Source organism: Nicotiana tabacum, chromosome 10 (assembly GCF_000715075.1).
Source record: "Nicotiana tabacum cultivar K326 chromosome 10, ASM71507v2, whole genome shotgun sequence".
NCBI lineage: Eukaryota > Viridiplantae > Streptophyta > Magnoliopsida > Solanales > Solanaceae > Nicotiana > Nicotiana tabacum.
The window spans coordinates 43,149,564-43,221,652 of record NC_134089.1 but is presented as its reverse complement, the minus strand read 5'-3'; the positions used below and the strand labels follow the sequence as shown (position 1 = coordinate 43,221,652).

The window sequence follows — 72,089 nt, the reverse complement described above, 5'->3', positions numbered from 1 at the left end:
ACAACAACTTTTTAAAAATAAGCGTCATTCCTCTCTTCAGGCGGGCTCCTGACTTCAACAACAACTTTGAAAATAATCGCCATTCCTCTCTTCAGGCGGGCTCCTGACTTCAACCAATACATCGCCATTCCTTTCTTTAGGTTGGCAATATTTCAACAACTTTTAAAAATGTCTTTCCTCTCTTCAGGCGGGCTCCTGACTTCAACCAATATATCGCCATTCCTTTCTTTAGGTTGGCAAGATTTCAACAACTTTTAAAAACGCCTTTCCTCTCTTTAGGCGGGCTCCTGATTTCAACAACTTTAAAATAAAATCCTATTCGAGGGCGGATGAACCCGAAATATCCTATTCGAGGGCGGATGAACCCGAAATATCCTATTCGAGGGCGGATGAACCCAAAATATCCTATTCGAGGGCGGATGAACCCAAAATATCCTATTCGAGGGCGGATGAACCCAAAATATCCTATTCGAGGGCGGATGAACCCAAAATATCCTATTCGAGGGCGGATGAACCCGAAATATCCTATTCGAGGGCGGATGAACCCGAAATATCCTATTCGAGGGCGGATGAACCCAAAATATCCTATTCGAGGGCGGATGAACCCAAAAATATCCTATTCGAGGGCGGATGAACCCAAAATATCCTATTCGAGGGCGGATGAACCCAAAATATCCTATTCGAGGGCGGATGAACCCAAAATATCCTATTCGAGGGCGGATGAACCCAAATATCCTATTCGAGGGCGGATGAACCCAAAATATCCTATTCGAGGGCGGATGAACCCAAAATATCCTATTCGAGGGCGGATGAACCCAAAATATCCTATTCGAGGGCGGATGAACCCAAAATATCCTATTCGAGGGCGGATGATCCCATTATATCCTATTCGAGGGCGGATGAACCCATTATATCCTATTCGAGGGCGGATGAACCCAAAATATCCTATTCGAGGGCGGATGAACCCAAAATATCCTATTCGAGGGCGGATGAACCCAAAATATCCTATTCGAGGGCGGATGAACCCAAAATATCCTATTCGAGGGCGAATGAACCCAAAATATCCTATTCGAGGGCGGATGAACCCAAAATATCCTATTCGAGGGCGGATGAACCCAAAATATCCTATTCGAGGGCGGATGAACCCAAAATATCCTATTCGAGGGCGGATGAACCCAAAATATCCTATTCGAGGGCGGATGAACCCATTATATCCTATTCGAGGGCGGATGAACCCAAAATATCCTATTCGAGGGCGGATGAACCCGAAATATCCTATTCGAGGGCGGATGAACCCGAAATATCCTATTCGAGGGCGGATGAACCCGAAATATCCTATTCGAGGGCGGATGAACCCAAAATATCCTATTCGAGGGGGGATGAACCCATTAATATCCTATTCGAGGGCGGATGAACCCAAAATATCCTATTCGAGGGCGGATGAACCCAAAATATCCTATTCGAGGGCGGATGATCCCATTTTCAAAATCTTAGAATTGTCTTACCTCCGACTGTTTTTCTTCGAATCGTGTTGTCTTGTTATCTCTTAAAACTTGAATTGATTTCCTCGTTCTTCCGAGAAAATTTTCGACAATGGCAGAAAATCTTCTGCCCCAGTTTTGGTGCTTTTCCTTGTTCTCCAGGTAGACGCCTGACTTCTGATATTTCAACTGTTCTTCCTTGTTCTCCAGGTGGATGCCTGATTGCTGATACTTCAACTGTTCTTCCTTGTTCTCCAGGTGGACGCCTGACTACTAATACTTCCATTTCTCTTCCTTGTTCTCCAGGTGGACGCCTGATTTCTTCTTCAACTTTTTATTCCTCATTCTCCAGGTGGATGCTTGATTTCTTCTTCAATTTTTCATCCTCATTCTCCAGGTGGATGCCTGATTTCTTCTTCAATTTTCTCATCCTCATTCTCCAGGTGGACGCCTGACTTCTTCTTAAATTCTTCATCCTCATTCTCCAGATGGACGTCTGACTTCTTCTTCAATTTTTCATCCTCATTCTCCAGGTGGATGCCTGATTTCTTCTTAAATTCTTTATCCTCCGCTCTGCTTTGTTCTTGCTTGCTGGGGATAATACCACTGTGGGAGTCTCCTTTCTTCCCCTCCGTCAAATTCATTTTTTTTTAGAATTTATTTTCTCTCAACACTGCTGGGGATAAAAGTGTTATCTTCTTGGGATAACGTTGTTGAGGATAATGCTGCTGGGGAATTTTATCCCTTCAAATTTATGCTTCATTCTTCGGGAAGCTGTTGGGGATGATAATGGTTTTTGCTTTTCTGAGCACAAATGTCATCCCTTTGTTCTGTCTGCTGGGGAACAACTTCCTTCATTGGAAACTTATTATGTCGGGGGCAACACTGGTTCAATGACCACTTCCCTTGAGATTGGTGTTATCTTTATTCTTCCTCGAGTGGGTACCTGACTTCCAGAAAATTTTCCAAATGAAAGGAAAATTTTCTGCTCCAGTTTTACAGTCTCCCTTATGGCATGCATTTCTGTCATCAATGCCAAACAAAATTTGTTAGTTTAAAACGTGGTGGTTGGTTGTGATACTCCCACTGGGATGATTTTCCATTTTCCCTTCCTTGCTCTGCGTTCCACAACTTGTTGGGGATGATATTATTTGCTGGGGATAATCCTTTTCTGCTAGGGATATCCCTCTTCTTTCGTGGCATGGATCGAAAACTTGCATTTTCCCGACCTTTTAGTCTCGCATGAATTTCCCAAATCATGCTTATTGTTTTTCTTGTTTTGTCCACGGGCTCTGGTCTTGAGGTTTAATAACCTTTGATTTCGGCAAGGATATCTCTCTTGACACTCGTCGATCCTTTTGTCAATTCCCTTTTGTTGGGGATATCTTTCTTGACATTGGCCTCGCGCTTGTTCCTTCCTGACTATATCACTTGGATGTATTAGTCAGATCTTATCTTGGAAAGCTGATGGCCTATTTTGAAGTCATTTCCCACTGGTTCTGACCAAACAGACTCTACTGGGGAAATTTCTATGAATGGAAAAGATAAAAGGGAACAGAATAAAAGACAACAGAAAAAGATGACTCTTTAACAAAAGAAACTATAAATAAAAACCTATCAAACGCAAATACCGACTCTAATGGTCATAACATGCACATGTGGCCTATCCTCTGCCGTCAATCGTTTTTCAAGACCTTCAATTGGCGATTCCCCATCTGATTCTCAATCTTATTCGACTTAGTGCCCGAAGGGTTTTCACTATCAAGCCTCTCTCATTTTGGTTTTTCTTTCAGCTTGCATCGCCTTATGGTGTCCGTAAAGATTTTTACCGATAAGACTCTCTCATTTGTATCACTTTCCAGCTGGGGATTTGGAGTGTTGCCGGTATGACTCTCTCTGCTGGAGATTAGAGTCCTTTCTGCTGTGGAACAGAATATTATGTTCGCTGGTAAGACTCTCATTTGTCTGACTTGACATCTTTTGCAGACTGATCAGAAGGTCTTTCTTTGGACCGTAATGTGGGGTTTTTGGATAGGCTTAGAAAGAAAAGGTATTAAAGGCTCAAAAACAAATCAATTTGGGGTTCAAAATTACAACCTTCGAAATCATATTTGTTTATAACAAGCGCAACCCTTGCCCCAGTTTCTTGCTTGGGGATTATTTATTTATTATATATTTTTTTTAAATTTTTTTTTGTTACACTATGCATATTACGCACATTATGTGCACTATGCACCCTATGACCGAGCCGTGAAGCGCCTACGTATCCTCTTTGAGGAATCAGGTCAAACGTAGTTCCCAATTCCTCTTTTTCATTTGACTTTCTTTTTTTTTTCTTTTTTTTCTTTTTTCTTTTTCTTTTTCGTTTTTTTTTTTGATTTTTTCTTTACCTTCCAGGCTCGTATTTCCTAGTCATTGCTATTGATTCCGAACGAGGGGTATGAAAGAAAATAAATAAGGCTAAAAAAGGGGTAACGAAGGATAAAGTGTTTAGGTAGCAGAATAAAATGTCTTCGTCATTCCAGTCTTCAAAACATGCCAAGTGCAAACAACATAATTGAACATAGACTTCTAGTCTCTTCCGATGGTGCCGGACTTGACAATTATGTTAAACACTTGCTTTTCATTTGTCATTTCTAAGCACTGCTGGGCGACACTCTCACTCTCATGAACGACCCTCATGCCAATTTGGCGAATCTTGCATTTAACGGTTTTCTTTAAGTTTTACTTGCCCCAGTTCCACATGGCTCGGGCTTCAAATAATCTCAAACTGTTCTTATTTCCCTTAAATGCTTTGATCACCTTCCCAGGGTTTTATGATTAACTTTTAAGATTAGGCCCAAACTGTGTGCGCATGTCATGTCCCTAGAATCGGCATTGAACGAAAATGACAAAAGGACTAAACAAAAAGATGACTGGAAATAATAAAAGACCGGATTTTGTATTAGACTACCGGCGAAATGGTTTGAATAATAAAACAAACAAAACAACCAGAATAAAATCTTAACACAACCTCAACGAGACTTAAACAAACTGATACGACAAAAATGGAAAGATAAGAAGGTTTGACACAAGATAATATTCGGATTACAACCCTCAGAATAATCCGGATAACAGAAATGACAACAAAATAAACCACCAACAGCTTCTCTCTTGCTAACCAAGGAACGGAGCGTCCTCCCATTTTATCAAAATTGGCATCTTAGCCACTAAGCTTTGCATTAGTATTGTCCAGACCATTTCCAACTTTGATATCATCAACCTTAGTCAACAAGTCCCCAATAGGATTTGAGTGCTTCTGTTATCATGTCTGATCCCCGCAAAGTGTGCTTCTGGGTCTTGTATTTCCGGCTTACCACAAACCAACCATCTTCTTTCTTTGCGATTCAAAACAAAACAGGTTAGAATGGACTCAGTTGGTCCCCATTATTAACAACATCTTTTCCTCTTTTTTTTTCATTTTTTTTTCTTTCTTTTTTTTTCATTTTTTCTTTCATCATTTTTTCATTTTTTTTCATTTTTTTTTGGTGGTCGAATCTTATGGAGATTGCCTACGTATCATGACCCCGCATGAATCAGACCTTGCGTAGTTCGGACAGGTCAGGAATAAAGTAAATAAACTAATTTTAAATTATTATTTTTTTTGAATTTGTTCGGACCGGTCATGAATAAAGTAAATAAACTGATTTTAAATTATGATTATTTTTTTTTTGTAAAAGAACTGCTTTAAAAGAAGAAAGGAAGTATTTTTATATATTTTTTTTGGATTTTTTATTGATTTTCTTTTTGAAAGAAAGACTTCTAAGAATTCCTTTTCTTTTGATTTGAACTTTGAGAATTTCAAAAGTAAAAGGAAGATATTTTTTTTGTTTTTTCTTATTCTAAGAAGAAAGAAAATATTTTTTTTTTGAAATTTTACCTTTAATAAAAGAAATGCTTTCTAAAAAATATTTTTTTGAATTTTGAATTTTCTTTTCAATTTTTAAAGAAGAAGGAAAATATTTTCGAATTTGTATTATTTTATTATATATATATATATTTTTTTAATTAAAAAAAACTTTCTAAAGAAGTCAATAATGGAAAATATTTTTGGATTTTTTTGTTTTGAAAATTGGGAGTCTAAAAAAACTTTTCTAGACTTTTTGGCAGGACAAATATTTTTGCAACAAATATAGATATATATATATTTTTGGAAATAAAGAAAAACTTTTTGGATTTTTATATATATATTTATATTTGCAACAAATAATAAAACCACTTTCAACGCGACTATTTTTATTTTATTATTTTTTATTTTTATTTTGTTATCTAAACAAATAAATAAATAAAAACCCATTTTAAAAACAAGACTCTTTTTCATTTTCATTTTTTATGGCAAGACAAACTATTTTTTTTTTCTAATATATATATATATATATATATATATATATATATATATTTATTTTTTATTTTTTTGAAAAATAAGACAGAACAACGATTTTTTTTTCTTTCTATTTTTTCTTTGGTTTTAATAAAACAAACTAATAAAACATTTTTTCATTTTCTCAAAATTTCGGCAGAGTTTTGACAGTATTTGGGCATTGGTTTTTTTTTTTCAAAAATAAACAGTCAATTCCTTAACCGCTATTTCTTTTTTTCAATTTTAAAATATTATTCATGATATTCAAAAGTCAGTCAACACACAAATCCGGATCAAATAAATGCGCAAGTAGCAGCAAGTAAGATGCATCAGGATGGTCATTTTTTTTGGTACACCTGTCCTAGACAGACCCAACCCCTGTGTTGAGTCTCCAAAGTCAAATGCACGTGATGCAAACAATCGCTCCTACTAGGGATCCGGCATGAAGCTGAGTTATTCTAAGTGAAAAAACCTGAGGTATATTGATCTAGCCCTGGCTTACCCAAACGGACAGTTTGAGCCGAAGCGGGGCAACGTACCGGGAGCACGAAAGTCTACCCGGCCTAGTTACTTGTCCCAACTTCGTCTTATTTGGTATGACTTTAACAGAAAGGTGGGTCACGCGCACGTGTGCACCATAAATTTAGAAGACTCAGAAAGAAGGGTGTTTCGTAGCAGTTGTATATATTCATAATTCAAATAATATTAAAGCGGTAAAAGTGTCATTTAGCACATTGGGCATATAACATGTAAAAAAATCAGATAATAAATAAAGCCAACTATAACAATTATTTTAAGTTTGAATTCTTGTACCCTGAACCAGTGGTTCTGGGTTTTATCCCCAGCAGAGTCGCCAGAGTTGTCACACCTCCTTTTTCCGCCCCCGAGAGGGGTGCAGGGAGTTTTCTCCAATTAAAGGACAGTCGAAACGGGATTTGTTTGTTTGTTTCAGAGTCGCCACTTGGGAATTTTAAGGAGCCCCAAGTCACCAATTTTAATCCCTGAATCGAGGAGAATATGACTCTGTTTATTATTCTGCGAACCAGAAATCCTGAGTAAGGAATTCTGTTAATCCGGAAGAAGGTGTTAGGCATTTCCGAATTCTGTGGTTCTAGCACGGTCGCTTAACTGTTTTTATTCATGTCTTAATTTATTAAATGCATATTTATTGCCCAATTTTATTGTTACCGCTTCTTTTTAGACTGCTTGTAATTAAGGGCCCTTCTTTGAATCGAATCACGCGTACGTATATTCGTGTTATAGATTATATTTTTAAAACATGCGGAATTGTGTCACACGCACGTGTACACGATAATATAGATAATATATTTATTAAAACAATTATTTTCGAAATTGTGCTTAAATAAAAAAACAAGAACATTCGCCATTTTTGTATAATTAAGTAGTGAACCTCACATCTCGGGTTATATGAAATTAATATTGATGATCTCCGAAGAACCCCTTTTTATTAAATGTTCGCTCGAAGTTGCGCGAACGCATAATCCGAATTGCTTTTAGAAATATAATCAGGTTACGCGAACGTATCCCTAATCACAAATATATTCTTGATGGTAATATAAATTTGTTTACAAATTATTTATTACATCCATATTATTTTTATGTGAAAGTCATGGTAAACCACTATTTGAGACGCCTCTAAATTACTCGAAAAGGATTCACAAACTATTGAGTGTTGACCACAAATTATATTTTTTCGCGTATAAATTATATTCCTCCAAGCCATTCGAATTTAAAGAGTAAAACTGAACAACGTGTGATTAATACTACCATTTGTAGTGAATACATTATTTGCCTACCCAAATAAACAACGTGCGAATTACGTATAAACATTGGGAAAGAATTGATAAAAGAAAGGAAATGATATTTTTCAAGAATTTTCATTATTCTATTTGAGGCGAATACTATTTTTTATATTTTTTAAAATGTTATAATCTATAAATCTAATCACTTTCTACATTACTTGTTTTTAATCCAAAGTTGTAATCGTTTGGTTAATTTGTTTACGATGGTAGATATGCATCAAGTTGATAAAAAAAATTATTATACAAATCGATTCAATAAAATTGCATTACATGCAACATAGTTGTACGTCTGAACCATTCATAATATTCTAACGTCGTAACAAGCTAATCAATTCACCTTTCTTAACCATACATATACCCGTTATCTTACCATATATGAAAAAATATAATCAACATCATTTTAACCTTATTCAACAACAAAGGTTAATAATGTAGTTTTCTTGATATTTCTATTCTACTTTACATTTAGCTAACAATGTTACGGGATGTAATCAATGGCCCATTTTTATGTCATATTCCCTATTTTGACAATTCAAATATAACTATACTAATGAGATTTCGAAATGGACAACATTATTACAAAACTTATGCAAACTTTTAAAAGAAAACGATTAGATAATAGTCTTCATGTCAAGCATACTACTTTGTTAACCAACTGAAACAAACTGAAATTTAAACTAATAGACTTAAGTGAATATAACTCCAAACTTCATTTATTTGGCAACGTTGAAGCTTTTCGCAATATGAGTTTACAGATATGTACCTGATATTGGAAGCAAAAGAAAATGATGATAAGAATCAGCGAGCGACAGTAATAACAATACAGCAACAACAATCCAGCAGCAGTAACAACCTAGGAACAGAGTTTGCAAACCAGTAGAACAGTAATCCCAAAAACAAAAGCTTCAAGCTTTGAATGAAACAACAACCATTAATACTAATTTCAAACAAAAAAAATAAAGCAGAAGATTTTTTTTAGTTTTTATTTTTATTTTGAAAGCTTAAATATTTTTTCGGAATTTTTCTTTCTCTTAAATGTTCAGCCCTTTTCTCTCTCTTATTTTCATATTTGTTTCTCTCTCTCGTATCTGTGTATATATTTTCTCTATCTTTCTTTTTTTTTCTCTATCTATGTGTGTATTTTTTTCCGTATATCTCTCTGTATTGTCTCCCTTTGTCTTGTGTTCAAGACTTCTTCTTATAACCCATCCCATAAACCATTCAATTAATTAAAATCAATACTTTTTCTCTAACCAACCCATTATCTTCCCACTCATCCCCATTACATTAAATAAATATATCACACCACCCCATTTCATTTTGTCCCCCATGCCTAACATAAAATAATGCAAGATTCCCCCTTTAAATTAAATCTTGTCCCCCCTTTATATTAAATAAAGATATCACAAACCACCCCATTTTATTTTGTCCCCCATGCTTCAAATAAACAATTACAAAATGTACAATTCCTAAACTACCCCTCACGACCTTACTGAAATTACCAAACTACCGCTGAACGTACTACAAATTACCAAACTAACCATCAGCTATAACACATCATTTAATCAAACTTAACCAAAATATAGACAATATGATTAATTTCTAGCAATGTTCAAACAACAAATTTCATGAACATGATTTTCTTCAACAATTTCAACAACAAAGCACATGAACATGATTTCAACAACATTTCAACAACAAATCACATGAACACAAATTGAACAACAAAGAACAACTAAAATTTGATTGAACAATATTTTAGCAACAAACAATTCTATTTTCGGATTCAACAACAACAACAAACGAAGTATGAAGATTTCTAAATTCAATCATATTGAACTTAAAATCAACTCTAACAACATTACAACCAACAATTCCTATATTAAACTTAAACAACAAGATTATGAGACAAATTCAAGAAATAATCATAAATGATAAACAAGAAATCAAACTATACAAATTTCGGATTCAAGATCATCCAAACAAAGTATGAACATGAATGAATCTATTTTAACACAACAAACATGACGGATTAAAACGATTAAATCAATATATTTCCTTTAATACAACTAAATTCTTTTTTAGACAAATAACAAGATCGACGAATAAACAATTATGAACTTAAGCTTGATCGTAACAATATTAACAATTTCTAACAATACATAAACGCATGAAACAAATTGAAGAAACAATTAATTAAACTTCAATTTGTATCTAACAAATATTAAACTAACAAATATTCACTTAAACAACAATACAAACATGAAATAAACATGAAACATAACTAATTAATCCTTCGTTTGAAATCTGAAAAATTAATTTAACAAACAACACATGAGCATGAACTAAAAATTAATTCAAACGATAAACAAAACAAATATTTGTTGATTTTAGATTCGAAAATATCAAAACAAAATACGGACAAAATAAAACTCAAAAACTACTAACCGGATCGAAACGACGAACAACGACCAAACGAACAACGAACTTGACGATGGACTCACGACGTACAGGATCTTCACTTGACGAAAAACCCTCGACCTTTGCCGGACTTTAGCCGGACTGCCTTGCGTCGTCAACAACAGTACAATGGTGAGCAACCAAATGGCAGACTCATGGGGTCGTCGATGGCAGTACGCAGCAGCGAAGGAGACGACGTGAAGCAGCAGCAGTCTGAAGCAGCGAGCAGCAGCAACTGTCGACGACGTCCATGGCGGAATGGACTGCTCCCGATGGCAGCGTGCGAGCTTGGTCGTGACGATGACGGGGAGGCAGCTGGAGGCGATGGGTTCTTGTTCGTTTTCTGGGTTTTTTGCCGGAGAAGAACGTGACGCAGCAGCAGCATCAACAGCTGCTACTCGACAGGGGGGTCCGATGGTTCGAGCGTTGGGGTATGAGGGGCCGTCTGGGCAGTGGCGTTTGGTGGTTGTTTGGTCGTCGACTGGACAGTGACGACGAGGGAGAAGCTGGTGGTTGACGGGGCTGGTGAATGGCAGCAGCCATGGACGGTGTTTTGAGTCTTTGGGAAGAAGAAAGCCAAAAGGGTGGGGGCGGATAGTTTTGGTCTCTTTTAGGGTTTTCCTTTTATTTTTTGTTTTGTTTTGTGTCTTTGAAATGCAAGATAGGGGTATTGGGTATTTTGGGTTATGGACTGGGTCGACCCAGTTCGAAATGGACTGGGTCGTAGGGAAGATTGGGCCATTTTTTGGGCCTGTGGCTTGAAATCGAAGAAGAGGCCCAATTCCGACTTTCTTTATATTTTCGCTCTCTTTTCTTCTTTTATTTCTTCTAAAACTAATTTATAAAAATACTTAAACTATTATTAAGAATTAAATTAAGTTATAAAAGCGTAAATTAACTCCCAATAACAATTAACGCACAATTAAGTAATAATTAAGCATAAAATTGTATATTTGGACATTAAATGCTAAAAATGCAAACGATGCCTATTTTTGTAATTTTTAATTTTTGTAAAACAAATTTAATTACTAACAATTTTAGAATTAAATCCTACATGCAAAATGCGACATATTTTTGTATTTTTTATTAATTTAGCAAATAAACACGCACAGACAAATACAAATAATTATTCAAAATATCACAAAATATCACAAAATTGCACACCAAAGAAAAATCATTTTATTTTTGGATTTTTTGGGAGTAATTCTCATATTGGGCAAAAATCACGTGCTTACAGCTGCCCCTCTTTGCCCGAAGACAAGTTACCATTTGTTCCTGGTGGATTAGGACCTCATTTCTGTTTTTGTAGTTCAAACAGATATTGTATTTATTTCTTTTACCAGCTTTGTAAATTTAAATCGTAGTGGTTTATGACTTGTACTACCATTCCTTGAGATAGTTCTATTGAATTTTTTTGCAGTTTTATTAATATATTGATGATTTCTCATTATAGTAATAATTTATATTATTTGGCTTACCTAGCGGGTTGAATTAGGTGTCATCGAGACTTGGTGGGTTTTTGGGTCGTGATATACACACATCTGCTACGTATGTAATGCGTGAATGAGAAAAAGAGAGAGTGGTTTTCTGGTCCAAACTTTTTCTGTATTATCTGTTTGGAAGTTTCTTCCCTTGTCTTTCTTAGGGATTTTTCATAGTCCGGTCCTTTATTTCATGTTTTTCGTTTTCAGTCAAGTAAACATTATGTTGAATAAAAATTAGATATTAAAAGAGACAACATGACATGTAAAACAAAGCAAAAAACTAGATACGTAACATAATTATTATTTCAGGACAGTGATTGTATTTAGAAACAAAAAGTTTAACTAAATAAATCTCTCATAATGTACCAATGAAACGGAAAAAATAACTAATTAAATGCGGTGACGTGAATTAAAATCTGATTCACGTTTCCTCACCTAATATATATGACACACTCATGTAAAATATACGTAAGTCTAAAGTAAAATTTGCAAGTAAAACTAAACATACAAATTAAATCAGCTAGGGCACACCAACTACTTTAGATATATAACATATGTTAATGAATAGCTTGAAATGAGGTAGGCTTATAAATATGGTACCTGCCTATATATATGGAGAAAATCATCATTTACACATCTCAATTCTTCCACCAAGTACAGAGTAAGAGATGGCCGGCAAATACTCTTTGATGAAGTTTGCATTCTTATTCACTATTATTCTCATGACGGCAATTACTGGTGATACCATTAATTTGTCTTCCATTGAAATTTACTCGTCATTACTTTATACAAAGATATAATTAAATCTATGCACATGAAATCCAAAACTGCACGTTGCATATCTATATTGGTTACTCATATTATACTTTTATTAATATATGAATATATGATCTTTGTTGTGATCATGACGTGCAGTTAATCTCTCTTCTTTTCAAAAGATGCAAGCAATGGCTATGTTGGATTTACCCCTCAATATGTTATCGGTGAAACAAAAATTACTATCATCAATCGATGGTATCAAGACATGTGGGAGAGTTTGTTCTAGCGATAAGGATTGTTCAGACGCTTGGGTTTGTTTTTATTGCAAATACCATGAAGAAACTGTTCTTGCTCCTGCCTGGAGTGGTTGTGACTGGTGATATAAGAAGATCTTTCTCACAAATTCTACAAAGTTCTCGAGAGAAATAAACTTTGGTTGATGCAGAAATTTGTTATTAATAATAAATTGTGTGTATTATGTGAATTACACATTCCCATATCGTTTTCTTTCGCTTATGCTGTCGTATTGAGTTTCTTAAATACATAGATAAGTTGTCAAGTTATGTGATAGTCTCCAGTTTGGAGGACTAAATATTGTGCTACTTTGAGAGATACATGTTACTTTTTCCTTTATTTCTCTTAGTTGGAATAATTATTGCAATAATGCTTTAAAATATTCTTTTCACCCAATTAAGTATCACGCCTAATAAGGTACATTTAACTATAACAAATACAGTTTTCAAACTCAAAGAGGTAATATTTTATATTTTCTTACTATACAAAAAGAAAATAGTCATTTATTATATGGTGGAAGTTCTACATTAAGATGCCATTATCGTTGGTTTATTATCTGAATTGGGCTCAAATCAATGAACATCATGTTTGCTAAAAACAAATTAGGAGGCAATATGGCTTTTCATTATTGGAAGATCAAGACATGAGACCCAAAGAATTTAATTTTATTCGAAACTTATGATTCTGATTTACTGTTGATTTTCAAAGAGAAAAAAAGTTTTATCTCAATGATCAAAACACGACAATCCAAATAAATTGAAAATATGAAGAAAAAAAATGTATATTCATCATCATAATACTACTTTTAGTGGAAATTTTCTTATTAAAATCTCCTTCAAAAGCTGAATAATTAAATTACCCTCTACCAAGCTAAAGCCTAAAAGTAATATTACTTCAATTTTATATCAAAAACTGCTATGTGAACTTGTGAATTGGAAAATAAAGTTGGCTAGTTGATTGAGATCTTATTAAATGGTAAATTACGAATATAATAAACGAGTGAATATGTGAATTGAAAATGAAGCTGGACATCTAATTGGGATCAATTGGTATAGGTATATTCCATATTTTAATTCCATCTAATTGGGATCAAAGTGGTGATGTTCGGTTATAATTCCATATTTTAGTACATCACTTATCTTATATTTTGGGATTTTAATGCTAAATAATGTTATATTTATGCTTAATTGAGTTTATTTTATGTATAGGTATATTAAAGATAAAACTGGAGTAAAGTAGAGATTTTATGTATATTTTATACGCTATAAGAATGGTTCGTGATTATTTGATGACGGAAAATATTATGATATATAATTGTGCAATATTTAAAGATAAAACAAAAGAAGACAAAAAGAAAAGAAGAAGACAAAAGAAGATATTGAAAAGAAGAGAAACGTGGTTCTGTAAAGTTAGGCCGCAAATCTAACAATGAGAAACAAAGCACCAAAGAGCTGGCGACGCGAAGGAGTTTTCTCGCGTTAGAGCTCGCGCCGCCAGGGTTAACGCGAGGCAAAGCGTGTTCCGAGTTATATGCCTATTTTGTCTCCTATTTGGTTTTGGACTTATTTATTTTATTTGAATCTTTCCTTTACACATATAAATAGGCATTAAATATCAATTTTGATTGGACACACCAACATCATACCGGAATTTGACCTAAGGAGGCAAGAATACACTAGGAGCAAGGCAAAGAATTCTTTTACGAGTTTTTCACTTCCTTCTTCTTATTCTCATTATTGGTTATGAATTCTAGTATTGTAGTTATACATACTATTATGAATAGCTAATTTGTTGTCTAGGGTTTTGATGAAACCTATTGGAAGATGATTTTCTTGTTACGTTAATATAGATTTGCTGTAGCTTTTTCTCTATTTGTTCAATTATGTTTATATTGTGGTTGGTTGAAGAACTCTCAATCGACTGTGCCTATTTAGTGTGTATTACTCGGGAGAGAGTGCATATTTAGGTAGTTGTTGAACAGCATCACTCCTAACGTGTATAAGGGATCAATATGGAGGGTTTAAAGGTGGGATTAGGGATAACGAAATCTTGGTGTGATTCGAGTGAGTCGTACTTAATGTCAACTAGCGTAATTCGGAAGAATATGTCTAGTAAATTGTGGTAGTTACTCGGGAGAGTATTACGACACTCAAAGCGCTCATGATCGGTAGAGAAAACTTACGCAAATTTATAGAAAGCGTAGCGGAAAGGATTCCGACAATATGAGAAATCATAACTCTAGACCTCCTTAATCTTGTCTGAAATCCTTATCCTTGTTAATTGATAGTTTTACTGCTTTCTAGTATTTGTTAGTTACTTAGATAAAAATAAACATTATAATCTTTATAATTAGGAAATTGTTTGGACTTGTGTTCTTAGCGATATTGAACAACTGTAGCTAAGCCTTAGTTCTCTATGGGATTCGACTCCGGACTTGTAAACTGGATTATATTTACAACGACCGCTTAGTCCTTTTTATAAGGCATAGTTGGGCGTGATCAAATTTTGGTGTTGTTGCCGGGGAACTAACGGTGTAGCTGTAGGTGTACATATTTCTAGGTTGCAAGTTTGAACTTTTATTTTTGTTTTCTTGTATTTGATTATTCATTTTTTTTAATTTTTTATTTTGATCTGAGAGACATGGCATCTTGGAATTATGAGAGTTTTGATGTTGGTAATTCTACTTTTGATCCTCCTTATGCATATAGTGGAGAAAATCACCCATGATAAAATTATCAAAATATTCCCGAGAGCAAGTTATGTGCACCAACTCAATCTTATGTGTGGAATGTGTGTGATATGTGTGGTGGTCAAGATAGTCACTTTCATAGTTGTGCTTATATTTCTTATCTTCCCCCAACCCCTTACTATGATGGTTTTACTTTTTCTGGTGAAGTTAATAGGAACAAAGAACCCAGGAAAGCTGACATGAAGGATATCAAAGATATGTTGAAGCTGACCAAGGATATGCTAACGTGTTTCATGGAACTATATGATAAGAAACCACTGCAGATACTAATGCAAGAGGCAATTATTCACAACTTGGAGGCTCAAGCGAATAAACTAATTGAACCTTGTAAAGCGCAACAAGTTTACATTGTGGATAGTACTCAAGATGAGCATGAATTGGCTGCAAAAATTGCCATTATAATAGAGGAGTTGAGAGTAGAATATGACCAAACTAATCAACTAGAATTTGAGGATGTCGATGTTGTAGAAGAGATACTAGAGTCAACCAAGGACATTGATGATACATATTTAGTTGACTCTAGTGTCATTAGTGTTGAGGATGTAGACAGTCTCAATGTTCATGTAGTTGAGCGCATTTGGTCCACACTCCAAGCATTTTTTCATATTGTATTTGGATGATAATACAGAAATAGAGACATCCAAGCCACCTGAGGAGTCAAGGAATAAGGAATAAGATGCCTACATTCTGGAATTCTTCTTGCCAGAAAGTCGGGAATACACATCTCATCTGAAGGCCAAGAAGTGCAGAATATCACATTATTTTATTGGGCCAGTCAGATTCGTTCCACCACCCCAGGAGCATGATCAAAGAGCAAAATCAAAACTTGGGGTCCAATTCATAAGTTCAAAGTGGAGGCAGAAAGTGATTCACGTCGTACCGCGACGTTAAATCAAGCACTTGTTGGGAGGCAACCCAGCTTTACTGTTTTCTTTTATTTTTTATTTTGTTAAATTGTATTATGTTTGTAGTGTCGATTTTTTATTTTCTAAGAGCATGGAAATCAAAGCTATTGGAAGGATGCAACAGCAAACCAGATGGTTGGAATTAAGTGTGAGGTACCCGCACGAAGGACCAAGCCTGGGAGAAGTCTGAGTACCCCATGAGTTGTTAGTGCTTCGGCTTTTGGCCTACCAGGGAGTTTCTTTCACCCTCTTATTAGTTATGGTGTACATTGGGGATAATGCACAATTTTAAGTGTGGGGTGAGGAGATTGTCTGGTGATTTTCTATGCTATTTTAGTTGTGTTAGTTTAATTAATTATTTTTTTGGTGTGAGGGATTTAAGTCTAAAAAAAATCGTTGTAAGTAGTGTAGTAATTCACCCTTGGTATTTCTTTGTGCAATGGTTCTTTTCCAAGTGTTTGTTTGAACCGGGTGTAGTTAGTTTTTTTTTATGAGTAGGAGCTAGTGTGAGATGAATTGAATTGCAGTGATATCTCTTAACTTTGTTATGTCTTGAGAATAGTTAGTATTCTGGTTGTAACCTTAACTCGGTTTTTAACTCTAGTATAAGTACCTTAAATCGTAGATTCTTAAATTTGCTTGACTACTTTGACTGAAGTGTCGTGATAAAACCAATCCTGAGTGAGTTATGTGTCATGTCTGTGTGAAGTTTGTATGTATTCAGTGCATTACATTTGATGTCAAGAACTTGCCATGTGTGTGTGCAAAGCGAAATAGTAGCTTTTTTCAGTCTTGGAAGTGATATAGGCGTTTCTTTCTTGAGCCAAATATGTAATTTCACCCGCCTAATTGTTATGTATCGTAGTTAACCCCTTTGAGCATGTAATCCTGTTTCGTTGGCAACCACATTACAAACCTTACTTCTTTGTTTAAATTAACCATCTATTTGAACCTTCTAACCTCTCATGAGCACTTGAATTGTGATGGAGTGTGTAAAAGTTAAAGTGTGGGGTGATTGGTTTGGCTTTTGAGTGGAACTAATTAAATAAGGAGAAAGGTGCACTATTTTAAAAAAATATATAAAAGCCACTTGAATTGAAAAAGAAAGAAAAAAATAGTTGTATTGTTGTGAAAAATATTCCTTGATGGTGGCGGATTTTGATGTAATTGTGCTTAAAGAAGTATGGGGTAATATACATTGATGTGAAGGTGGAGTTTTGGTTTGACATAAATATGAGCTTGAATGTTAAAGTATATGTATTAAAGTGTTTAGGGAGGTGTAGTCACTTTTATATCAAAATATATCTTACCCGACTCGTAGCCTACATTACAACCAAATAAAGTCCTACTTGATCCTAGACTGAATGAGCTTGATTAGTAGAGTAGTACACTACGGGCAAGCCTATGGTGCATCTTTTATGGTATATGAATGTTATTTCTGAGAGTGGGTTAATTCTTTCTATCTTGAGTTCCTAATTGTTCTTAAATTTTATTGTGTGTGGAACTACTCTCTTTTGTTGTCTGAGGGCACGCAATTCATGAGGAAAGGTAATGTCATTGACCTTTATGTTAGAGTAAATAAGTGAATTGTGAATAATGCATGGTATTTGTGAGTCAAATCTTGAGCTGCGGATGTTACACCTTTGTGTTTAGTATATTTGAAAGATTCTTGGTGTGACGAGTTAAGGGAATTGCTTAAAAAGGTCGTGTCCATAAGTGTAGTTTGATTGCTCGAGGACGAGCAACGTTTAAGTGTAAGTTATTGATGTTCGGCTATAATTCCATATTTTAGTACATCACTTACCTTACATTTTGGGGATTTAATGCTAAACTACATTATATTTGTGCTTAATTGAATTTATTTTATGTATAGGTACATTAAAGATGAAATTGGAACAAAGTAAAAAATTTATGTGTATTTTATATACTACAAGAATGGTTCGTGATTATTTGATAATGAAAAATATTATGATATATAATTGTGCAATATTTGAAGATAAAACAAAAGAAAACAAAAGAAGATAATGAAAAGAAGAGAAACGTGATTTTGTAAAGTTAAGCAGCAAATCTAACAATGAGAAACGAAGCAGCAAAGAGCTGGCGACGCCAGGGAGTTTTCTCGCGTTATAGCTCGCGCCGCCAGGGTAAACGCGAGGCAAAGCTTGTTCCGGGTTTTAGGCATATTTTATCTTCTATTTGGTTTTGGACTTGTTTATTTCATTTGGGTCTTTTTCTTACATATATAAATAGGCATTAAATATCAATTTTGATTAGACAAACTAACATTAGACCGGAATTTGACCTAAGGAGGCAAGAACACACTAGGAGCAAAGCGGAGAATTCTTTTACGAGTTTTTCACTTCCTTCTTCCTATTCTCATTATTGGTTATGAATTCTAGTATTGTAGTTATTCATACTATTATGAATAGCTAATTTGTTATCTAGGATTTTGATGGAACCTATTAGAAGATGATTTTCCTGTTACGTTAATATAGATTTGTTGTAGCTTTTTCTCTATTTGTTCAACTACGTTTATATTGTGGTTGGTTGAAGAGCTCTCAATCGACTATACCTATTTAGTGTGTATTATTCGGGAGAGAGTGCATATTTAGGTAGTTGTTCAACAACATCACTCCTAACGTGTATGAGGGATCAATATGGAGGGTTTGAAAGTGGGATTAGGGATAACGAAACCTTAGTACGATCCGAGTGAGCCGTACTTAATGTCAGCTAGCGTAATTCGGGAGACTATGTCTAGTTTATAGAAAACGTAGCGAATAGGATTCCGATAATAGGGGAAATCATAACTCTATACCTCTTTAATCTTGTCTCAAATCCTTATCCTTGTTAATTGATGGTTTTACTGCTTTCTAGTATTTGTTAGTTAATTACATAAAAATAAATATTGTAATCTTTATAATTAGGAAATTGTTTGGACTTGTGTTTCTTAGCGATCTGGAACATATGTATCTAAGCTTTAGTTCTCTGTGAGATTCGACTCCGGACTTGTAAACCGGATTATATTTGCAATGACCTCTTAGTCCTTTATATAAGGCATAGTTGGGCGTGATCAAGTGGCAATGCTCAAATATCTTCCAAAAGCTAGGTAATACAGAGTCATAAGCTCAAACAGAAATACATACGGAATATCCCAAAAAATACAATATTTTTCGGGCGTAAATAAATAATATCTATATAAAAGATGAGATACCAAGAGTGTGTGACAGCATACAGCTCTACCTTGAATACTCGTGAACAAACAAGCTCTCACTCTAGGGGTCTGCTGCCACCAATACTTGAATCTGCACAAAAATAAGCATAAGTATAGTATGAGTACACCACATTCGGTATCCAGTAAGTATCAAGACTAACCTCAGTGAAGTAGTGACGAGGTTCAAGTCATGTGATACTCACTAGTCAATAACCTGTGTAATATATCAATGACTGGCAACCGAATATATAAGGGAAAACAATATCAACCATCTCGTACAGCATTTGGTAACAACTCAATGTGGAAAAAGCCATATTCGTCAACAAATCATCAAATAGAAGTGGAACATGTGATAGCATGTCCAATTCAACTAACAACTCATTAAAAATACAAGATGGAAACTTTTAAGAAACATGTGTGCGATGAAAATATCAACCCCATTTCAATGCATAAACAACATCAAGAAAGACACCCCGGAATCATCACACAACATCATTAACAATGCCACCCTTATTTTGTCGCATGTGCACATGACAATGAAATGCTTCCCTTATTTCACCACATGCGTACATCTCCACCCTTATTTTGCCATATGGGCAACCCGAGAAAACGCCACCCTTATTTTGCACCACGCGCACAACAATACAATAGCACGATAAAGATCTCGTGCTTACACCCTCAATCAATCCGCCCAACATGTCCACATATGCCACAATTATCACAAAAATAACAATACCAAAACCTCATCAATGGTATAAGCTCATAATTTATCAATAATGTAAATAAGGACATGAAAACACTAAGAATGCAGACGGGTGTTCAACATATAAAGCATTGCTATGATAATACAATTGTGGTAATCATGTTCACATAGTCACAAAGTGATTAAGCATGTTTCATAAAGAAACAACCCCAAATTAAGGCATATTAATAGCCTAAGGTCTAATCTGATCATGAATCATACATACGCCCGTATATATGCTCGTCACCTCAGTTACACGTCATTTTTCACATAACACAAATAGGCAATTAAGGCCAAATCATAAGGAGTATCCATTCCCCCTCCCCCACAAAGTTAGGCAATATACTTACCTTAAATTAGCCAATTCAATACATTAAAAATTCCTTTTCTTTAAAATTCACCTCCATCCGGCTCAAATCTAGCAAAAGACGACTCAATAATATCAAACAATACTAAAGGAATTAATTCCAACTAATAAAGGTCCAATCTTTACCCAATTCCCGAAGAGTCAACAAAAGTTAACCCTAGGCCTGCCCGGGCAAAATCTGAGTCGAGGGGTAGATCCCGACTACCTATAACCTCACGAGTCCAAATATGTGTTTCGTTTTCAAAAACGAGTCCAAATTGACTCTCAAATTCCTAATTTTTATTTTTCAAAGCAAAGTAAAAAATTCCCAAAAACGCCTTTCAAATTTCATGATTTTGGTGTACAATCCATAAGAAATCAAGTTATATTATCAAAATCGAGTGAAAATCACTTACCGAATAGCCATGTGTGAAAATCCCCTTCCAAAATTGCCTTCCATCATATCTAGGGCTCAAAAAATGATAAAATAAGACTATGTCCTGAAATAACCAGCTATAGCTACAGATGTACCATTTGTGACCTGAGGTTCGCAAATACGAGCCAGGGAGGGCAAAAGCGAACCTTGTCTGCACCAAAAAGGTAGCAAATACGACCGTATACTTTGAAAATGTGAAGTCCCTGCTGCCCATTGCTAAGTCATAAATGCGACCACTGCTTCGCAAATGTGAAGTCCAACTGCTTTCACACTATCCCAAATGCGACCAATGCCTCGCAATTGCGAGGTTCGACCCAGACAACCCCTATTGCAAATGTGAGTTGGCCACCGCAATTGCGGTTATTGCAAATGCGAGAAGACCTTCGCAAATACGAGGTCTGCAGTACTAGCAAATCCTGAAACTAACCAAAACACTCTAAAATTATTCTTAAACTCACTCGAGCCCCTCGAGCCCCACACCAACCATGCACACAAGTGCATAAATATTATATGAACTCGATCGCACGCTCGGAACAACAAAATAACATATAAAACTACGAATCGAATATCAAAACACATCATGCAAATTATGAAACAAAAGAACATCAATATTCACAACCAAGCGTGTGATTCCAACCAAACCAACTCGGAATGATACTAAACTTTGCACGCAAGTTTCACATGAAAAAACAGACCTATTCCATGTCCCGAAACAAAAGTCCAAACTCGAAGCCACAAAGTCAACATATGGTCAATCCTATGAAATTTTTCTAAACTTTCAAATTGCCGACTTTCGGCAAAAGAACCAAATCATCCGAGGAACCTTCGAAATCAATTCTAGGCATATGCATAAGTCCAAAATCAGCTTACGAACCTATTGGGACCATTAAATACCATTACGGAGTTGTTTTCATAAAAGTCAAACCTGATCAACTCTTACAACTTAAGCTTCCAAACAAGGAACTAAGTGTTCCAATTCAATCCAAAACCTTCCCAAAACAAAATCAACCATCCCCGCAAGTCAAATAATAACAAATACACTTACAAGAAGCTTCAAAGGGGGAAAAAGGGTTGAAATACATAAAACGATTGGCCGGATTGTTATACTCTAGCCCCTCGAGCTCCAATCTGAACATTCACACAAGAGTAATTATATCATAAAAACTCGCTCGCAAGATCATATCCTCAAAATAACATCAAAATTCAAGAATCGATCCTTAAAATGCAAGATTTTCAAGTTCAAAACTCAATTTTCCAATTTTTCACACAAAGCGCCGAAACATCCTCAGGTCACCCAGGATCCCACCCAAATATGCGTACAAGTCTCAAATAATCATATGAACCTACCAGAATCATCAAAATACCGATCCATCATCATTTACCAAAAATATTGATCGTGAACAACTGTAGCTACATTTAAAGTCAAAAATTACATTTTCTTTAAAAGTTCACATATAAACTTTCCAAAAATCCACGCGGACTATGAATGCAAGTCATAAATCGTCAAATTGATCTATGAAAAGTTTTGAAACTGGAGAAAAAGGTTATTACTCAAAATGATCTATCGGGTCATTACATTCTCCACCTCTAAAACAAATATTTGTCCTCGAATGGACATAGAAATGTTTCTGGATTTGCCAAAAGGTGTGGGTATCTACTCCTCATATCGGACTCGGACTCCCAAGTAGCCTCCTCAATTGGCTAATCTCTCCATCGCACTTTCACGGAAGAAATATTCTTAGATCTCAACTTCCAAACTTGCCGATCTAGAAAAGCCACCGGCTCTTCCTCTAGGTCAAATTCTCATCAAGTTGCATCGTTCTGAAGTCTAAAACATGTGACATATCTTCATGGTATTTTTGAAACACGAAAACGTGGAATATCGGGTATACTCCTACTAGGCTAGGAGGCAATGCAAGCCTATAAACAGTCTCTCCAACTTTCTCCAAGATCTCAAACGAACAAATAAACCTCGGGCTCAACTTACCCCTCTTCCGAAATCACATCACGCCCTTCATAGGCGACACTCGGAGAAGAACCTTCTTACCTTTCATGTAAGCCACATCTCGAACTTTTCGGTCCGCATAACTTTTTTAGTTGGACTGAGCTATACGAAGTTGCTACTGAATCGCTTTTACCTTCTCCAAACATCACGAACTAATATATGACCAAAAATCTAGCCTCGCCGGGCTCAAACTAACCAACCAGAGAATGACATCATCTTCCATATAAGACCTCGTATGATCCATCTGGATGCTCGACTAACAACTATTATTGTAGGTAAACTCCGCTAGAGGTAGAAACTGGTCCCACTGACCCCGAAAATCCATAGAGCATGCCCACAAAATATTCTCCAAAATTTGAATGGCCCACTCGGACTCCTCGTCCATCTGAGGATGAAACGCGATACTCAACTCAACATGTGTGCCCAACTCATGCTCCATCGCTCTCCAAAAGTGTGACATGAACTACGTGCCACGATCCGATAGGAATGGACACACTGTGCAGGTGGATAATCTCCCAAATGTAAATATGAGCAAATCACTATGAAGAATAGGATGTCATCACCGAAATAAAATATGTAGACTTAGTTAACCGGTCCACAATAATCCAAACGATATCATACTTTCCCAAGGTCTATGTTAAGCCTACCACAAAGTTAATAGTATGCACTCACATTTCCACTCTGGTATTACAAACTTCTGAGTTAACCCACCTGGTTTCTAATATCATACGTCACCTGTTGACAATTCAAACAACAAGAGACAAGTCCAATAATGTATTTCTTCATCTTTCGCCACCAAAAGTGTTGTTTTAAGTCACGATACTTCTTCATGACACTTGGGTGAATGGAATACCGTGAACTATGAGCCTCCTCAAGGATAAACTCTCTCAACTCATCAATGTTTGGAACACAAATTCGGCCTTGATACTGCATAACACCATCATCCCTAATCACAACCTTCTCGGCACCACCCAACTGCACCGTATCTTTCAACACCAACAAGTGAGGATCATCAAAATGCGAGCCTTGATGCGCTCCAACAACTATGACTAAGCCATTGTAAGCACGTGATTTTTTTGCCCAATATGAGAATTACTCCCAAAAAAAATTCAAAAATAAAATAGTTTTTCTTTGGTGTGCAATTTTGTGATATTTTGTGATATTTTGAATAATTATTTGTATTTGTCTGTGCATGTTTATTTGCTAAATTAATAAAAAATACAAAAATATGTCGCATTTTGCATGTAGGATTTAATTCTACAATTGTTAGTAATTTAATTTGTTTTACAAAAAATAAAATTACAAAAATAGGCATCATTTGCATTTTTAGCATTTAATATCCAAATATACAATTTTATGCTTAATTATTACTTAATTGCGCGTTAATTGTTATTGGGAGTTAATATGCGCTTTTATAACTTAATTTAGTTCTTGAATAATAGTTAAAGTATTTTTATAATTTAGTTTTAGAAAAATAAAAGAAGAAAAGAGAGCAAAAATATAAAGAAAGTCGGAATTGGGCCTCTTCTTCGATTTCAAGCCACAGGCCCAAAAAATGGCCCAATCTTCCCTACGACCCAGTCCATTTCGAACTGGGTCGACCCAGTCCATAACCCAAAAGACCCAAACCCCTTTGTCTTACATTTTACAAAACAAAACAAAACAAAAAGAAGACAAAAACCCTTAAAAACCTAAAAAAAACGATCCGCCCCCACCCTTTTGGCTTTCTTCTTCCCAAAGACTCAAGAACACCTCCCATGGCTTCTTCTCCTAACCTTCAGAACTTCAGGCTCGTCCATGGCTGCCCTTAACACCACCATCCACGTCGACCTCCCCGTCTGCTTCGCCGCTGCTTCGCCGGAAAAACCCTCGACCAAAATGGAAAGAAAACCCATCGCCATGGATGCCATGTTTTGTATGTTGCTACTGCTTCATCTCCTTCACTGCCCCAGCTGCATCGTTGCACCCCACCAAAATTAACTGAAAATCAGTAGCGACAGCCGCCTAGCCCGCCGGAAGTCCATCCCTTCAACATCCATCGTCGCGCCTTCTTCACCGGCAAGTCGACGCCATTGTGTCATGCTGCTGCCCGCGTCCAAGCAGTGCTGCTGCTTCTGTTTCCGTCCAGGATACAGCTTCTGCTCTTTCACGTCCATGGCATCCATGGTTGTCCATGGTTGTCCATGGCTGTCCATGGCTGTCCACGGCTGTCCATCATTGCTCTTTCATGTTCTGCTCTTTCACGTCCATGGCTGTCCGTCATTGCTTCTGCTCTCTCACATTCATGTCGTCGACCTTGCTGCGTCCAACGCTTTCTTCTTCTCGTCGCCTTCAGTCCCAAAACAAGATTCGACCATTTCGTTTGGTCGAGTTTTAGTCGAGGACGTCAAGCGTAGTTTTGAGTTCGTCAAGTTTACAAGGAAGGTGAGTTCATCGTTGAGTTCGTCGTTGAATCCGGACAGATTTATTCCCATTCGAGGTTTGACGAAACAGTCCGTACATATTTCATTTCAATCCGGTTAGTGATTTTTGAGTTTTATTTTGTCCGTATTTTGTTTGATATTTTTCGAATCTAAAATCGGCAAATGTTTGCTTTGTTTATCGTTTGAATTAATTTTTAGTTCATGTTCATGTTGTTTGTTAAATTAATTTTCAGATTTCAAAATAGAAGTTTAATTAGTTGTTTTCATATTCATTTCATGTTTGTATTATTGTTTAAGTGAATATTTGTTAGTTTGATGTTTGTTAGATTCAAATTGAAATTTAATTAACTATTTCTTCAATTTGTTTCATATTTTATGTATTTTCCGGAAATTGTTAATATTGTTAAGTTCAAGTTTAAATTCATAATTGTTTCTTCTTAGGTTTTGTTTTGTCATTTGCCTAAAAGAATTTGGTTGTAATAAGGGAAGTATGTTGGTTTTAATCATTTGAATCCGTCGTTTTTATTTTTAGATTTAATTCATGTTCATATTATGTTTTTTTGATTTTGAATCCGAAATGTGTATAGTTTGATTTCTTGTTTACCATTTATGATTATTTCTTGAATTGGTCTCATAATCTTGTTTAAAGTTTAATATAAGAATTGTTTGTTGTAATGTTGTTAGAGTGGATTTTAAGTTCAATATGATTGAATTTAGAAATCTAAATATACTTGTTTGTTGTTGTTGTTGAATCCGAAAATAGGATTGTTTGTTGCTAAAATATTGTTCAATCAAATTTTAGTTGTTCTTTGTTGTTCAATTTGTGTTCATGTGATTTGTTGTTGAAATGTTGAAGAAATCATGTTCATGTGATTTGTTGTTGAAATGTTGAAGAAATCATGTTCATGAAATTTGTTGTTTGAACATTGTTAGAAATTAATCATATTGTCTATATTTTGGTTAAGTTTGATTAATTGATGTGTTATAGCTGATGGGGTAGTTTGGTAATTTGTAGTACGTTCGGGGGTAAAATAGTAATTTGTAATAAGGTCGGAGGGGTAGTTTAGGAATTGTACATTTTGTAATTGTTTATTTGAAGCATGGGGGACAAATGAAATGGGATGGGTTGTGATATGGTTATTTAATATAAAGGGGGGACAAGACAAAAATTAGTGGGGGGAATCTTGCATTATTTTATGTTAAGCATGGGGGACAAAATATAATGGGGAGGAATCTTGTATTATTTTATGTTAGGCATGGGGGACAAAATATAATGGGGTGGTATGATATGTTTATTTAATGTAATGGGGATGAGTGGGAAGATAATGGGTTGGGTAAAGAAAAAGTATTGATTTTAATTAATTGAAAGATTTATGGGATGGGTTATATATAGGAAGTCTTGAAATCAGATTAGGGGAGAAGAAAAAAAAAAGAAAATACACAGACAGAGAATAAGAACGAGAGAGAAACGAATCTGAAAATAAGGGAGAGAAAAAAAAAGGGTTGAACATTTAAGAGAGAGAAAATTCCGAAAAAATATTTAAACTTTCAAATAAAAAAAAACTAAAAAAAAATCTTTTGCTTTCTTTCATTGTTTGAAATCAGCATTAATTGTTGTTGTTTCATAAAAGTTGGAAGCATTTGTTTTGGGATTACTACTCCACCGGTCTGTTACTGGGTTGTTACTGTTGCTGGACTGTTGTTGCTGTGCTGTATTGTTATTACTGCTGCTGATTCTCATCTTCATTTTCTTTTGCTTCCAATATCAGGTACACAACTGACACGCTGGTTATTGTAATCCGAAATATGAAGCATGAATACGAAAAATGAAGAGTTGAAATTCTAAATTTGCTTTAATTATATTCTGAATTTTATTTGTATGTACAAATTATTTAGCTTGCAAAAAATCAGAATCATGTAGCTATTTAATATATACAGTGGAACATCCGACGATAGCTTAACGGATGAACTATCTATATATTGCCTAATAAATAAATAAATGGTGTAGTAACTCCGCCTAGTCAAAAAAAAAATCAAACGAATGGTCCATTTAGGAACTTGGTAGGAATATTGTTTAGTTAAATAATATTGGTTAATTTTAGCATGTAAATGGTCTAGGGTTAAAATTAGATTGCTAAGTTTTTTTTATTTGACAAACTGAGAACATACCTAGTATAATGTAACTAGGTAGTAGCATGTAAATAAATTAAGATATTTTCTCTTTTATTTTGTAGAGACAAATTTAATAAGAGAAAAATGTAGGCATTTTAGGACTGTCCTTTAAAAAAATAAAATGAGATGAGCCTCGCCCAATAAAATGCACCAATTGCGGGGCCCTCAATAAATGTTTAATTGAATATTTAGAATTCGGGATGGACTGTTTAGTGAATTCCACAGTCTTACCCAGAAATAATAATACGCTAATCGCTTTAGGCACGATTTTAATAATAATACATTCCTAAACACGGGTGCACATTTATGCGACCCAAATCCAAATCCCAAAACATTGAATAAAAATACGTTCCGGGTCGCGGGTACATTTCATGTGACGCAGTCCAAAGACGTGTTTTAAGCGATGTTCACATTCTTGTAAAAATAATAATAATAATTATGAAAGCGGTAAAAAGATAAAATTTGCACATAAGTTCATATTTGTATAAAATCAGATAATCAAGCCGAATATAACAGTTGAGCGACCGTGCTAGAACCACGGAACTCGGGAATGCCTAACACCTTCTCCCGGGTTAATAGAATTCCTTATCCGGATTTCTGGTTCGCGGACTGTAATACAGAGTCATTCTTTTCCTCGATTCGGGATTAAAATTGGTGACTTGGGACACCCTAAATCTCCCAAGTGGCGACTCTGAAATAAATAAATAAATCACGTTTCGATTGTCCTTTAATTGGAAAAAACTCCCTACGCCCCCGCGGAGCGGAAAAAGGAGGTGTGACAAGGACCTCCTGAATAATGGGATCTAGCTTTCAATTCTTAGTAATACTTGGTAATATGATTTAGTTTTACACTCACATCTATGCCCACTCCATTACCGGTAAAAATGCGAAACTGCCTATGCTCTTTGTCTTCCTACTCAAAGTATCGGCCACTACATTAGCCTTTCCCGAATGATATAATATGGTGATATCATAGTCTTTCAATAACTCTAACCATCTCCGCTGCCTCAAGTTAAGATCCCTTTGCTTGAACAGATATTGGAGACTCCGATGGTCGGTGTAGACCTCGCATAGAATGTCGTATAGATAGTAACTCCAAATCCTGAGCGCGTGAACAATGGTTGCTAGCTCCAAATTATGCACATGGTAAATCTTCTTATGGACCTTCAATTGACGAGACACGTAGGCAATCACCCTACCATACTGCATCAATACTACTCCAAGTTTAATGTCGTGTACTCATGCTATGTTTCTGTACATTTTTAGCAGATCTAGGTACATCTGCTCATGCCAGACGCCAGTGATGGATCAGATATTTCTAAGACTTCGAGGTATACCTGCTTGATGCTTGCAAGCCTCGGAGTCACCTTCTGTTATTGCCTTTACTACTGTTTACTTTCTTATCAAACACTATTATATTAGAGATTCTTAGTATACTTCAGTAGAGCTTATGACTCAGTTCCATCGGTTTTAAGGATATTGTGACTGTTGTACCATTTTGGTTTCACTATGAATGTTATCCGTTTAAATTGATCATCTTAGTTGTAATTCTGTTAAATTCTCAATGTATGTTAGGCTTACCTAATCTTAGAGACTAGGTACTATCACGACTTCATATGGTGGGAATTTGGGGTGATGAGATTACTAATGTAAAAATTTCACGGGGTGCCATATTTGGTTGCCCCCATTTAACATGTACCTACTTTTTATTTTTATTTTAACTAATACCCAAAGTATAGACAACTTCAGACCTCGTTATCCTTCTCCTTCTCCTTCCCCTTCCCTTTCCCTTTCCCCTTCTTCTGTGAAAATAAAAGTAAGGGTGAATTTATATGGTATTTGTGAGCATGTTTTAAGGTGATTTATAGTATTTTACAGTGGTGATTTGTTGTGGCGCTTTATTTTTTACTACTGCTTAGGGTTTATTCTTCTTTTTCTTCTTCTTCTTCTTCTTCTTCTTCTTCTTAATTACAAAATGAGTTTGTTAGATTTATTGTATTTTGACAAATTGATGACTGTCATTTGTTCTTGATGATATTTGGAGATTATGTTTCAAATTTGAGCTCATTTGGTTTTAAATCGTGTATTAAATTATTGAAATTCGAAGAACAAGTTTCTATTCCTGAGCAATTTGCACTTCATACCTATTTGGCCTTAAGTGTATGAAAATGTTAGTTGCACTTCAGACCTATTTGACCTTAATTGTCTTTCGGAAACAACCTCTTTACCCCTTCGGGGTAGGGGTAAGGTCTGCGTATACACTACTCTCCCCAGACCCCACTTGTGGGATTATACTGGGTTGTTGTTGTTACATATAAAGTGCAATTTTTTTACTTCAAACCTTTTCACATTAAGATCTTGTTTGGAAAGCCGCATTGGAATTGGAATTGGTTGTAATTGGATGTGTACACTCTTTGACATATTTGTTTGACCAAGTAATTACTTGGTTGGTGAGGAATTGGGTTAATTGGAAGGGAGTAATTACACTCTCCAATTCTCAAGAGGGGATAAAGAATTGGGTGTAATTAAATGATGTACTTACAAGGCAACTTTTCCAATTCCTTTTTTTCTTTCAATATTATATTATTCATAGGAAATAAAAAATGTAAAAAAGGGCAGATCATTTCTTACTTTACTTCTTCCCAACACCATCTCTACAATATCACTCCAAGTAATTTTTTTCCCTTTCGTATTTCATATTTTCTTGATAGTTGATTCCTTATTGAACTATTTTATTTTCTTAACTTTATGTTGCCTTGAGCTATAATATTGGAATTTTTGACCTTTCAATTTTAGAAGGGTGAAATTTGGGTAGAAGAATAATTCTAAACTTGGGCAGATCATTTCTATTTCATAACTAATGCACACAAATATCATTTCTTTTCATATTCAGTTTTCATATTGTGATAGTTTATTATATTGGAAAGAGAAAAAATGGATCTATATTAAAAAAATGTTGTACTTTTTATGATATTATGTATTACTTTATGCTTATTTAATATATTCTTTTATAAAAGAATATGCATTTTAATATATACTAATAATGTTTAATATTTAATATCTATTATAAATATACATATTCATCATACAGTAAATTATTTACCTGTTAATCTGAAAAGGTTTGTCTATGTAATTACACTTGTACAATCAAACATGACATAGGTAATTACACTCTAATTACATTATACAAACAAACAGACCATTGTAATGATAATAGTATGTAATTACCAGGGTATGTAATTACTACTCTAATAATTACACAACCAATAATTACATGTGGCTTTCAAATTGACCCTAAGTGTGTAATGACCCGACTGGTCGTTTTAAGAATTAACGCCCTGAACCCCTATTAATGGTTTTCCCGTGTTTATTTCTGCTATTTTGATTGGCCGGGATATTTGGTTGAGAGTTTCGGAGTGTTTTGGGACACTTAGTCCCTAAAAGAGAGCTTAAGCTTTAGAATTTGGACCGTAATCGGAGCAGTGTGAAGACGGCCTCGGAAGCTCCGTTGGGTGATTTCGGTCTTAGGGGTGTGTTCAGATTGTGTTTTGGAGGTCCGTAGATTATTTAGGCTTGAAATGCTGAAAGTTGAATTTTTGAAGTTTCCTGTTCGATAGTGTGATTTTGATATTAGAGTCGGAATGGAATTCCAAAAGTTGGAGTAGCTCCGTAGTGTTGAATGTGACGTGCTTGCAAAATTTTAGGTCATTCGGACAAGGTTTGATAGACGTTTTGATCGAAAGCGTAATTTGAGAGTTTTTGGAGTTCTTAGGCTTGAATCCGATGTTAAATTGGTGTTTTGATATTGTTTTGAGCGTTCCGAAGGTTGGAACACGTTTGAATGTATTTTAGGATTGGTTGGCATGTTTGGTTGAGGTTTCGAAGGCCTCGGGTGTGTTTAGGAGCTCAACGGACCATTTTTGGACTTGGAGAAGGATCAGATTTTTGCTGGTTTTTGTTGCAGACTTTTCTACATCGCGATCGCGTGAGGAGGCTCGCGATCGTGAAGGCCTGAATGAGGCAGAGCTGAGCAGCGGAAGCATCACGTTCGTGTAAGGATTATCGCATTCGTGTAGGGTGAATCTGAGAGCCAGTGTAGTTGCTCTTCGCGATCGTGTGGAAGCTTCCGCGATCGTGATTAAGGATGTGTTTGGGCAGAACATAAAGTTCAAAATCGAGGGTTTTGAGTTCATATCACAAATTTAAATTGGGAGCTCGGTAGGAAACGAATTTTGGAGAGATTTTCGGAGGGAGTTTGCGGTAATAATTCATAACTCCTTTTTGCTTATAACCCATTAATCTAATCATGAATTCATTATCTAATTTCGGATTTGGGGTGAGAAATTGGGAAAATTTTAAAAAAGTTCTTAGACCTAATTTTCGAGTTTTGATTGGAGATTTGACATCGGATTTGAATAATTTTGGTATGGTTAGACTCGTGAGTGAATGAGGGTTCATAATCGGTAACTTTTACCCGATTCTTAGATGTAGGCCCGGGGGGGCTTTTTTGGCAATTTTCTTAATTTCGCGTGTTAACGTCGAATTAATTAGTGAAATTAGTTACTTGAAGTTATATTTACATTATACAATTGATTTGAGTAGATTTGGGTCACTTGGAGTCGAGTACTCATGGCAAGAGCGTGGTTCGGGTTGATTTTTGAGTCGGTTCGAGGTAAGTGGTTTGCCTAACCTTGTGTGGAGGAACTCCCCTTAGGATTTGGTATTGTTGATATTTGAGATGCCTTGTAAGTGAGGTGACGAGTGCGTACTTGTGCTAATTGTTGAAAATCATGTTTTCATTAAGTAACTATAATTGTGTTTCCTTTCCTGTTTATACTACTTGCAATTTAAGCCTACTATTAGCTTAGGAAGCATGTCTAATTGCCTTAATTGCTATACTTGGTCAAACTGCTTTATTTGAATTATGTGCAGCATGGTAGGTTAGAAATACCTATTTACCTTGTTATGAAATTTGGATTGAACTGAATATTTTCCGTGTTGCTGCTATGTGTTTACTTTGGGACTACGGGACGGTATCCCGGGAGATCCCTCTGCTTGTTTACTTTGGGACTACAGATTTGTATTCCTGTAGATCCCTTGCACTTTTATATTAGAACTACGGGACTGCACCTGGTAGATTCCCCAGCAGTATATGTTGAGGATACTAAGAGATCCTCGGGATACTGAGAGATTCCCATCACATATATTGAGGATACTAAGAGATCCCCAGCACGCATATTGAGGATACTAAGAGATCCTTAGGATACTGAGAATTCCCCGAGTATTTACATTTGGGACTACAAGACGGTATCCTAGTAGATCCCTGGTTGTTATCTCTGTGTTGAGCTGTATTCTTTCTATGATGTTTTCTCTATTGTATTTGTCATTATTCTTATTATCCGGTGTTGCTTCATATGGATAGCAATTAATTATATTGTCGTATTCTATACTATTTTGCCTCATTTTTTAGCTATAATCAGTAGGGCCCTGACCTTTCTCGTCACTACTCGATCGAGGTTAGACTTGGCACGTACTAAGTACCGATGTGGTGTACTCATGCCCTTTCTGAGAATATTTTTCATGTGCAGATCCAAGTACTTCGACTCAGCCCTACTACACTTGAGGGGGGCGATTTTCCAAAGATTTCGAGGTATATCTGCCGCGTCCGCAGACCGAGGAGTCCCTTTCCATTCTCTCTTACAGTATTAGCCCTTCTGTATTTACTTTTGTTTAGACATTCTGGAGTTAGACACTTGTAGTTATTCAACAGCTTGTCATTTCATGAGATTTTGGGTTTTGGGAAATTGTTCAGTTTTGTAGATCTTGTATTAGTATATGCCTAGCGACACCTTAAACGTTTTTATATTTGCTTATCTTCAGTTTTTATTAGTCTTTCCGCATTTTGTTTCTTTTTCCCCAATTGTTAGGCTTACCTAGTCGTAGAGACTAGGTGCCGTCATGACAGTTCACAGAGGGCGAACTTGGGTCGTGACAAGTTAGTATCAGAGCTCTAGGTTCATAGGAGTCATGAATCACAAGCCGATTTATTAGAGTCTCGCGGATCGGTACAGAGACGTCTGTACTTATCTACGAGAGGCTATGTAACTGTTAGGAAAATTCCACTTCATTTGATTTCCTTGTCGTGAGAGATTTTTGACATCACAATTCTAAACTTCTGTCTTCTATTCTCTCACAGAAGGTTAGGACATGTGCTACCAGAGATGATCAGGCACCTTCGCCCCCTACTGGAGCCGTTAGAGGTTGGGGCCGGGGTAGAGGTCGAGGATGCGTACATGGTGCAGCCAGAGCACCCGCACGAGCTGCCACCAAGGTGCCACCAGCAGTTCCAGTCGGAGTCCAGGCACCTGATACGCCTACTACTACTACTACTACTACTACTACTACTACTACTACTACTACTACTACTACTACTACTACTACTCCAGCTCTCCAGGAAATTCTTGCACAAGTTCATGAGCATGTAAACCACTCTGGCTTAGGCAGGGTTGCTTCCCCTTGCTGCAGCCACATCTCAGGCTAGGGGAGGAGCACAGACTCCCGTCGCCTGTACTCCTGAGTAGAGAGTGCATGTTGATCAGGTCCTTGAGATTATTCCTCTACAGCCTGCAACCCCAGATCAGCCCAAGGACAGGGCAGCGGCTTCCGAGGATGAGCAGCTGACACTTGAGAGGTTTAAGAAGTACAAGCCTCCTGTATTCAGTGGTCTAGCATCAAATGATGCTCTAGGATTTCTAGATGAGTGCCACTGTATGGTCCGTACCATGGGTATATCAGGATTGAGCGGGGTTTCCTTCACTACCTTCCAGCTTCGAGGAGTCACCTATAAGTGGTGGCGTACTTATAAGTTAGACAGTCCGAATGAGGCAGCTTCCCTGACTTGGACTCAGTTTTCAGATATGTTCCTGAGAGAGCATGTTCCTCAGAGCCTCAAGGACGCATGACACGCAGAGTTTGAGCGCCAGGGTGCTATGACTGTCTCGGAGTATGCTGTCTGTTTTACTAGCTTGGCTAGACATGCACCAGCTTTGGTTTCTACTGTTCGCGAGAGGGTTCGCCGATTTATTGAGGGGCTCATTCCCAACATCAGGTCTAGCATGGATCATTAGTTGGAGATGGATATTTCTTATCTGCAGGTGGTGAGCATTGCTAGGAGAGTGGAGGGTATGTATGCTCGGGATAGAGAGGAGAGGGAGACCAAGAGGTCTCGAGCATCGGGCCACTATTCTGGTGCCCGTGCTTTAGTTGCAGTTCGTCATGGTAGGGGTTATATGAGTCGCTCCGTTCATTTAGCTCTTCCAGCAGCCAGTGGTATTCCAGCTCCTCCAAGGCCTCATGAGCCTTATTATGCACCTCTAGTATCTAGTGCGCCTCCTGCGTGGGGTGCCTTCAGAGGTCAGTCCAATAGACCTGGCCCGATCCAGTCACAGGCAACATATCCTCCCAGAGCTTATTTTGAGTATGGTGACACATTCCATGTGGTGAGGGATTGCCCTAGACTTGGGAGGAGTGCACCTCCACAAACTTCTCAGCCACAGCGTGCCCCGCAGAGTTCTCAGGCTATGGTTACAGCACCAGTTGCTACCCCACCTGCTCATCCAGGTAGAGGTGGAGGTCGGGGAGGTAGAGGTCACCCTAGAGGGGGAGGCCAGGCCAAATATCATGCCCTTCCTGCTAGTACTGAGGCTGTCACCTCCGATTCTATCATCATAGGTATTGTTCTGGTTTGTCATAGAGATGCGTCGGTTTTATTCAATCTAGGCTCCACCTATTCTTATGTATCTTCTTATTTTGCCCCGCATTTGGGTGTATATCGATATTCCTTGGGTTCCCCTATTTATGTTTCTACTCCTGTGGGAGATTCTCTTGGTGTGGACCGCGTTTATCAGTCGTGTGTGGTTGCTCTTAGTGGTTTTGAGACCAGAGCCGATTTATTATTGCTCAGCATGGTAGATTCTGATGTTATCTTGGGCATGGACTGGTTGTCTCCCCATTATGCTATTCTTGATTGTCACGCCAAAACTGTAACACTGGCTATGCCAGGTGTACCGCAAGTAGAGTGGAGGGGTACCTTAGATCATGCTTCCAATAGAGTTATTTCATTACTTAAAGCTCAGCGTATGGTTGAGAAGGGGTGTGACGTGTATCTAGCTTGTGTGAGAGATGTCGGTATTGATACCCCTACAGATGATTCAGTCTTAGTAATACGAGATTTTTCTAATGTGTTTCCAGCTGATCTTCCGATCATGACGCCCGATAGAGATATTGATTTTGGCATTAATCTATTGCCGGGAACTCAACCTATTTCTATTCCTCTGTATCGTATGTCCCCTCCTAAGTTGAAGGAGTTGAAGGATCAGTTAGAGGAATTGTTTGATAAGGGTTTTATTCGGCCCAGTGTATCACCTTGGGGTATTCCTATCTTGTTTGTCAAGAAAAATGATGGTTCTATGCGTATGTGCATTGATTATCGCCAGTTGAACAAAGTTACAGTGAAGAACCGTTATCCTTTGCCTCATATTGATGATTTGTTTGACTAGCTACAGGATGCACGAGTGTTTTCTAAGATTGACTTGTGTTCAGGTTACCATCAGTTGAAGATTCGAGAGCCAGATATCCCGAAGACTGCTTTCAGGACTCGGTATGGTCATTACGAGTTCCTTGTTATGTCATTTGGGCTGACCAATGCCCCAGCAGCCATCATGCATTTGATGCACAGTGTTTTCTGGCCATATCTTGACTCGTTCGTCATTGTCTTTATTGATGATATTCTGGTATACTCCTGGAGTCGGGAAGATCATGAGCAGTACCTGAGGATAGTGCTTCAGACCTTGAGAGAAAAGAAGTTATATGTAAAGTTCTCGACATGTGACTTTTGGTTGGATTCTGTGGCATTCTTGGGCCACATGGTGTCGAGTGAGGGGATTAAGATGGATTCGAAGAAAGTGGAAGCAGTGCAGAGTTGGCCCAGACCATCCTCAGCTACAGAGATCCGCAGTTTTCTTAGCTTGGCGGGTTATTACCATCGATTTGTTGAGGCCAGGCTGACTCAGAAGGTGCTCCATTCCAGTGGATGGAAGAGTGTGAGGCGAGCTTTTAGAAGCTCAAGACAGCTTTGACTACAACCCCAGTTTTGATATTGCCTACACGTTCGAGGTCTCATACCGTGTATTCTGATGCCTCAAGGATTGGCCTTGGAGCAGTATTGATGCAGGACAGTAGGGTGATTTCCCACACGTCCAGATAGTTGAAGGTACATGAGAAGAATTATCATGTCCGTGATTTTGAGTTAGTTGCTATTGTTTACACCTTGAAGATCTGGCGTCATTATTTGTACAGTGTGCCTTGTGAGATTTTTACTGATCATCGAAGTTTGCAGCATCTGTTCAAGCAGAAGGATCTTAAGTTGCGTTAGAGGAGGTGGTTAGAGTTGTTGAAGGACTATGATATCACTATTTTGTATCACCTAGGCAAGGCCAATGTGGTGGCCAATGCTTTGAGTCGTCGGGCAGAGAGTTTGGGGAGTTTGGCTTATTTACCAACAGCAGAGAGGCCCATGGCGATGGATGTTCAGGCCTTATCCAGCCAGTTTGTGAGATTGGATCTTTCAGAGCCCAGTCGGGTTCTAGCTTGCGTGGTTTGTCGGTCTTCCTTGTTTGATCGTATCCGAGAGCGTTAGTTTGATGACCCTCATTTGCTTGTCCTCAAGGACAAGGTTCTGTATGGCAATGCTAGAGATATGACTATTGGTCATGACGGGGTATAGAGGATGTAGGGTCGGGTGTGTGTACCCAATGTTGATGGGCTTAGGGAGTTGATTCTAGAGGAGGTCCATAGTTCGCGGTGTTCTATTCATCTGGGTGCCGCAAAGATGTACCAGGATTTGAGATAGCACTATTGGTGGAGGCGAATGAAGAAGGATATAGTTGGGTTTGTAGCTCGGTGCCTCAATTGTCAGCAGGTGAAGTTAGAGCACCAGAGACCGGGAGGGTTGCTTCAGCAGATAGAGATTCCAGAGTGGAAGTAGGAGCGGATCACCATGGAGTTCGTAGTTGGGCTCCCACGGACTTTGAGAAAGTTTGATGCCATTTGGGTGATTGTGGATTGGCTAACCAAGTCCGCACACTTCATTCCTGTGTGTAGTACCTATTCTTCGGAGCGATTAGCGGAGATTTATATCCGGGAGATTTTTTATCTGCATGGTATTCTAGTTTCCATCATTTCAGATAGAGGTACTCAGTTCACATCACGATTTTGGAGGGTCGTACAACATGAGTTAGGTACTCGGGTGGAGTTAAGCATAACATTTCACCTCTAGACGGACGGACAGTCCGAGTGCACTATTTAGATTCTTGAGGATATGCTCCGTGCGTGTGTGATGGAGTTTGGAGGTTTTTGGGATCAATTTTTGCCACTGTACAACAGCTATCAGTCCAACATTCAGATGGCACCGTACGAGGCTTTATATGGTAGGCGGTGTAGATCCCCGGTGGGTTGGTTTGAGCCGGGTGAGGCTAGATTATTGGGCACAGACTTCGTTCAGGATGCTTTGGAGAAGGTTAAGATGATTCGGGATAAACTCCGTATAGCCCAGTCCAGACAGAAGAGTTACGCGGACCGGAAGGTTCGTGATATTTCCTATATGGTTGGAGAGCGGGTTTTGCTTCGGGTTTCGCCTATGAAGGGCGTTATGAGATTTGGGAAGAAAGGGAAACTAAGTCCGAGGTTTATTGGCCTTTTTTGAGATATTGCGGCGTATTGGGGAAGTTACTTATGAGCTTGCTATTGGCCTTTTTTGAGATATTGCGGCGTATTGGGGAAGTTACTTATTAGCTTGCCTTACCTCCCAGCTTGGCAGGAGTTCATCCGGTATTTGATGTTTCGATGCTCCGAAAGTATCACAGTGATCTGTCGCACGTGTTGGATTTCAGTTCAGTCCAGTTGGATAAGGATCTATCTTATATTGAGGAGCCAATGGCTATATTGGACAGGTAGGTTCAAAAGCTGATGTCAAAGAACATTGCATCAGTGGAGGTTCAGTGGCGAGGTTAGCCGGTTGAGGAGGCGACCTGGGAGACCGAGCAGAATATGCGCAGCCGTTACCCTCATCTTTTCACTACTTCAGGTATGTCTCTATGCTCGTTCGAGGACGAACAAATGTTCAAGTGTAGGAGGATGTAACGACCCCGCCGGTCATTTTAAGAATTAATGCCCCGATCCCCTATTAACTGCTTTCCCCGTATTTGTTTCTGCTATTTTGATTTGTCGGGATGTTTGGTTGAGAATATCGGAGTGTTTTGGGACACTTAGTCCCTAGAAGAGAGCTTAAGCTTTAGAATTTGGACCATAGTTAGAGCAGTGTGAAGATGGCCTCGGAATGGAATTTCGTTAGCTCCGTTGGGTGATTTCTGTCTTAGGGGCGTGTTCGAATTGTGTTTTGGAGGTCCACAGATTATTTAGGCTTGAAATGCCGAAAGTTGAAATTTTTGAAGTTTCCTATTCGATAGTGAGATTTTGATATCGGGGTCGGAATGGAATTTCGGAAGTTGGAGTAGCTCCGTAGTGTTGAATGTGACGTGCTTGCAAAATTTTAGGTTATTCGGACTAGGTTTGATAGACTTTTTGATCGAAAGCGTAATTTGAGAGTTTTTGGAGTTCTAAGGCTTGAATCCGATGTTAAATTGGTATTTTGATGTTGTTTTGAGCTTTCCCAAGGTTGGAACAAGTTTGAATGGTGTTTTAGGATTGGTTGGCATGTTTAGTTGAGGTCTCGGAGGCCTCGGGTATGTTTAGGATGCTCAACGGACCATTTTTGTACTTGGAGAAGGATTAGATTTTTGCTGGTTTTTGTTATACACTTTTCTTCATCGCGATCACGTGAGGAGGCTCGCGATCATGAAGGCTTGGATGAGGCAGAGGGGATTTTGTTCTACGCAATCGCGGGAAGGGGAGTGCGAATGCGTAATAATGGCAGAAGTTGAATCGCGAACGTATGGGCTACGCCGTGTTTGCGAAGAGGAAGAAGTGAGGCAGCTGAGGGTTTGGAAGTTGCTCTTTGCGATCGCGTGAGGTCAACCGCGATTGCGTAGAGCTGAGCAACGGAAGCATCGCGTTCGTGTAAGGATTATCGCATTCGCATAGGGTGAATCTGGGAGCCAGCGAAGTTGCTCTTCGCGATCGCATGGAAGCTTCTGCGATTGCGATTAAGGACGCGTCTGGGCAGAACATAAACTTCAAAATCGAGGGTTTTGAGTTCATATTACAAAATTGAATTGGGAGCTTGGTAGGAGACGAATTTTGGAGAGATTTTCGGAGGGAGTTTGCTGGTAATGATTTTTAACTCCTTTTTGCTTATAACCTATTAATCTAATCATGAATTCATCATCTAATTTCAGATTTGGGGTGAGAAATCGGGAAAATTTTGGAAAAGTTCTTAGACCTAATTTTCGAGTTTTAATTGGGGATTTGACATCGAATTTGGATACTTTTGGTATAGTTAGACTCATGAGTGAATGAGGATTCATAATTCGTAACTTTTACCCGATTCCGAGACGTAGGCCAGAGGGCTTTTTCGGCAATTTTCTTAATTTCGCGTGTTAACTTCGAATTAATTAGTGGAATTAGTTACTTGAAGTTATATTTGCATTATGCAATTGATTTGAGTAGATTTGGGCCACTTGGAGTCAAGTACTCGTGGCAAGAACGTGGTTTCGAGTTGATTGAGCTGGTTCGAGGTAAGTGGCTTGCCTAACCTTGTGGGGGGAACTCCCATTAGGATTTGTATTGTTGATATTTGAGATGCCTTGTACGTGAGGTGACGAGTGTGTACTTGTGCTAATTGTTGAAATTTTTTGTTTCATTAAGTAACTATAACGGTGTTTCCTTTCCTGTTTATACTACTTGTAAGTTAAGCCTACTATTAGCTTAGGGAAGCATGTCTAATTGACTTAATTGCTTTACTTGCTCAAACTGCTCTATTTGAATTATGTGCAACATGCTAGGTTAGAAATACCTGTTTACCTTGTTATGAAATTTGGATTGAACTGAATATTTTCTGTGTTGCTGTTGTGTGTTTACTTTGGGACTACGGGACGGTATCCCAGGAGATCTCCCAGCATGTTTACTTTGGGACTAAAATTTGTATTCCGGTAGATCCCCTTGCACATATATTGATTTGGACTGTAGTATAGGATACCAAGAGATCCCCAGCACATATGTTGGGGATACTAAGAGATCCTCAGGATACCAAGAGATCCCCGGCACATATATTGAGGATACTAAGAGATCCTCGGGCCCTTCCCTTCCTCGTCACTACTCGACCGAGGTTAGGCTTGACACTTACTAATTACCGCTGTGGTGTACTCATGCCCTTTCTACGCATGTTTTTCATGTGCAGATCCAGATATTTCGACTCAGCCCTACTACCCTTGAGGCGAGACGATTCTCTAGAGACTTCGAGGTATATCTGCAGCGTCTGCAGATCGAGATGTCCCTTTCCATTCTCTCTTACAGTATTAGCCCTTCAGTATTTACTTTTGTTTAGACATTCTGGAGTTAGACACTTGTAGTTATTCAACAGCTTGTGATTTCATGAGATTCTGAGTTTTGAGAAGTTGTTCAATTTTGGAGATCTTGTATTAGTATATGTCGAGCGACATCTTAAACGTTTCTATATTTGCTTATCTTCAGTTTTATTAGTTTTTCCGCATTTTGTTTCTTTTTCCGCAATTGTTAGGCTTACCTAGTCATAGAGAGACTATGTGCCGTCACGACAGTTCACGGAGGGCGAACTTGGGTCGTGACAAAGTATATCTGAAGTGCAATCTTTTCACTTCAGACCTATTTGACCTTAAGTGTATGAAAATATTTATTACAATTTATACCTATTTGGCCTTAAGTACATCTTAAATATAATTTTTCACTTTAGACTTAATTAATCTTAAATGTATTGTACTTTAGACTAATTTTTGTAAACTTCGAACCCGATAACTCTAAAGTTGATCCTAAAGTGATAGGCTTGTAAATATTGTGTAAAGTGAGTGTAATTTTAATTGTAAAGTGGGTAAGATGCAAATGTCACGTTTATGATACTATGGGCTGGCCAAGCTCAGCTCGACCTAGCCCATGATCTATGACAAATGCAGTTTGATTGGTGCTGGTGTAACAGAATCAAAATTTTCCTTTTTCCGTACAAAATTCAGCGTGCCTCTTCATCAATTAACAGTTTAACACCCGTTAAATCACAAATTGCCGGACATGCAGACGTGGCAGTTGTATTCCGTCGCGGGTATGATTTCCGATGGAAAATCTCCGACGAAGATACCCTAATCTAACCATTGAAGAACCTAGCCGAGCTTAGCCCTAGCTCCTCGGCTGGTCTAATCCATGGCTGATCTCTTACGTCAAGGTAATTATTTTTTCTTCGTCTACATATCCATAAATTTTCAATACTTGCATGATATTAATCACCTTTGTGAACCAGGACGTTCACAATTAGCGGGGAATTAGTGATACAAGTACGCGAAAATAACAGGGAAGCCTGTGGCGGTGAAGCAGCCCGCGGTATCGACAACTCTTTCGATCCTTCGTGATGAAGACAATGATGTTTCTGGTACAGGTGTCACATTTTATCCTTCATAATAGTTTCTTATATCGAATTCCTTCTTTTCTTTTGATTTTGCTGGAATGGTATGTTCTCGTATTAATTAACTTAACACAAGTTTCGAAAAATGGTCTTTAATTATGCTAGTTTGGATGTAAAGTGTAACTACCTGTTGATCCGAACCCAATAGTTTTGACTCAGACACTATATGTGTTAAAATATTACTCACTAAATAAGTATAAATCATTATTTTCAAGCCTAGTAAATTAAATGATAACTGATAAAGTTCAAATTCTGGATTAGTTTTGCGTGTTTCAATATTCTAGCTTAAGTACATAAGAAGAAATGAGTCAACGTTGAATCAGTAGTTGACCTAATAAGAATATTGCATTATTCAGTGGAATACAAAGTTCTACTTTTTGAAATAGTGGACTACGTGAGTCTTATTTACGTTTCTTGACTTTTTGATTGGTCTGGATATGCATTATCAAAATAAATAAATTATTGTGTAGGCCAAGGAATTCAAAGAAAGAAGAGTTTTTGTTTTCACGATTCTGCCTTCCAGAAAGGCTCAGGAAATGCTCTTGATGGCTGATGCAACAGAATCTTTTTTTATTTTTTACATACTGCTGGTGGTAGATCAATATCAGTTTCCTGTGAGGTAGTAAAACGTGCAAAGAGTGTGCTTCGAGATCTAGAGCTGGGGTGTCTTGTAGATGAAAATGTTGTGGTTGATCCATTGATTTCTTTTCAAAGGACCAAAAATTTATTGCTCTGAACTTTACAAGGAATTGAAGTCAAATTCTTCTGTTTCCCTCTTATAGGCAGCAAAAGGCATGCAGTGGCTCCTCAATCCTTTTTACATCCCCATTGAGATCAAATTTTGTATCATAAGAAGTCTTCAATTAAAATGGAGAATCTCGCTCCTGCAAGTAATTTGATGAAGAACTTTGATGCTATGGCCAAAGAAAGCATGATCAGTAGGCTGGACCATGGTATCCTCAGCATGGAGAGCCATTCAACAAGAGCTGAGCAACATCCAACCTTGGAGAAAATGACATCCCTTCAAAACCTTAATTGCTAGAAAGGCCTTCTAGGGGTCCAATGGTGGATATCTCAAATGACATTGGAGCAGGATCTGCAGATAGAAACCAGAACTTGGGTGACAAGAGGAAACCTGGAAGGGGAAGTGTTGTTTCTCCATTCGAGGTGCCAAACTAGTCACCCCTCTCAAAAGTAACAACTCCAGTGCTGCTGTATTAGTCTTTCTCATCCCCTTTCTTCTTAGTTCTGTTGCAATCTTCCCTACTCTAGTTAGTGTTTGCTTTGTAATTCCAGTTTAATGTTCAATATAATCGATCAGTTCTATTGAAAGAGAGTCGTCCACTCTTAGTTTGTTACATTGGTGCTTTCATCGATTCGAACTCCAATGGCAGCGGTGGTTTTAGATAAATTCAGCGGCGGCAACCCAGAGGGATGGGTTTCTCGGGCCGAGCGGTACTTCACCTTCCTTGGTTTCTCTCAAGAATATTGGTTACCTCTACCTTACTTCTACCTTCAAGGCGATGCCCTCATTTGAATCGATTGGCTACATCGTAACAAACAATTCTATGATTGGAACCATTTCAAGGAGAAATTACTTATGCGATTTCGACAACGGAGCTTCGCAAGTTCGGGAGAGAGTGTGGCCTGTTTTGACTCCAGTAGCGTCGGACCTATATCTATACCAGAAGCCCTTCCTGCTGCAATGGAATCTAATTTAGACAATGCAAAACCAGATGAGGTCACAGAATTGAAGATTGCTTTTGATTTGGATGATGGCAACTTAAGTCCTATTGACAATTCCGAGGTCCCTCTTGAGATGTTAGAATCCCTGATTGGTAATACTTTGAACCCCACTGATTTTACTTCCTCAATAGTTTCAACCGGTGGCAATTTTGATGTGGATACACCACTGGAAGTTAATATTGATGAGGAGGAATATTCATGGAACTATGTCTGCAAGGTGCTTGCTGACATTACCGATAGGGAAATCGACATGGGCATTGAAGATTCAATGAAGATTGCCACCCAGGTGTTCGAGAAAATGGGGCATAAGTGCTGCACCAAGGTACTCTCTGATGACTATGATTTGGATGATGGAAACTCAGAGGACGACAATGTGCTTGCTGACAATTCCCAAAATGATATATGCGAGTTGCCTAGTCATATTATCGATATGACTTCATTTCTGATTTCTTTTGCTAAATATGAGTTTAAGGTTAAACATAGCACCGCGCTAATTAACGGAATCAATTGCCCGTTGGCAGACACCTTAAGGTTTTCCTGTCAAGTACTTTCACTGGTACCACACTCTAATACTTGGGCTAAGGATGCAAGAATTATTGGACTACCAACTTCTAGTTCTGTGGACAAGTGGTTCGACACAGGGCGGGAACTTATCATTGTTTCAGGTTACGCATCTCTTCTTCATATTCCTTTAAGTTCTGCATCATATGCACACACACTATCTGAAGCAATTAAAAAGGGATGTAGTTGTTTATTTGCAAAGTCGTATAATTTGGGGCAATTAGGTGGAATCGAATTGGATGTTGAGTCCTTTAATACCATGTATCTTGATAAATGTTTCGGGGTACCGGAGAATATTGAAAATCAACATCTGGATAAATTTTTCATGAAGTATGCGCAAGGCCTCCCAGTAAAAGAACTTCATTCGGATAAAGTCAAGGTGAGAATCTCCGAATTTATTGTGTCTGCAAAAAATGAATGCGAGGTTTTGGAGCAGGCAATGGGGAACCAATTGATAGATGCACGAAGGCAAACCAAATTGACGACGGTGAGTTCTCCTGCTTATTTTGGGTGCTATATTATCACAAAGCCTCTAGAAAGCCTTTCCCCAAACATCAATTTTATGTGGAGGGTGAATCTGCAACTATATTCTTCTTCGCCAGCAGGTTTCGTTGTTTATCTCACCTTTCCAAATCTTCCATTTGATCCTGGTATACATGATATCCCTATAGCCTTTGCTGTAGACCTGAATATGTTTACAAATAGTAGTGTTCTTTCTATTTATGATCCAATAGCTACACTGTGGGGTGATTGGGTTTATAGTGAGGGAAAATAAACATCATGTGTTGTTCTTATTCTTGCAATATGTAAGGACGCATGGCTATTTAGGCAGGTTGTTGCGAGTCAACGCTTTGGCCTTTACCCCTATGATCCGGGACCCAATGTTCAGCTACCTACCGTTTATGGTCCTCTATGTTGGAAAGGAACTGCTGCCAATGTTATGCTTTCTTTACAGAGTGGTGGTGTTGGTTGTACCTTTGATTTTGCGTTACTATCTCGATCCAAACTGCTAAGTGCACCTGTTGTGGCTATTGTTGACGCCCCGGAAGCTGCTAGTTGGAATGGTCTGTATATTGCAATTGGTTTTTTGGTTCCCTTGGCTAGCGGGGGAGTTTACTGGGTGGCGGACCAGAAATTTCAGCATGTTTTCTGCTTATTCAAGCTAGTTACTCGCAGACCAAGGGGAGAGATCGTTTGCAATGCTCATGTCACTTTGGATTCCTTGTTCAATGTTGCCACTGTCAGGTTCCTTCAAAAGAGTGACCAAGAAGACAAGGATGCCACATTTATAATACAGCTGCTCCACCTATTTTTCATACCAATGTCTCCTAGGGAAAAGAATTCCAACATATCCATAGAAGTTGCTGCAGTTTTAATATACAAAGAAGTCCTTCAAATGCTCTCAATGGCTAAGATGCTTGAATTATTTCAAAGGAAATATGCACGTTCTCTTGTAGTGGAAGTGATATTGAGTATATTTCATCAATTTGGATGGATTACCGCTACTGCATATTATGCAAGTCATATTTTTGATTTAGTTGATATCTCCAGAAGGATTGCATCAATTCCTTTGGTGGTGTTGGGATTTCTTGTGCTGGATAATTCAAAATGTTCTTTACCGTGTGAAACCCAAACATATATCAATTGTCTTTCCTCATTAGTATTGATGTACTCGAACCTTGAGGACAAGGTTCTTATTGAGGAGGAGGGTATTGTTATGAATAATCTAGCCCACCCCAATATGGATACTGACAAGGATGTCACACAAATTAATATTGGGCCGAGAAGAAGCAATTGGGCCAGGCCTTCACAAAGGTTACTCTGGGATCCAGGCTGAGGGCACTTTGTATTCGTCAAATAGTATATGGTAACACTATCAGTAGGCTATCGGGAATTATGTGCAAAGGTATTTCTAGTATCTTCCCATCTCCAATTTTGTATCGGTCTTTCTCATCCCCTTTCTTCTTTGTTCTGTTGCAATCTTCCCTACTCTAGTTAGTGTTTGCTTTGTAATTCCAGTTTAATGTTCAATATAATCGATCAGTTCTATTGAAAGAGAGTCGTCCACTCTTAGTTTGTTACAGCTGCTAACGGTGAAGTTGAAGTTTATAGATAGACTCCTTAGTTATGGCTCTTTTGTTGACATGTTTGATATCATTTAACTAGAGTTATCAAATTTAGCATAAAGTTACCCTCTCAAAAAGGATAGGTTTCTGCTAGATATCCATTCCACGTGGCAGGATTGTTTATGAAGGATATCTGGGAAGCAAGGTGTTAATTTGGACCAGAATATTTTGATTTGCTAATTGATGAATTTGTTTTTGGCAGCTGATACTTGTTATGTTCTGTGGAGTACCAGCTAGAGAACCTGCCTGATGAATCTTTTTGAAATAAAAGAAGTGAGAAGGATGAGTCCAGACACTGCTGAAAATTATGTGTTCAGTGATAATTCTTGCTCAGGTTGCATTGGAATATAGTCTTTTTGGTAGATGCTGTCTCGATCAGGAGCTTCCATTCAGTACGTTTGTTTTCTCCGTCTCCATTCAATATATTTTTTAAAGAGTAATTTTGTATAAACTTCTTTTCAAGTACGTTTGGAAAATTATTGGGCGTTAGAATAGCTACAATTATCAAAATGAACCAGTTAATGTGAGTAATAATACCCATTGACCTATGCATCCGTGTGTCTTTGATGGCTTGTGTCAAAGCCTACGAAAATGATTTGGTTATATCCTCGCCATACAGTTTTGACATTGTTAAGAGTCACCGCCACTTGTATCTGCTACTTTTACTTACATCCACGGTTTGATCAATAAGCATAATCATGTCTGTACTTGTTGTTGACACCTAATTTTTGACCCTATTTGAATTTATTTCCACTTTTCCCACTTATCTCGTCAATACCTCACTTTCACTTTCCCTCGCCCCCACACCGGTCCCTCATCCCACTATTCCCATATTCCCATTCCACCTTCTTTTGTCCCCCATTTTTCCTTGTCCCCTCTCACTTTATCCCTTTCCAACTCACCCATGTTACACTCCAACAACAAGACAACTTTTACCTCTCCCCTTTTTCCTCATTTCTTAAGCTTCTTCAACACACACACGGTCATAGGGCAGCAAGGGGAGCTCCCCAACTCTCTCCTCTACCCATTTTTTCTCCAAATACACTCACCCTCCCAAAAACGCGGACAGAGTATACCTTCGATATACACTCGATATACCGTGGGTATACACGGGTAGAACACCCCCTCCCCAACGGATCTCCTTCTTTCTTTCTTCTCAAACCAGAAAACAATGACCTTTTCACCATCAAGACCAGCCTTGAAGCTCCAGTAATTGAACCATCAAAAATCCGTTCAAAACACATCAAAACAAGCTTGAAAATAGCTCCGTTTTTTTAGTCAAAACGACCTCTAAAATAGCAGCAAAAACCTGTTGCAAACAGCCATAAAATCCACCCCTGACACCACCCAAAATGAGCCAAAAGATCTGCTGAAATCGGCTAAAAGAAATCGGAACAGATGCGTTTGGATTTTCGTCGCCGGTCGAAGTCGCTAGTCCGGGTTTCCGTTTGAGTCTCCTTCTAGTCCGTATGGTTTTGCTTGGCTTTATTTCGTTTTGGAGTAACGATTGTTGAGCTGTATCCATTTCATGAAGAAGGTTGTCTTCTCAGTCTATTGATAGAATATTCATATCAAAGGTTCATTTCCTCTAAATTCTTGTTTGCATTAGATGAATGTTTCAGTTTTGATTTAGATCTGTTTAAATGTTTCATTATTATTTCTTTTGTTTCTGTTTTGATTTATGTGTGTTTGATTAGAATTAGTTTCTCAAGTCACTAAATAATTAGCTTCTCACCTATGTTGTTAGATTAATATGATTTGAGAAATCCATGTTAGACTTGAACGTAAATAAGTCATTATTTTAAAGGAAGTTCTTTTTTTTTTAAAAAAAAACAATTTTTATGTTAGCATTTTATTCCTTAGTTGAAGTTATGTTTCTAGTGTTCAATTATTTTAATTTCTTGTTTCATGAAACAATATATGGCTTTAAGTTCAAAATTATTATAGTTATCTAATAAAAACTAAAAAATGGAGCCTTACGCTAAAGAAACTATGGTATATTAGAGCCATTGGATCTTTTAAATTTAAAGTGAGATGAATGAGATTTTGGGCTTTTAGATTTAATAAGTCATAGCAAGGATTATGATTCGGGCTCAAATACAAACTGGGTAAAGAATAAAAATCTACATTATATCACTTTTACCCCAATAATTCCATAACTCTCGGCTTTGCAATAATCTCAAAGTAGTTTAGAAAAATAATTGTATATTCGTAGTTTGCTTTAAGCGCGATTAATAAATTATCGTGGCTATGGGAACGGTTCCCGTGGCATAGTTGCGATACCAAATCTCCTAAATTTGGGTGTGCATTTATGTGACCCAAATCCAAATCTCAACGGAGTCGGAATGTATTAACAACCACGGGTGCATTGATTGCGACGTGGTTCGAGATGCATTTTCACGACGTTGCAATTCTATTAAAAAATAATAATAATAAAAGCGGTTTAAAGTTGATAAAAGCACATAAATTATAATATGTATTAAAATCAGATATTTAGCCATTACAACAATTTAAGCGACCGTGCTAGAACCACGGGATTCGGGGGTGCCTAACACCTTCCCTCGGGTCAACAGAATTCCTTACTTAGAATTTCTGGTTCGCAGACTTCATTTGGAAAGTCGAATATTTTCCTCGAATTGGGATTCAAGATAAACCGGTGACTTGGGACACCAAAAGCCAAACCTTTCCCAAGTGGCGACTCTGAATTAAATAAATAATCTCATTTCGAATATTGTCACTTAAATTGGAAAAACTCCCTCGCGCATTTATCCTTCGGGGCGGGCGCGCAAAAGGAGGTGTGACAGCTCTGGCGACTCTGTTGGGGATTAGAACCCAGAATCTCTGGTTCAGGGTTCAAGAATTCGAGCTTAGAATAATTGTTATATTTGGCTTTATTATCTGATCTTTATTACCTGTTTGGGCATAACGTGCTAAATGTTGTCTTTTACCGCTTTGATATTATCTGAATTGTATATAAACTATGCCGAAACCCTTCTCTTCTTACCTCCGGGGAGGAGCTTGCTGGTCAAGACTCCCTATTCTGTTAGTGTCATACCCTGAAATAAGAAAGAGGTCGGACAAGTTACAAAGTCGGACGATCTCGCGGGTCCCCGGTACGTAGCCCCCTCCTCGACTCGAGTTGTCCGCTCGAGTACACAGTCTAAAACATATACCCAGGATGAACCTAGTATAACAAAACCTCATGCCGGATCCCTAGTAGGAACGCTTATTTGCATCATGTTGCATTTGACATAGGGGACTCAACACAGGGGTTGGGTCCGTCTAGGACAAGCAACCCGAAATGAAAAAAGACCATCCTGCTGCATCCTGTTTGTTTTGCACATTTATTTGCTGCAGACTTGCATGTTGACCGGTTTCTGAAAATACTTATTGAAAAAAAATAGCAGTGTAGGGAGACAACTATTTATTTATTTTTATTTTTTTTTAAAAACAACCAATGTCAAAATAGTGTCGAAAACTCCGCCGAATTTTTAGAAAAAATGAAAAAAAGAAGAATTTGTTAAAAAATGGTTGTTTATTGATCGAGAAAATGAAGAAGGTAAATAATAAAAGAAAAAAGAGAAAAGTTTCATTTTTAAATAGTTTGTTGAAAAAGAAAATACACAAAGAGTCGTTTTTTTTAAAAAAAAAATGGTTTTGCTTGCTAATGAAAAAAGAGTCTTGTTTTTCAAGAGAAGTTTGTTTTATCTGACCGAACTACGGGTCTGATTCTCACCGGATGTGAGATACGTAGGCAAACCTCATCGGTTCCGACCCCAATTTTCAAAAAATCCAAAATATTTTTCATTAGTTCTTTCTTTAGAAATCTTTCCTTAGAAAATTCAAAAAAGAAGAAGTTTTCAAAACTAAAAAAAAAGGTAGTTTTCTTCTTTCTGAAGTATTTCATACGGAAAAAGAAAAAAAAGAAAAAAAATAATAATAAAATCTAAAAAAAAAATCAAAAATACGGGTTTCCTTTATTTTGAAGTATTTTTCCCAAAAAATCAAAAAAAATCAGAAAAAAAGAGAATCAATATATATTCGTTCTTTTAAAGACTTTCCTTCTTTAAAAGTCTTTCTTTCATAAATGTCATAGAATTAAAAATTAAAGTCCAAAACTATTTTCATTACTTTTGTAAATTTAAAAACAAACAACAACAAAAAAAACTCGAAAATCCAAAATATTTTCTTAAAAGTGCCTCTTTCGAAAATTCAGAGGCGACAGCCAAAATCAAAAGAAAATATTTTCTTTCTTATTTAGAAAAAGAGAGAACAAATGAAAATTCAAACAAAAATATTTTCTTTTTTTTACTTCTAAAATTCTCAAATTCCAATCAAAAGAAAAGGAATTTTTAGAAGTCTTTCTTTCAAAAATAAAAATAGAGTCAAATTCAAAAATTCAAAAAAAAAAACCTTTTCTTCTTTTAAAGCATGTTTTTTAGAAAAATCCAAAAAAAAACCTTTATTCTTTTAAAGTATTTTTTTAAAAAAAAAAAAATTATTCCAAAAAGAAAAAAAAAGAGTTTACTTACTCTATTCACAATCGCCCGAACTACGCCGGTTTGATTCTCACAGGGTATGAGATACGTAAGCAACCCTCATCGGGTCCAACCTCCCCTTTTTAGAAATAGCCAAAATGTTAGAATTTTAATTTCGTCATAAATGAGTCGGGTGATGCCGTTTTGTCAAGAATAGCCGAATGTTCCCGAAAGGGACGCCGGAAGGCTGACTTTGTATAAACAGCCATTTTTGGTCATTTTTTTGACCAAATTGCCCAATGGCCTTAGGATCCTCGTCCCCGAGGCTCTGTGAGGCCGTGTTCCCCATGTCGGGTGACTACTCTGAAAAAAGAGAGTCATAAATAAATCAAGTGACTGTTTTGTCAAAAATAGCCAAATGTTCCCGAAAGGGACGGCGGGAGGCTTACTTTGCATAAACGGCCACTTTCGATCATCTTTTAGAGTTTGGGTCGATTAGCCTGCACAACCTTAAAATCTTCATCCCCGAAGTGCTGAAAGGCCGTGTTCGAAGCTCGGATCTCTCTTTCCCAAAAAGTAGTCAAATCATTTTTCGAGTCAAATCATTTTTTGTTTAAATCACCTTAATAAATGTGTAGGATGAGCACAATGCAAAATGAACACTTGTATCTTTATTTTTTGCACTTGTTTGTCCCGAACTACGCAAAATCTGATTCATGCGGGGTCATGATACGTAGGCAATCTCCATCGGATTCGATCATAGCTATAAAATAAATTGAGTGAAAAATAAACTGAAAGAAAAGGAGAAAGAAAATTGAGTGAAAAAGAGAAAAGAAAAAATAGAAAAAAAGGAAAAAGAGTGACAAAATAAAAATAAAAAAAGAAAAAAAGAGAGTGCAAAAAATAAAAGAGCGGCAAAACAAGATCAAGAGTGGTTAAAGAGAGGCAGGAATAAAAGAAAAGAGGTACATAGTGAAGAGGGCTAGTTTAAGGCCGGGATGAAACATGCAACCCGTTCAAACACATGGTAAAAGCGTTTAACTATTTAGGTGCATTGCATCCCAACGTGCGATTTCCTATATGTTAAATGCCTCAAAACTAACAAGGTTGTGTGTGTGTAAGTAAATTAGCCAGGTTCTGTTCAGGTGATTGGTTTTGTTGGTATGCGGTGATGAACATGCAGCCTTGCACGCGGCCACAACATTATACACAAAACTGAGCTCCACCTCCCAGAAATGCCCATCCTTACCAAGCTCCATATAGTCCCCAATCAAATGTCCTCAGTACAATCCTCACCCAAGAGAGTCTTTCAAAAGGAATCAGTTCACCCCTATTGGTGAATCATACTCAGGCTTGTTCCAAAAGCTAGTCAGGCGAAGTCTGCTGCAGCTAGTGGCCCCAAATCGGCCAAACACCGAGTCCCCCCTCCCCGCATCGAGCTGATACTAGATGTGAATACCACTCTGGAGCAGTGGGGCACGGTACAAAGGACTGTTGGTCATTGGACCCTCAAAATGGCAGTTGAAGGCTTGATTGAAGCTGAAAGAATCGTTCTCCGGGACGAAAAGGTTCCTAATATGATGAACATTCCCCTGTCTACTCTCACAAACGGGCCAATAGACGGAATGATCTGTGAAGCTGAGGAATTTGATCCGGCACTGAAGGCTATTGCAGCCATTGCCGAGACAGAAGAAAAGCCAAAAAACGATTGCCAAGCCTGAAAGTTCCCCATCAGACGGGAGTCTCGGTAGCCAGTCTTGCTATCCTTTCTGCATCTGGATTATCTCAGGGTGTGATCCAGATGTTTTACTTTATTGTCTTACTTTCCGATGTAAACCCTTCTATCTTCAAAAATTTTTAAAAAAAAAGATAAAAAAAAATCAAAAAAATCAAATGAAATTGATATTTCATTTTCCCGGAATGTCTCTTTTCTTAAATCTTGTCAATTTTCTCATTCTCTTTTAGTTCTGTTAAATGCAGATTTCAATAATATGACATGCTTGTGGACTTCATGCCCGGATCTTAAAACTCTGTCAGACCTCGAAAGAATGAATCAAGAATTGGGTCGCAATGAGGAATACGTTTAAGAAAATAAAACAAAGAGTTAGAAAAGTTGAAAGAAAATTGGGTCCAGATTGGAAAGGTACATATATTGCAACAAGAGTACTGCCAAAAGAGTGCGTTGTACTTGGGACACATCGAAGGAAATACCCTTGAAATAACTGTCAATGCAAATGCAGTCAAAAGGTACTATGTTGGATCCTACATATAGTTCTAATATTTTTCGGTTGAGATGACGAAGGCTTTCATTCTCGCTACCCAAACATTATCAACCCTTTGCAAACCCATTTGAGCTGGTTACTCTTCTTTGATTACCCTCTTTGGAACCTGAAAGTATTATTGAAAAATAAAATAAAGTAAAAAAGAAAGAAATTGAAATGAAAAAGAAAAATGATGAAAAAAAAACGGAAGGGAAGAAGAAAGTGAAAAACAAAAGCAAATCAGAAAAAAAAATCCAAAAACAAATGATTGGCCTGAACTATGTTTGACTTGATACCGAAAGGATACGTAGGCAACCTCTCCTTGGGGTTCAGTCACACCAAAATAAAAATCCAAAGTCCCCCAAAAGTGAAACTGGGCAGAAGTTATAACGGTTCAACAATGATCCCGCCCAAAAGGTTCCAAAGTTGTAGTTCAATCCAAATTCTTTTCACCCCAAACCTTGTTCAAGTCCTTCTGATCAATCGGCAAAGCGGTTCAAAATGGGAGGATGGAGTTATTTGGGTCTGATACAACAAAATGAGAGGAATAAAATGAGAGAGCTTTATTGGTGAAAACCCACACGGGCACTATAAGGCGACGGTAAGCAGAGGAAATCAAATGAGAGTCTTTTTAGTGAAAACCCACACGGGCACTATAAGGAGATGGTAAGAAATGAGATGAAAAATGCCCGCTCGTGAAAACCCACAAAGGGCGCCCATGATCAAAAATAAGATCCTCACAGCCATCGGCATCAACAAAGTCCTGGCAAGGTTCCTCGGTATTCAAGGCAAAGTTGTGATGAATTTTTGAGAGTCAGACGGTTTACACAGATCAGACATCCAGTCCAAAAGGCATGTCATGTTCATTGAAGTCCGCATGTACTCCAGATAAGTCCTTCTCTACTTTCCCCGAAAGGGACACTTCTAGTTTTAAACTCATTCTCCATTCAATTATTTGTTTCTCTTTGGATCCTTTTTAGTCTAACACTCTTCCAAAACCAAGACAAAGAAAGGATGGCAAGACTGATTTACAGGGCTTTCATTTGATACACGCTAATGTGCAAAAGGCACCCAGCCTCAGCAGGTGTATCAAGTCGACCTCGACTGGCCATGGCGGCCGATGCTCAGGAATCAACACTCTTGGAAGGAGAAGATAGAATTAAAGCGCCTATAAAGGCAATTGAAGTTGAAAGGGTTGAGTTTCACATGGCTAATCGCCTCAGCGAAGTTGAAGAAACCAAGGTACCCCCAAATGCTCTAAAATTGAAGTTGGAAGAAAGAAGACAGAAAAGAAAGGCCTACAAAGGCAAAATAAAGTTGGAAAAGTTAAGTCTCACGCGATTAGCCACTGCATTTAGGTTTGAGGATCAAAAATCCCTGATGCTCCGAAAAAAGAAAAAAAGAAGAAAAAAAAAACAAAAAAAAATGATTGGCCTGAACTACGTTTGACTTGATTCCGAGAGGATACGTAGGCAGCCTCTCTCTGAGGTTCAGTCACACCAAAAGAAAAATCCCAATTCCTCCAAAGATTGAAACTGGAGCAGATGATATAATGGTTCGGCCATGAGACCGCCGAAAAGGTTCCAAAGTTGTAGTTCCGCCCAAAATCATTTTACCCCAAAGACCTTGTCCAAGTCCTTCTGATCAATTGGCAAAGACAGGAAAGTGGAAAACGTCATTGTTGGAATCTGATACAAGTCAAATTGAGAGAAATAAAATGAGAGAGTCTTATCGGTGAAAACCTTCGGGCACCATGAGGCGACGGGAGTAGAGAAATCAAAAATGAGAGAGTCCGCTTGGTGAAAACTCGTAAAGAGCACTATCGGGCGACGGTAAGAAGAGAAATGAGAGAGGTCGATTAGGGAAAACCCGCAAAGGCGTTGTCGGCCGAAAAGAGGATACTTCATCACTAAAAGTCCTGGAAAGGTTCTCTGGTTTGGAAACACGGATCAATAGGTTCATGAGAAGCTGGAGTTTGGTGTGGGTCGGGCATCCAGTCCAAGAAGCATGTCATGTCAGTTTGAAGCCAGCATGCACCCCAGATAAGTCCTTCTTTTCCCCCGAAAGGGACACTTCTCTTTAAACTCATATGCTTGCCTTTTGCATAGTTTTCTTTGAATCCTTTTCGGTTTAACTCTGATTCCGTAACAATTACAAAGAAAAGGTGGCAGGACCGGTTTCACAGGGCCCCGCCTGGCAAGAGTCAAAGAAAATACCCAGCCTCAGTGATGCGTCAGTCCAATCCTGACTGATCATGACGTTTGATTACCTCCAAATCCCCAAGCAGAGTGAGATGGAAGAACCAAAGCCTTACACGGGCGAATCATCATGAAATCCTAAAATCTGAGTCTTATCAGTTTGAAAAGGGGTCGCCTTTGAAGCCAATCAATGGCGAAGTTTCTCAACAGAAATGAGGCTGGGACCAAGAAAAATAATGAAGGCCACAAAACCGATCACAGTTTCAAACTAATAATTGTTCTTTGTTTGAAAAATTGAAACAGGTGCAATCCAAAGCAACTGTGCAAGAAGCAGATGCAACCAAAAGAAAAAAAATGCACAAACCGCACAAGAAGCAGGTGCAACCATGCAAAAGGCAGGTGCAGCCAAAAGGAAATGCGCAAGGGTTAGAAATAGATATGCTGCAATAATCAACCCAAAAGGGAAGTCCCCTCCCAATTCTTTCCTGCATTTTTACTCATTTTTCTTAAAAAGGGTCCCATTCCCTAGTTGATTACCGGCATAACCCGTGGGCCTCCCTAGCATCACCCAGGGACCTTTTTCCTTTTTTCCGGCATAACCCGATGACTTCCCCTGCATAACCTGAGGACTCTTTCCATTTTCCGGTATAACCCGATGACTTCCCCGGCATAACCCGAGGACTCAATCCCTTTTCGGCATAACCCGATGACTCCCCAGCATAACCCGAGGACTCTTTCCCTTTTTCGGCATAACCCGATGACTTCTCCGGCATAACTCGAGGACTCTTTCCCTTTTCCGGCATAACCCGATGACTTCCCCGGCATAACCCGATGACTCTTTCCCTTTTCCGGCATAACCCGATGACTTCCCCGGCATAACCCGAGGACTCTTTCCCTTTTCGGCATAACCCAATGACTCCCCGGCATAACCCGAGGACTCTTTCCCTTTTCCGGCACAACCCGATGACTTCCCCGGCATAACCCGAGGACTCTTTCCCTTTTTTGGCACAACCCGATGACTTCCCCGGCATAACCCGAGGACTTTTTTCCTTTCCAGCATAACCCGATGACTTCCCCGGCATAACCCGAGGACTCTTTCCCTTTTTCGGCATAACCCGATGACTCCCCGACATAACCCGAGGACTCTTTCCCTTTTCCGGCACAACCCGATGACTTCCCCGGCATAACCCAGGGCCCCTTTTTCTTTCCTCCCCGGCATAACCCGAGGACCTCTTTTCTTCACGGCATAACCCGTGAACCTCCCTGGCATAACCCAGGAGCCCTTTTTCCTTTTCTCCTGGCATAACCCGGTCAGTTTTCCGGCATAACCTGGCAATCCTCCCAATTTAGGGCTCCAATCCCTAAGTTGAGCGAGTTTCCTTTTGCCGACATTAGGGCTCCAATCCCTGAGTTGAGCAATTTTCCTTTAGCCGACATTAGGGCTCCAATCCCTGAATTGAGCAATTTTCTTTTAGCCGACATTAGGGCTCCAATCCCTGAGTTGAGCAATTTTTCTTTAGCCGACATTAGGGCTCCAATCCCTGAGTTGAGCGAGTCTCCTTTAGCCGACATTAGGGCTCCAATCCCTGAGTTGAACAAGTTTCCTTTAGCCAACATTAGGGCTCCAATCCCTGAGTTGAGCGATTTTCTTTTAGCCGACATTAGGGCTCCAATCCCTGAGTTGAGCAAGTTTTCTTTAACCGACATTAGGGCTCCAATCCCAGAGTCAAGCGGTTTTCCTTTTTTAGCCAATATTAGGGCTCCAATCCCTGATTTGAGCATTTTGCCTTTTGCACACATTAGGGCCCCAATCCCTGAGTTGCGCCTTTTAGGCTTGAGGTTTCCAATCCCCTCATCAATTCTGTAGATTTGTATGGCAATTAACTCACGAAATTTTCCTAGTGAAAACTGGGGCAGAAAATTTCGTTTGTTTGTTTGTTTGTTTTGATGTTTGAGCAGGTTGCCCTCGAAACACAAGGTACAAGATGACTGATGGAATGAATCTCAGTCCATAATAAAGAAAAGAAGAAAAGAACAAAAAAAAGAAATGAATTCATAATATTGAAGTGGAGAAAGATGCGGACTGCTCAAGATACGTTTGAAGTTACAAGTTTTCGCATGTCCCGCCTTGATCCAAGCTGAGGAAAGAATCAACACCTATAGCTAACAAGCATCAAGATTCAGATCGCAGTCTGCAGCAAGACCTATCCAAGACTCAAGATCAAGCTTCAAAAGATTTATAAATAGGAATCTTGTAACTCGTAGCTGATAGGCTTAGTTAGTCTTTTTAATTTTGATTTTATGTAAAACAGGACATCGAACCGGAACTTTGACGGAACCTCGCGCGGCTCTCAACCTCGGCACTTCATCGCCCCATTCACTTCTGAACTACACCTGACCTGATTTCCTTATAACCCGGGATATGTAGGCCATCCAAAACCAGGACTTGGTTGCGCCTTTCCTTTATTTTTCTTCCTCTTTTGAATAACGATATGGTCAAAAATTAGTCACATGGTTCACTTTATCTTTGCCCGAAAACTCTTCGTGTTTCCGAGCAAAGAGGGGCAGCTGTTGACACCTAATTTTTGACCCTATTTGAATTTATTCCCACTTTTCCCACTTATCTCGTCAATACCTCACTTTCACTTTCCCTCGCCCCCACACCGGTCCCTCATCCCACTATTCCCATATTCCCATCCCACCTTCTTTTGTCCCCCATTTTTCCTTGCCCCCTCTCACTTTATCCCTTTCCAACTCACCCATGTTACACTCCAACAACAAGACAACTTTTACCTCTCCCCCTTTTCCTCATTTCTTAAGCTTCTTCAACACACACACGGTCCTAGGGCAGCAAGGGGAGCTCCCCACCTCTCTCATCTACCCATTTTTTCTCCAAATACACTTACCCTCCCAAAAACGCTGACAGAGTATACCTTCGATATACACTCGATATACCGTGGGTATACACGGGCAGAACACCCCCTCCCCAACGGATCTCCTTCTTTCTTTCTTCTCAAACCAGAAAACAATGACCTTTTCACCATCAAGACCAGCCTTGAAGCTCCAGTAATTCAGCCATCAAAAATCCGTTCAAAAAATATCAAAACAAGCTTGAAAATAGCTCCGTTTTTTTAGTCAAAACGACCTCTAAAATAGCAGCAAAAACCTATTGCAAACAGCAATAAAATCCACCCCTGACACCACCCAAAATGAGCCAAAAGATCTGCTGAAATCGGCTAAAAGAAATCGGAACAGATGCGTTTGGATTTTCGTCGCCGGTCGAAGTCGCTAGTCCGGGTTTCCGTTTGAGTCTCCTTCTAGTCCGTATGGTTTTGCTTGGCTTTATTTCGTTTTGGAGTAACGATTGTTGAGCTGTATTCATTTCATGAAGAAGGTTGTCTTCTCAGTCTGTTGATAGAATATTCATATCAAAGGTTCATTTCCTCTAAATTCTTGTTTGCATTAGATGAATGTTTCAGTTTTGATTTAGATCTGTTTAAATGTTTCATTATTATTTCTTTTGTTTCTGTTTTGATTTATGTGTGTTTGATTAGAATTAGTTTCTCAAGTCACTAAATAATTAGCTTCTCACCTATGTTGTTAGATTAATATGATTTGAGAAATCCATGTTAGACTTGAACGTAAATAAGTCATTATTTTAAAGGAAGTTCTTTTTTTTTAAAAAAAAACAATTTTTATGTTAGCATTTTATTCCTTAGTTGAAGTTATGTTTCTAGTGTTCAATTATTTTAATTTCTTGTTTCATGAAACAATATATGGCTTTAAGTTCAAAATTATTATAGTTATCTAATAAAAACTAAAAAATGGAGCCTTACGCTAAAGAAACTATGGTATATTAGAGCCATTGGATCTTTTAAATTTAAAGTGAGATGAATGAGATTTTGGGCTTTTAGATTTAATAAGTCATAGCAAGGATTATGATTCGGGCTCAAATACAAACTGGGTAAAGAATAAAAATCTACATTATATCACTTTTACCCCAATAATTCCATAACTCTCGGCTTTGCAATAATCTCAAAGTAGTTTAGAAAAATAATTGTATATTCGTAGTTTGCTTTAAGCGCGATTAATAAATTATCGTGGCTATGGGAACGGTTCCCGTGGCATAGTTGCGATACCAAATCTCCTAAATTTGGGTGTGCATTTATGTGACCCAAATCCAAATCTCAACGGAGTCGGAATGTATTAACAACCACGGGTGCATTGATTGCGACGTGGTTCGAGATGCATTTTCACGACGTTGCAATTCTATTAAAAAAATAATAATAAAAGCGGTTTAAAGTTGATAAAAGCACATAAATTATAATATGTATTAAAATCAGATATTTAGCCATTACAACAATTTAAGCGACCGTGCTAGAACCACGGGATTCGGGGGTGCCTAACACCTTCCCTCGGGTCAACAGAATTCCTTACTTAGAATTTCTGGTTCGCAGACTTCATTTGGAAAGTCGAATATTTTCCTCGAATTGGGATTCAAGATAAACCGGTGACTTGGGACACCAAAAGCCAAACCTTTCCCAAGTGGCGACTCTGAATTAAATAAATAATCTCATTTCGAATATTGTCACTTAAATTGGAAAAACTCCCTCGCGCATTTATCCTTCGGGGCGGGCGCGCAAAAGGAGGTGTGACAGCTCTGGCGACTCTGCTGGGGATTAGAACCCAGAATCTCTGGTTCAGGGTTCAAGAATTCGAGCTTAGAATAATTGTTATATTTGGCTTTATTATCTGATCTTTATTACCTGTTTGGGCATAACGTGCTAAATGTTGTCTTTTACCGCTTTGATATTATCTGAATTGAATATAAACTATGCCGAAACCCTTCTCTTCTTACCTCCGGGGAAGAGCTTGCTGGTCATGACTCCCTATTCTGTTAGTGTCATACCCTGAAATAAGAAAGAGGTCGGACAAGTTACAAAGTCGGACGATCTCGCGGGTCCCCGGTACGTAGCCCCCTCCTCGACTCGAGTTGTCCGCTCGGGTACACAGTCTAAAACATATACCCAGGATGAACCTAGTATAACAAAACCTCATGCCGGATCCCTAGTAGGAACACTTATTTGCATCATGTTGCATTTGATATAGGGGACTCAACACAGGGGTTGGGTCCGTCTAGGACAAGCAACCCGAAATGAAAAAAGACCATCCTGCTGCATCCTGTTTGTTTTGCACATTTATTTGCTGCAGACTTGCATGTTGACCGGTTTCTGAAAATACTTATTTAAAAAAAATAGCAGTGTAGGGAGACAACTATTTATTTATTTATTTATTTTTTTAAAATAACCAATGTCAAAATAGTGTCGAAAACTCCGCCGAATTTCAACTTCTAACTCCTTCCCTATCTTGGATAGTGTTCTCTTTGATTAAGGAGTCCTTCTCCTTATCAATTATGCAACCTTTTCGATCAGGAGATATTAAATACACCAAGTTAAGCTTATCTCCTCCACGTGCAACCCACATGCTCGAATCTGCCCGATTTTGTGCACCTGAGGGATGGACCTGGTTCATCCTGAGTTCCTTTGTCAGTCTTCAAAACTAATCTTTACTTGGGCCAACGAAAAGGCTCCACCGCCAAACGCTGTCTTTGTCTCCTCTGGCGGTTGAGCGTTTTGAGTAAGTATCTGCTGCTATCATGCTTTTACTGCACAAATTTATGCATCTGATACCTGTTCCTGCAGGCCCTTTTTCGTCCTCGCCAATCAATTCCATTATTGTGTAATTGCACGAAGTTCCTATGTCCAGGTGAGTTTTTGTGGTAATATATTGGAGTCAATACTTGTGTTCCTGAACTCTCTGTTCACTTATTTTGTTGCTTGGGTTCACTTAGGGAGTTTGATATTGCTGCAGTGGTTGTTTTTGTGGGGCAGCAGTATGCAGATGCTGTAAACTACTTACAGTATATGACTTCCCTCATAGCAACCAATATAGGACCTCTTATTTTCTGGAAGCAACTTATGTGTATGGATCAGCTTCTATCTTCTAATGACATTTATATATAAAACGTTCAGAAAATCCTGTTATTCAACTCTAACACAAGACTTCTCGGTCTGTATTATTATTACTGCATCCTTTATAAATAGAACTTCTCCTCTTATGGTCTTTGCATGTATTCATCCAGAACAATAAGGCCATTATGTCTTCAACGCACTACACAACATTCCTGATTAATGAAAACTGAGTGTTGTACTGTTCAGTAAAACTCAAATGTTGAAGCTGCGGTGTTTCTCTTATTTTGCACCAAGCTGAAACAGTGATGTGTTTGCCGGTTTGTTTTTGCATTATTTTGGGAAATTTTGGGCACAATCATATAGTTTTTGGAATATTGATTTTGTAACCACTATGACTTGAGTGTATCACATAACCCATGCACTAGTCAAAATTGAGTTTTCCTGACAAAGCAATTACAGTATATATTGGCCTATTTACTGTCACCTTCATCTGGCTTCCCTTAACTAGACACTACAGACAATTCTGAATAAACTAGAATAGTCTTTTTTTTCTTAATATATCCAATAAATTTTGGAAAAAATAACTTTCGACAGAAAAGAAAAGAATTGTAAATAAGAAGTATAACTGAAGAGTCGACCATGAAATCCAAATAGAAATCTAAATAAATGAAGGGTACTGCATTTTCTCAAATTAAAAAAGTTGGTTTCTTAAAGAAAGAGAAAAATCTTATAGCAATTGTCAGTTTGTCACTTATATACAATTGCCAAGTAGACCACTTACAATTTTGGATTTAAACAAAATTCAAAAAAAAAAAAGAGAGAGAGAGAGAGAGAGAGGGACACAGAAAAAGAATAAAAACAGCCCCACCTACAACCGTTTGGTCCAGGTTCAAGTCATTTGGGCTAAATAAAGAAACCATTGTTGATTCTTTTGGTAAAAAGGTAAAAGAAAAAACTTTACAAATTCCCCAATTTCTTTAACTCTCAGTAATTATTAAAAATATAAGTATAGAGAAGCTCATTCCAAACATCAGGAACTCCAGGAAGACACCAATGTATACAATCTGCATAACTATTTGGATTTGCAATCTGTTCTTCAGTTAGAGAGTCCCATTGTTTCCTATAAATAGAAGGGTGGCCTTCTTTTCTGTACTCTGATAACTGTGTTATGTTGAGTAAGTGAACATTCAATCCTCTATGTTTAAGTTCATGCATAGTTGATTCCACTATTTTCATCATCTTTGGATCTGATCCATTTCCTTGGTATCCCTCTTCTTGTATTTGCTCTGTCTCACTGTAACAATTTTCACCTTTTGCTTTGCCCCATTCTTCAGCCCTGTAATCAGTGGCGGAGCGACATACAGTAAAGGGTGGTTAGTTTAATACTCTTTGTCTAAAAATGCATATATACTGTGTATGTATATTTTTTCATACGTATATATATAGTATTAAATTTTGAATGCCCTTAACGAAATTTCTGGTTTTGCGCCTAAAATGTGAGTAAACACCTAAAATATCACCTGATATTGCTGATAATTGGGATTTCCAGTGTTGGGGCGAATAAACGAACCTTTGGTCTATGAGGATGTTTTAGTAAGTTTATAAGATTGGTCAAATCGGGTTATAAGTGTTTTAGAGAATAAAAGAGGCGATCATGTTGAAGTAGAATACAGCAACTTTTGATAGGGGAGCATATTTAATGAGGACCATGAATCCAACAGGTCTCACTTAAAACATTCTTGAATGCAAAACTATAGACACTGTGATCCAATGTTGCTCGGACTCTCCGAAAATGTGGCCGGATACGTGTCGGATCCTCCAAAAATAGTGCATTTTTGAAGGATCCGACACGGGTGTGACTACATTTTAGAGAGTTCGTGCAACATAGCTGTGATCTACTTGGCTTTCATTATATGAGAAAAGGTAAAGCATAAAGTTTAAAATAATTGAAGGACACATGCAAGTTGATTCAGACACTACGGTTATAAGTTGATTCAGACACTACGGTTATAAAAAATAAAAAAATTGAAGGGCGAGAGTGTCTTGAGATTACCTTTCATGAACTGGCGACATGCTCATGAAGAACAATTGGGTTTTGGAGCGATTGACATGGATTTCCAGCCAGTCGGCCCAAGTCTTCAAGGCCATTTCATAGCTTCGTAACATTTTTACTTCCTTGTAAATTCCATCAGACCTCTCAAATGAACCCCACCTGAGATGATGAATAATAATGATCATAAGTACTGCTTATTAGTTATTTTGATGGTTGACTAGTGACTACCCTTGGAAATAAGATACGCAAGATCATATGCTATAACCAGGTATAGATACACTAATAATAATAAAAAATTTAGACTGCCAGTTTATATAAGTTAAATTTTAAATTTACTCACAAGACTTTGATATGGGGGCGTCTCCACCAAAGGTAAGTGTTGAAGACAATAAAATCAGCATTGGTCCAACGGCTACCATGCTTTTCAATGGCATTTGCTCTAACAATTCTCTCAGGGAGACGATGGTGCACTGGGTCATCTGAGTTTGATTCCACCAATAATGGTTCCCAGTAGAATTCTATTGTTGCATTGTAATCCTGCACTTATAATGCGGACAAGTTTTTACTGTTGGATTAGCTAGTATTCGATAGATCACTGTCATATATAAAATTTAAAATATTTAATTTTTTATACATAGATAGTATAATTCTTTTACACGTTTCAGTGAAATACTTTATCTTATTTATCAAGCTATTAATCCGATCAATTATATGGACGATCATTCGGTGAAATTTTTTTTAAATTCATATATAGGTGCATATTGGCCCCCTATCTCCACAAGACATTCTTGATTTAGTAAGGCAAAATATTTTTTTTTTTTTTTTCTTTTTTGTACTTATCCGACCAATGATATAGACGATCATTTTGGTGTAAATTTTTCTTAAGGAATTAAATATATCAAGTAGGTGCATATTGGCCCTCTCTAACACATTCTTGATTTAAAAGGCAAAATTTTTACCATAGTAGGTATAAATTAATGAGAAACAGATTATGAGCAACAATTAGACACTCCTACCTCAAATTAACATGCATGAACTAAGTTGACTGCACAGTCAACTATTAAATCTGATTATCAAACTTAATCATTCGATAGGATTTCTATCTGTTTTTGATAAGTGTGAACTTCTAAAGTCTGAAGAATTAAGGTTAAATTTTGGTCATAAGAGTTGGTCAGACAATAAAAGTAAGCTTATGACATGTAAAATAGGACAAACAAAGCATTAATCTTAAGCTTTTCTTTATGGGGTAAACATTAAGGTGCTTTATGTAATGGCTAAAAACTTTCATTATCCTTCTTATAAATTTTACTTTGTCCGTTGATATTGACTCTCACCGCTAAAAGAATGTTGTTGATCTAACAAAATACATAAATATGAATTATTAACCTAACAAAACAACATCGAAACTTGCAAATCTTGGCAGTTATTGAGTTATTAACCAAACCAAACAATGTCTCAAATTTATGATGGGATAGATAGGATTTATCCCTCTTTAACCAAAGGTCTCGGGTGCTATGGAAATATAGAAAAAATCTTGATCAAGAGCACTTCTCCCCTTAAGGAGGCCTTATACGACGCCAATCCGTATTAGTCAAGCCCAATGTAGATTACAAATACAGGATGAGAAACCAAATAAAATTGACAAAATAACATGTGAAAACTTGCAAATTTTGGCAGTTCATTTAAAGTTAAGAATTGGAGAAGAATGGATTTTTTTATTCTCACTTACTTTAACTTTGAAAATGATCAAGGAAGCGTTGTATCTGTAGTGCATGGATTTAAGAGAAGATTGAACTGCTGTATCTATCAAGCAAACCATGGAAACCCATTGGCCTCTGTTCAATGAATCTCCCACGAACACAAGCCTTTTATTCCTCAGATTCTCCAATAATGCTGTGGCATTGAACCTTTTTTAAGACGAAAAACATTCCACCAAAAGCTCAAAAAAGCTATATCCAAAATACCAAAGAAAAAAGAATGCATATCATGATCACTTGCATATATATTTTTTTTCAAAAAAGGGATCAAACTGAACAGAAAAAAAAACAAAAAGACATGTCTATCTCGTTCCATTGAGAATAGTCTTTAATAAGTCATATATACTTCGTAATGCCACTCCCATGTGTTTTCCCTATTCTTCAACGAGTTTAACTTTTAAACATCAATAATATAAAAAGAAATATACTAACAAGTCACGTGGAAAATAGGACAGTTTAGTTACTTGGTACAACAGGCTAAAGTATCAATAGTGTAAAAATTCTTTACACTTGTCACTATATATAATTAAATCCTTTCTCTGTTATTAAGCTCTTTTTTTGCATGTGAAAATAGGAACAGCGTAATGGAGTAACATAGTATTAGCTATGCTTCAATCTGAATTAGTAGGGGGGTGATTATATCATTTCTACTTCATAGTTAACTATTTTTACTCGGGCCATCCTCTTATTATACTCTATGGAACTCTCATATATAGGCGAAATTATTTAATAATAACATTAAGAGGAAACGTGGATGAAGTTATCATTCTTACGGGTTGAGCAATCTAATAATTTTGGCTCAAATATCGTATTTTTATATTAAAATATCCACTTAATATATATATATATATATATATATATATATATATATATATATATATAATTTATTTTTATCCATATTTTTTTATATTTCCTAAAATTCTAGCTCCGCATATGAGAGGAAAAGTCTCATTTTCTGTGGATATAGGAAAGAAAGAAAATAAAGGAAGAATTGTATTAAAAAAAAAAAAAAAGAACCTTGGGATATCACACTGATGAGGTTGCCACCTCCAATGTTGGTAGTCCAAGTCCTTTCTTCCAAACTTCTGGCAAGCTAACTGATCAGACATAAACTTACAATCCTGTTCCTTGTATAGTGGATACGACTTGTTATCAAAAACCCACTTACCAGAAAACAAATTACACTTATCTGAAGATGACACTAAATCATCATTTTCATGACTTCCTATAGCCAAATTATTGTCACTACTGCTATTACTATTACTGTTATCTTCAAACAAGAACCGGCCACTCTCTCCACTCAAGTAAACAACTCCGGCCACGAGCGAAACAATTAAAAGAACAATGAGAGAATGGAAGCTGCATTTGATATCCCAAATGGCCGTACCAGTATTTCCTGGAACTGAAACAAGTAACTGGTGAGCTTTAGCCATGAAAAAGTTATTAATTTTGTTCTTCAATGTGGTGAAGGAGTAGGAAATTTTTTGTTCTTCCATTGTTGTTTTTATTATGCTCTAAAATAGTTATGAAAATATTTGTTTGAGGGATTAGTAGAAGTGGGTTTGGTGAGAATGAACTTTCAAGGTTTGTTAAATGATGAACAATTGGGATATTTGGAGTAAGTGGAACTGCATTCTTGGTAGTTCAGCTAAAGCAAGCTGGTCAAGTTACTTCAAAGTCATGTTTTCCCAAATTTACGAAATTGCCCATGAAAAAATATATAAATGAAGATAAGAAATTTATAGGGCGATAGAATATTGTTCTAGGGTGGACAAATACACTACTGCGCCTCTAGTTGTCTCTTTTGTGATTACTAATTTATGTTCATGACTGAAGGTCAGTCTAATTTTTTGTTTAAAATGGTGGTGTTCGGGCCAATTTGCGCGCGCACCTCAACTATTTTATCTGATATTTACTATTTCTCACCAATAAAAATATCATATAAGTCTAGCTAACTATCAAGGTTTAGACTATAGACAAATAAAAAGAAATTACCAGCATCTTTTCTTTAATGAAATTTAAAGAATAAAGGTTTGTCTAAGCTGTGAAATTTATATAAAGGGTATAAAACTAAGATGGCGGATCAAAATTGTGTCCTTCCAAATAATCAAGATCAACGCCATATCTTGGGGCGAAAACAAATACTCTCCATATCTGAGGCTTCACAAAAGAGAAGAATATTATATCCATTATATTGAAGGTAACATTTTTTTTTGTTCGAATTTCTCAGAGTATATGTCAACATAAAAGAAAGCTGATACTATAGAGTTAAAGGAATATCAAGTGAGAAAGTTTCGTTCGTGAATTATTGATCCTAAAGTTCAAACTAGTAACTTTTTCTTTTTTTTAAGCTTAGTCGAACTACGTTCACCAAATATAAAAATTAGATTTGTTATTTGGTCTCTTCTTTATGAAGTTTCATCATAATAACGAAAAGTTAATCATAAAAATCGAAAAGGAGCATCAGAATAAGAAAAGGAAGTTTTTAATAGCGAACTACAGCAGTGTTGCTGTGAACATGATTTATCATTTCTTTTTTTGTTCTAGGGATTTAACCTATATGCATAAAAAGTGAAACAAATTTATACATCAGGGTATTTTAACCTGTTGTAATTAATAATCTGATTTATTTTTATTTTACTAATTCTATTTATTGTAAACAAGATAATTATTTTTACGTAATCTGATAATGCAAAATATTTTACACCGGCAGCATATACAAAGAAGGCATATTCTTGTTTTATCTATTGGGAATGTTTGAGGCCAAGTTTGGCAATGCACTAACCTTTGGAATTAAGCTGAGCTAAAAATATCGAGCTCATAGGATTTAAATTTTCTGGTTAAGCTATTTTTCGTAACGTGACAGGCAGTGGCGGAGGTAGAGTGTTGGGATCGGGTTCGGCCGAACCTAATAACTTTGATTCGAACCTTGTGTTTGTCTTACAAAATATGTATAAATGATTAATTTAGAACCCAATAACTTTTAACGATTAGAATTCCGAACCCATAAGCTCGAAATCCTGACTCCGCCTCTGGTGATAGGTAGGAGTGTACAAAGGAAACCGACAAACCACACCAACCCGATAATCCGAGTCAAACCGAGAAAAAAATCCGATTATGGGTTGGTTTGATTTAGTTTGGTGTCGGAAAAAAAAAACCCGACCATAATTGGTTTGGTTTGGTTTTAACTAAAGAAAGTCAAACCGAAACCAAACTAATCCGACATTATATATATAGAAATTTTAGATATATTTAATATATAAATATACTTATTGTGATGTAATTTATAAATATTTCTTAAAAGATTTTATAATTTTATTTTTTGAGGTATTATTTCAAGGTTGGACTTAGAACTTTTGAATGTTCCAATAAGTTTTATAGCCATTAAAATTAGTAAATTAAATAGTGCTAACAAAAGCCCAAACCAAAATCAAATCAATACTAATGCTAACAAAAGAAATTTAATTCAATACTACGAACGAGAATGTATTGAATATTTATTTTTTGTTTTGCAATAATTTAGATATTTTTATTTTTTCTTTGGCGTTTATTCATGTGTTTAATAATACCTTATTAGTCTACTTATTTTAGCATGACTTAGTACTCTTAGATTATGTTTATTTTTATTATGGCTTTTTAATTAGCAATTTTATATTTCATAATTTTATTGTTGAATATTTTAGGATAATGCCATGACATATCTCATATTTTGTATTATTTTCTTGGAAAATACTTTATATAGTTGTATCTTACTAGGACTAAAGAAATATTTTGAGCATAATTATTTGTTTTGTTCTACGAAAATTTTACCGGAAAAAACCCCGAAAAAGCTCGAATAACCCGAAAACTCGAGAAAACTCGAGAAAAACCGAGAGTGAAGAACCCGAGTTTTATTGGTTTGGTTTGGTCTTTAGATTTAATAATCCGACACAATTGGTTTGATTTGGTAATTGTAAAATCCGAACCAACCCGACCTATATATAACCCTAATGATAGGATAATAATTAGACAATTAAACTTAGTTTAGTGCCAAAATTAGAGGGTTGTTTTAGGCACAGAAAACCAAATTGCTTGGTCACCAATGATTCTATAATTGATTGTTAACGAATGAACTATCTGGAAGGCACATGGATTAGGTGAGGAGTAGGTAATATCTCTAAATCCAGATTAGTGCTGACGTGAAGGCTCCTTTTGACCATAATTAATTTTCTCTATTAGTACCCTACCTCCAATTCCACCCTTCCCATAGTCGAATTCGGAATTTAAAGTTTATAATTCCTACAACAATTTCGAGTTAATTTATATAATAATAACAGAGTTTATAGTTAAATCCTTATAAATATTTAGTAAATTTTTTACATATATATATAATTTGGGCAAAAATTATTGTATTCACGTAAGTAGAGGTGGGCATAGTTTGGGCAAACTTGAAATACAAATAGAAATCCGAATTTCTTGAATTTTTAGATCACGAATTGAGTTTAAGTTTTGATTTTTAAATTTTTTGGATTTCAGATTATATTGGATGTTAGATTTGGTACTTTAGATTTTTGGATATTCGGAAATCTAAAATTTTTAGACCTTATATTGCATTAGATATTAGCTCAAATGCCAGTACTAATACGTCCAACACCGTACCAATTAGACATTAGCTCATATATTCAATATTAATGCTATGTAACTGTAAGTATTTGGATGTGATTTTACTATTGTTAATTTTTATCGGTCTTATTAATATTTTTGTTGTATAACCTTGCTAATGGTTTTATTACTTGCACGAATACTTTATTTGAATGAGTGCGGTAAGAATGAGGAACCATTAAAGCAATTTAACATGAATATTTCATTTGAGTGTTTATTTTTTTGTAAAAAGAAGAAACTACTCAACTTATTGGCTCAAACTTGAAGATTCAAAATATCCAAACTAATTAATCTGAAACCGAACTTAAATAATTCGATCCAATTCAAAATTATTTGGATTGAATTTATATTGTCATTTTTTAATCTGAAAATCAAAAATTCAAACTAAAATTTTCATATTCAATCTAAATCTAAACTGCCCTAACGTTCATCCCACGTGTGAGCCACTAACATTGTGAATCCGACCTTGCCACCACCAACCCTCCCCACAAAAGGAAGAAATATAAATAAAACAGTCTACCGTACTTGGGAAGTACCTGTATATAAAGATAATGAATGAATCACGTGTAGGATCAGTTAACAAACTACATCTGCTGTTTTCTTAATTCTCCTAAAAATACGTACGTTTTGTGTCAATTCAGTAAAATATGTTGTTAAATTATTAGTCAACATTTTAACAAAAAAATTAGGCACGGAACCCGTGTGAAATGTGATTTTATATGATATGTATATTTTTGGCCTTATTTATTGCCGGATCTCCGTGGGAGGTGTTCCGCGGAAAGTGGTTTTAAGAATATGTGGATTAATTTAATACAAATGATCAATAATGTTAGACAAGCGAATTAAAGGTAAAATAAATAACCAAACCAGTTGTGATGTTGACTCCGGGCTCGAATCTAAGCTTAGCTGTTGTTTTGCCCTCGATTCGGAGCCAAATTATATGTGAAGAACTATGAGCAAAATAAGAACTTTTGATTAACTCAGAAGCAGGAAAACAAATTTATATTGCCTTGATATGCGTGTTACCACCCCCTATTGAATAAAAATCACCCTCTTTATATATGAGGTTTTCATCCCTAGTTCAATTCGAAGAAATGTAAAAGTCTTCTTTTTCGCTAATCACTGATCTGCTGTCGATACGAGCTGAGATCCATACCGTGATATCTGGTTGGGCGCGGATATCATGATCCTTCGTTAGTCGTGTGCAATCGTTTGATAATGCTTTCCGAGGTCTTGGAGCTCGAACCAAATATAGAGGGCGTTGTCTAGATGGCTCTGATAATAAGCGCTTCGTTCGGGTCGTAGTACGAGAGGTACCTAGCTCCGATTCCGATTCCATGTAGCTATGTCCTTGCTTCGTTTGCCCCATCCAGGAAATCGAGGTGCTCATTAGCCCCGATTTACCCATATACAGATGATCCTCTCGTTTCTTAAAGAGTAGGTCTGCCTAAACGATAAGAAACAATAGATGTTACCCGGTTCCTTCCTTCATACGTTACAATCGAGGCGACGAAGAAGTCGAAACGTCCCATCAGTCTTGTCGTTCTGACTTCGGACACGTGTCAACCATGGGCTGGTCTCCTCCGAATGCAAAGCGTCGCTTACTTCCCCTATAAAAGATTCTACCTTTTGCTCTTTTTTCACTTTTCGATCAAGCATCCACCTTTGAATATTCTAGCTATTACCAACTCTTTCAAACCTTCATATCTTCATTTTTGATCTTCAAATCCTCATAATTGTTATCAGGTTCTTACCCAGATCGTCATCCTACCTTCAAGTCTTTATACTCTTTTCTTCAGCCTTCAAACCTTTTTTATAAATATTCAAGCTATCTCAGATAGTAATGGCTAAAACCTCCAAGTCGTTTCCTCAGTAGGCTGGCTCTTCGTCTTCCCACCCGGCCACATATGCCGAGGTGGCTGCTTCCAAGGTGGCTTCTCCCGAG

At 37.3% G+C, this 72,089-nt stretch overlaps 2 protein-coding genes and 1 long non-coding RNA gene across 9 annotated transcripts; 2 read left to right on the top strand and 1 right to left on the bottom strand.

Annotated features, from left to right (window-relative positions):
- Positions 1 to 12,270: 12,270 nt before the first annotated feature.
- Positions 12,271 to 12,901, top strand: LOC107809143 (uncharacterized). The gene is made up of 2 exons (XR_001653351.2): positions 12,271 to 12,385; positions 12,563 to 12,901. It is a non-coding gene; the product is annotated as an uncharacterized LOC107809143 (long non-coding RNA).
- Positions 12,902 to 41,777: 28,876 nt separating this feature from the next.
- Positions 41,778 to 61,804, top strand: LOC107810957 (uncharacterized). 7 transcript variants are annotated; one of them, XM_075222822.1, is made up of 7 exons: positions 41,778 to 42,114; positions 42,190 to 42,324; positions 43,134 to 46,564; positions 46,987 to 47,176; positions 61,097 to 61,358; positions 61,424 to 61,487; positions 61,593 to 61,804. In XM_075222822.1, the coding sequence occupies exon 3, from the start codon at positions 43,952 to 43,954 to the stop codon at positions 45,431 to 45,433; it is 1,482 nt and encodes a 493-aa protein (XP_075078923.1). In that variant the 5' UTR covers positions 41,778 to 42,114; positions 42,190 to 42,324; positions 43,134 to 43,951; the 3' UTR covers positions 45,434 to 46,564; positions 46,987 to 47,176; positions 61,097 to 61,358; positions 61,424 to 61,487; positions 61,593 to 61,804. The 7 variants fall into 7 exon arrangements, with proteins under 7 accessions (XP_075078923.1, XP_016491279.1, XP_075078922.1 ...); XM_016635793.2 differs by having other exon boundaries at positions 42,190 to 42,318; positions 46,987 to 61,358; positions 61,573 to 61,804; XM_075222821.1 differs by lacking the exon at positions 61,097 to 61,358.
- A 793-nt stretch (positions 61,805 to 62,597) lies between these two features.
- On the bottom strand, positions 62,598 to 67,060 carry LOC107810956 (protein trichome birefringence-like 34). The gene is made up of 5 exons (XM_016635790.2): positions 66,521 to 67,060; positions 65,476 to 65,653; positions 64,087 to 64,283; positions 63,747 to 63,905; positions 62,598 to 63,029 (listed from the first exon to the last, which is right to left on the bottom strand). Exons 1-5 carry the CDS (start codon positions 66,997 to 66,999, stop codon positions 62,678 to 62,680), a joined length of 1,365 nt encoding a protein of 454 aa, XP_016491276.2. The 5' UTR covers positions 67,000 to 67,060; the 3' UTR covers positions 62,598 to 62,677.
- Between the last annotated feature and the right edge of the window lie 5,029 nt (positions 67,061 to 72,089).

Coding starts and splice junctions, on each gene's coding strand:
- LOC107810956 (XM_016635790.2), bottom strand. CDS start 66,999: ATGGAAGAACAAAAAATTTCCTACTCCTTCACCACATTGAAGAACAAA. Junction 65,654..66,520: donor CATCAGTGTGATATCCCAAG/GTTCTTTTTTTT, acceptor GTCTTAAAAAAG/GTTCAATGCCACAGCATTAT. Junction 64,284..65,475: donor TGATCATTTTCAAAGTTAAA/GTAAGTGAGAAT, acceptor TTATAAGTGCAG/GATTACAATGCAACAATAGA.
- LOC107810957 (XM_016635793.2), top strand. CDS start 43,952: ATGCGATTTCGACAACGGAGCTTCGCAAGTTCGGGAGAGAGTGTGGCC.